The sequence below is a fragment of the Haemaphysalis longicornis genome, unplaced genomic scaffold, assembly GCF_048455015.1.
Source record: "Haemaphysalis longicornis isolate Haplotype H1 unplaced genomic scaffold, Haemaphysalis longicornis Haplotype H1 scaffold_10, whole genome shotgun sequence".
NCBI lineage: Eukaryota > Metazoa > Arthropoda > Arachnida > Ixodida > Ixodidae > Haemaphysalis > Haemaphysalis longicornis.
The window spans coordinates 64,842,648-64,914,736 of record NW_027526204.1 but is presented as its reverse complement, the minus strand read 5'-3'; the positions used below and the strand labels follow the sequence as shown (position 1 = coordinate 64,914,736).

Sequence of the window (72,089 nt, the reverse complement as noted above, 5' to 3'; positions counted from 1 at the left end):
GTGAATTGCCCGTGCATTAGGTGTCGCTGTCTTTGTGGTAGTTGTAGTTGAAAAATATTTGCAAAAATTTTAATTGATATATGCACAAAGCAAACGTCTGGCAAACATTCATAGGATTATATTCTGTAGTAAATTCAGATGCCCTTATCTGTGTTTCTTGTGGCTTTTACTAAATTTTGAAACTTTAAAGGTCACAACCTATTATCATTCGAAAAATATTTGAGTAAAAATTCAAACTGCTCCTTAAAAGCAAAGTGCCCTTTAATTCATCTTCATTATTCTGGCAACGTGTCAGAATGTTACCTTTACTCAATCTTCATCAGGATAAGCAAAGCTTACCTTTTTCGCATCCTTATTTTTTCCTAAGTAGCCTCATTGTTTACAGTAGTAAATTGCCAATTTGAGTGGTGTCTTGTGATTGCTCTAAATGCAAAGTGTACTAACAATGCCTCTTCTTGCTTAAAAGAAACAATTGCAATTTACGATTTGAAGACACAAACTTAGTCACTAAGTGTTGAAGTACTTCCATGGAAATATACAAAAAAGTATTATTACGAAAGCTTTTTCTAGCGAACCCTACTAAACTCACAAGTAACTGTTTTGGCCATTACAATCATGTTTCGACTATACGATTTTTGAAAGAATAAAAAAGGTCTAACCCCTTTTATTAAAATTTGTAACGTTAAGGAAAACAAAAATAATCTGAAATATTATTGGTTTAATAAAAAAGACCATTCAACAAACGCGTAATGCAGTCGAAGCAAAGATGCCGCCTGTCTCAATGAGCATTCCAAGTTAGCTGTTTAACAGAAATATCCCATACTGTTCTGTGATGTCGGCGGTACCAAGTATGGGAAATCTTCACAAAAAAGTCCTTCTCCCCCTGTCACTTGTGAAAGTGTAGAGGTGTGACATTCACAAGGGAATTTGTGATATCTGACTGCTTAGACAAAATTCCTAGAAATACATAAATCATAGACTCTACCACAATTAAGTAATAGGGTATCACTTAATTGTTTACTCGTGTTCTTTTTCTCTTTTTTCTAGCAACTGAAAGCAGTTCGAAAGACAATGGTAAGCAAGAGGATTCATTCTTGGGAATATTATTCGTTGGATAGCCAATGCATTGAGTGTGTGTGGTATCTTAAAATATACAGCAACAAAAAAATGACCCACAGCTTCACTCTTGTGAAATATAAACTTACTACTCATGATAAAAATCAATGCTAAATATTGCCCAAATATTGACAAGCTCAAAATTGCATTCACTGCGCCTGTAAAAAAGATCAAGGCCTATAGTTTTCCAAATGCAAAACATCACTGTACATAAAAAAGCAGTTGTCATTGGCACAATACCAGCAATTGGCTTAGAGATTGCAAATGTTCAACGTAGAATTGTGTTTTGTCTCAATGTGTGACTTAGTTTTGTAGCACAAAATATGGTTCACATAAAATACAGTTTCAAGAACCAAAACGTTCGTTGGCCTCTTCCCTCGCTACACTACAAAACTGATTATCACCACCGATAATAAGGTAAGCCTTTTTGAGGGAGCATCCCTTATATACTAACCATTGTTTTCAATATTACCCTGTGAAATCTAAGTACTCTCCAAAGCCCAATGCAATTTTAGAAAATGTAATATGTAATACATTCACAAGTGTTAATATTCTGCCACCTCTTTTTCAGTAACAGGCGTTAGATCTACAACCAAAGGTGAGTACACTTCACCTTTTTTCATTTCGGGCCATTCAAGGGGCCCTGGACTGTACTGTGCATACTCGAGAACTTTTAAATACACTGGTCTGTGAGAAGTTGCAAAATTTCAGAATTCGGAACATGCAGTTTCTTATGGGCAATTTCGACACCCAAATGAAGCAAAAACAAATATGTCAACACAAAAGGTTTAACAGATCATTTTATGTTCATTACCCAAAACACTGTTTGGAAACACGCACAATTTTATGTAAATGACCATTTCTTTTATCGTTGTAACAAGCACATGTGGTAAATAATCTATTGTGCTATGCTAAGAGTCAGTATTTTGCCTCAAGCCTTTAGGACGTGGTAGAGAAAATATAATGAGAAGTTCAATTTTGATATGCTTGGATCAGTGGGAATACTTCATCAGGATAAGCAAAGCTTACCTTTTTCGCATACTTATTTTTCCCTAAGTAGCCTCATTGTTTACAGTAGTACATTGCCAATTTGTGTGGTGTCTTGTGATTGCTCTGAATGAAAAGTGTACTAACAATGCCTCTACTTGCTAAAAAGAAACAATTGCAATTTACGATTTGAAGACACAAATGTACTCACTAAGTGTTGAAGTACTTCCATGGAAATATACAAAAAAGTATTAATTACAAAAGCAGTTTCAAGCGAACCCTACTAAACTCACAACTGGTTTGGCCATTACAATCTTGTTTCTACTATACGATTTTTGAAAGGATAAAAAAGGTCTAACCCCCGTGATTAAAATTTGCAACGTAAAGGAAAACAAAAATAATCTGAAATATTACCGCTTTATTAAAAAAGGCCATTCAACAAACGCGTAATGCAGTCGAAGCAAAGATGCTGCCTGTCTCAATGAGCATTCCAAGTTAGCTGTTTAACAGAAATATCCCATACTGTTCTGTGATGTCGGCGGTACCAAGTATTGGAAATCTTCACAAAAAAGTCCTTCTCCCCCTGTCACTTGTCAAAGTGTAGAGGTGTGACATTCACAAGGGAATTTGTGATATCTGGCTGCTTAGACAAAATTCCAAGAAATACATATATCATACACTGTACCACACTTAAGTAATTGGGTATCACTTGATTGTTTAATCGTGTTCTTTTTCTCTTTTTTCTAGCAACTGAAAGCAGTTCGAAAGACCATGGTAAGCAAGAGGATTCATTCTTGGGAATATTATTCGTTTGATAGCCAATGCATTGAGTGTGGTATCTTAAAAGATACAGCAACAATAAATGATCCACAGCTTCACTCTTGTGGAACCTAAACTTACTACTCGTGATAAAAAGCAATGCTAAATATTGCCCAAATATTGACAAGCCTAAAATTGCCTTCACTGCGCCTGTAAAAAAGATCAAGGCCTACCGTTTTCCAAATGCAAAACGTCACTGTACATAAAAAAGTAGTTGTCATTGGCACAATACCAGCAATTGGCTTAGAGATTGCAAATGTTCAACGTAGAATTGTGTTTTGTCTCAATGTGTGACTTAGTTTTGTAGCACAAAATATGGTTCACATAAAATACAGTTTCAAGAACCAAAACGTTCGTTGGCCTCTTCCCTCGCTACACTACAAAACTGATTATCACCACCGATAATAAGGTAAGCCTTTTTGAGGGAGCATCCCTTATATACTAACCATTGTTTTCAATATTACCCTGTGAAATCTAAGTACTCTCCAAAGCCCAATGCAATTTTAGAAAATGTAATATGTAATACATTCACAAGTGTTAATATTCTGCCACCTCTTTTTCAGTAACAGGCGTTAGATATACTACCAAAGGTGAGTACACTTCACCTTTTTTCATTTCGGGCCATTCAAGGGGCCCTGGACTGTACTGTGCATACTCGAGAACTTTTAAATACACTGGTCTGTGAGAAGTTGCAAAATTTCAGAATTCGGAACATGCAGTTTCTTATGGGCAATCTCGACACCCAAATGAAGCAAAAACGAATATGTCAACACAAAAGGTTTAACAGATCATTTTATGTTCATTACCCAAAACACTGTTTGGAAACACTTACGCGCAATTTTATGTAAATGACCATTTCTTTTATCGTTGTAACAAGCACATGTGGTAAATAATATATTGTGCTATGCTAAGAGTCAGTATTTTGCCTCAAGCCTTTAGGACATGGTAGAGAAAATATAATGAGAAGTTCAATTTTGATATGCTTGGATCAGTGGGAATACTTCATCAGGATAAGCAAAGCTTACCTTTTTCCCATACTTATTTTTTCCCTAAGTAGCCTCATTGTTTACAGTAGTACATTGCCAATTTGTGTGGTGTCTTGTGATTGCTCTGAACGAAAAGTGTACTAACAATGCCTCTACTTGCTAAAAAGAAACAATTGCAACTTACGATTTCAAGACACAAATGTACTCACTAAGTGTTGAAGTACTTCCATGGAAATATACAAAAAAGTATTAATTACAAAAGCAGTTTCAAGCGAACCCTACTAAACTCAGAACTGGTTTGGCCATTACAATCTTGTTTCGACTATACGTTTTTTGAAAGGATATAAAAGGTCTAACCCCTGTGATTAAAATTTGCAACGTAAAGGAAAACAAAAATAATCTGAAATATTACCGCTTTATTAAAAAAGGCCATTCAACAAACGCGCAATGCAGTCGAAGCAAAGATGCTGCCTGTCTCAATGAGCATTTCAAGTTAGCTGTTTAACAGAAATATCCCATACTGTTCTGTGATGTCGGCGGTACCAAGTATTGGAAATCTTCACAAAAAAGTCCTTCTCCCCCTGTCACTTGTCAAAGTGTAGAGGTGTGACATTCACAAGGGAATTTGTGATATCTGGCTGCTTAGACAAAATTCCAAGAAATACATATATCATACACTGTACCACACTTAAGTAATTGGGTATCACTTGATTGTTTAATCGTGTTCTTTTTCTCTTTTTTCTAGCAACTGAAAGCAGTTCGAAAGACCATGGTAAGCAAGAGGATTCATTCTTGGGAATAATATTCGTTTGATAGCCAATGCATTGAGTGTGGTATCTTAAAAGATACAGCAACAATAAATGTTCCACAGCTTCACTCTTGTGGAACCTAAACTTACTACTCGTGATAAAAAGAAATGCTAAATATTGCCCAAATATTGACAAGCCTAAAATTGCCTTCACTGCGCCTGTAAAAAAGATCAAGGCCTACCATTTTCCAAACGCAAAACGTCACTGTACATAAAAAAGTAGTTGTCATTGGCACAATACCAGCAATTGGCTTAGAGATTGCAAATGTTCAACGTAGGATTGTGTTTTGTCTCAATGTGTGACTTATTTTTGTGGCACAAAATATGGTTCACATAAAATACAGTTTCGAGTACCAAAACGTTCGTTGGCCTCATCCCTCGCTACAATACAAAACTGATTATCACCACAGATAATAGGTTAAGCCTTTTTGAGGGAGCATCCCTTATATACTAACCATTGTTTTCAATATTACCCTGTGAAATCTAAGTACTCTCCAAGGCCCATGCAATTTTAGAAAATGTAAAATGTAATAAATTCAAAAGTGTTAATATTCTGCCACCTCTTTTTCAGTAACAGGCACTAGATCTACAACCAAAGGTGAGTACACTTCACCTTTTTTTATTTCGGGCCATTCAAGGAGCCCTGGAATGTACTATGCATACTCATGAACTTTTAAATACACTGGTCTGTGAGAAGTTGCAAAATTTCAGAATTCTGAACATGCAGAATCTCTACACCCAAATGAAGCAAAAACGATTAATATGTCAAAACAAAAGGATTAACAGATCATTTTATGTTCATTACCCAAAACACTGTTTGGAAACACTTACGCACCATTTTATGAAAATGTCCATTTCTTTTATCGTTGGAACAAAGCACATGTGGTAAATAATATATTGTGCTATGCTAAGAGTCAGTATTTTGCCTCAAGCCTTTAGGACATGGTATAGAAAATATAAAGAGAAGTTCAATTTTTATACGCTTGGATCAGTGGGAACAGTTGTTTTATTTTCCAAAAAGACCGTATTCAATCAAACAATCGACTACAGTCAGGACCTCATCCATTCTGTTTGCAATATAAAAATAATAATTAAAATATCACAATTGAGTATACATAACTAAAAGAGAAATTATTAATGGCCGACTGCATACCATGTGAATGAAAAAAGTGAAAAAAGGTTTCAAACAGCTTTCCGCCGATAATACCCAAGAATAAGCACACACAAAAAATTGTTTAGTTCCATACTAGGACATTTGATGCCCTAAAATCTTTAGAATTCAAACTGCCTTTTTTCTTTTTATTTGCACAATCAGTATATTAAAAAAAACAGACAGTAACAACGTTTTTAAGGATAGCTTAGAATGTGCCTCATTCCGAAGCAGTCTCTACGACAATAACCGTGTTAAGGCACTATAGTGAGGAACGGCAACTCTGGGAAACTTGGTAAGAAGGGTCATTTTATTTTTGATAGAAACGCTAATACATCACTACAGAAAAATCAAATCCAACTACAGAGGTTGACTTTTACTCATTCAAAGAATTGAGATTTCCACCCTGGGTAATATTTTTGAATTTGTGAATTGCCCGTGCATTAGGTGTCGCTGTCTTTGTGGTAGTTGTAGTTGAAAAATATTTGCAAAAATTTTAATTGATATATGCACAAAGCAAACGTCTGGCAAACATTCATAGGATTATATTCTGTAGTAAATTCAGATGCCCTTATCTGTGTTTCTTGTGGCTTTTACTAAATTTTGAAACTTTAAAGGTCACAACCTATTATCATTCGAAAAATATTTGAGTAAAAATTCAAACTGCTCCTTAAAAGCAAAGTGCCCTTTAATTCATCTTCATTATTCTGGCAACGTGTCAGAATGTTACCTTTACTCAATCTTCATCAGGATAAGCAAAGCTTACCTTTTTCGCATCCTTATTTTTTCCTAAGTAGCCTCATTGTTTACAGTAGTAAATTGCCAATTTGAGTGGTGTCTTGTGATTGCTCTAAATGCAAAGTGTACTAACAATGCCTCTTCTTGCTTAAAAGAAACAATTGCAATTTACGATTTGAAGACACAAACTTAGTCACTAAGTGTTGAAGTACTTCCATGGAAATATACAAAAAAGTATTATTACGAAAGCTTTTTCTAGCGAACCCTACTAAACTCACAAGTAACTGTTTTGGCCATTACAATCATGTTTCGACTATACGATTTTTGAAAGAATAAAAAAGGTCTAACCCCTTTTATTAAAATTTGTAACGTTAAGGAAAACAAAAATAATCTGAAATATTATTGGTTTAATAAAAAAGACCATTCAACAAACGCGTAATGCAGTCGAAGCAAAGATGCCGCCTGTCTCAATGAGCATTCCAAGTTAGCTGTTTAACAGAAATATCCCATACTGTTCTGTGATGTCGGCGGTACCAAGTATTGGAAATCTTCACAAAAAAGTCCTTCTCCCCCTGTCACTTGTCAAAGTGTAGAGGTGTGACATTCACAAGGGAATTTGTGATATCTGGCTGCTTAGACAAAATTCCAAGAAATACATATATCATACACTGTACCACACTTAAGTAATTGGGTATCACTTGATTGTTTAATCGTGTTCTTTTTCTCTTTTTTCTAGCAACTGAAAGCAGTTCGAAAGACCATGGTAAGCAAGAGGATTCATTCTTGGGAATATTATTCGTTTGATAGCCAATGCATTGAGTGTGGTATCTTAAAAGATACAGCAACAATAAATGATCCACAGCTTCACTCTTGTGGAACCTAAACTTACTACTCGTGATAAAAAGCAATGCTAAATATTGCCCAAATATTGACAAGCCTAAAATTGCCTTCACTGCGCCTGTAAAAAAGATCAAGGCCTACCGTTTTCCAAATGCAAAACGTCACTGTACATAAAAAAGTAGTTGTCATTGGCACAATACCAGCAATTGGCTTAGAGATTGCAAATGTTCAACGTAGGATTGTGTTTTGTCTCAATGTGTGACTTATTTTTGTGGCACAAAATATGGTTCACATAAAATACAGTTTCGAGTACCAAAACGTTCGTTGGCCTCATCCCTCGCTACACTACAAAACTGATTATCACCACCGATAATAAGGTAAGCCTTTTTGAGGGAGCATCCCTTATATACTAACCATTGTTTTCAATATTACCCTGTGAAATCTAAGTACTCTCCAAAGCCCAATGCAATTTTAGAAAATGTAATATGTAATACATTCACAAGTGTTATTATTCTGCCACCTCTTTTTCAGTAACAGGCGTTAGATCTACAACCAAAGGTGAGTACACTTCACCTTTTTTCATTTCGGGCCATTCAAGGGGCCCTGGACTGTACTGTGCATACTCGAGAACTTTTAAATACACTGGTCTGTGAGAAGTTGCAAAATTTCAGAATTCGGAACATCCAGTTTCTTATGGGCAATTTCGACACCCAAATGAAGCAAAAACGAATATGTCAACACAAAAGGTTTAACAGATCATTTTATGTTCATTACCCAAAACACTGTTTGGAAACACTTACGCACAATTTTATGTAAATGACCATTTCTTTTATCGTTGTAACAAGCACATGTGGTAAATAATATATTGTGCTATGCTAAGAGTCAGTATTTTGCCTCAAGCCTTTAGGACATGGTAGAGAAAATATAATGAGAAGTTCAATTTTGATATGCTTGGATCAGTGGGAATACTTCATCAGGATAAGCAAAGCTTACCTTTTTCGCATACCTATTTTTTCCCTAAGTAGCCTCATTGTTTACAGTAGTACATTGCCAATTTGTGTGGTGTCTTGTGATTGCTCTGAATGAAAAGTGTACAAACAATGCCTCTACTTGCTAAAAAGAAACAATTGCAATTTACGATTTCAAGACACAAATGTACTCACTAAGTGTTGAAGTACTTCCATGGAAATATACAAAAAAGTATTAATTACAAAAGCAGTTTCAAGCGAACCCTACTAAACTCACAACTGGTTTGGCCATTACAATCTTGTTTCGACTATACGATTTTTGAAAGGATAAAAAAGGTCTAACCCCTGTGATTAAAATTTGCAACGTAAACGAAAACAAAAATAATCTGAAATATTACCGCTTTATTAAAAAAGGCCATTCAACAAACGCGTAATGCAGTCGAAGCAAAGATGCTGCCTGTCTCAATGAGCATTCCGAGTTAGCTGTTTAACAGAAATATCCCATACTGTTCTGTGATGTCGGCGGTACCAAGTATTGGAAATCTTCACAAAAAAGTCCTTCTCCCCCTGTCACTTGTCGAAGTGTAGAGGTGTCACATTCACAAGGGAATTTGTGATATCTGGCTGCTTAGACAAAATTCCAAGAAATACATATATCATACACTGTACCACACTTAAGTAATTGGGTATCACTTGATTGTTTAATCGTGTTCTTTTTCTCTTTTTTCTAGCAACTGAAAGCAGTTCGAAAGACCATGATAAGCTAGAGGATTCATTCTTGGGAATATTATTCGTTTGATAGCCAATGCATTGAGTGTGGTATCTTAAAAGATACAGCAACAATAAATGATCCACAGCTTCACTCTTGTGGAACCTAAACTTACTACTCGTGATAAAAAGCAATGCTAAATATTGCCCAAATATTGACAAGCCTAAAATTGCCTTCACTGCGCCTGTAAAAAAGATCAAGGCCTACCGTTTTCCAAACGCAAAACGTCACTGTACATAAAAAAGTAGTTGTCATTGGCACAATACCAGCAATTGGCTTAGAGATTGCAAATGTTCAACGTAGGATTGTGTTTTGTCTCAATGTGACTTATTTTTGTGGCACAAAATATGGTTCACATAAAATACAGTTTCGAGTACCAAAACGTTCGTTGGCCTCATCCCTCGCTACACTACAAAACTGATTATCACCACAGATAATAGGTTAAGCATTTTTGAGGGAGCATCTCTTATATACTAACCATTGTTTTCAATATTACCCTGTGAAATCTAAGTACTCTCCAAGGCCCATGCAATTTTAGAAAATGTAATATGTAATAAATTCAAAAGTGTTAATATTCTGACACCTTTTTTTCAGTAAAAGGCATTAGATCTACAACCAAAGGTGAGTACACTTCACCTTTTTTTATTTCGGGCCATTCAAGCAGCCCTGCAAATTAATATGCATACTCATGAACTTTTAAATACACTGGTCTGTGAGAAGTTGCAAAATTTCAGAATTCTGAACATGCAGAATCTCTACACCCAAATGAAGCAAAAACGATTAATATGTCAAAACAAAAGGATTAACAGATCATTTTATGTTCATTACCCGAAACACTGTTTGGAAACACTTACGCACCATTTTATGAAAATGACCATTTCTTTTATCGTTGGAACAAAGCACATGTGGTAAATAATATTTTGTGTTATGCTAAGAGTCAGTATTTTGCCTCAAGCCTTTAAGACATGGTACAGAAAATATAAAGAGAAGTTCAATTTTTATACGCTTGGATCAGTGGGAACAGTTGTTTTATTTTCCAAAAAGACCGTATTCAATCAAACAATCGACTAAAGTCAGGGCCTCATCCATTCTGTTTGCAATATAAAAATAATAATTAAAATATCACAATTGAGTATACATAACTAAAAGAGAAATTATTAACGGCCGACTGCATACCATGTGATTGAAAATAGTGAAAAAAGGTTTCAAACAGCTTTCCGCCGATAATACCCAAGAATAAGCACACACAAAAAATTGTTTACTTTCATACTAGGACATTTGATGCCCTAAAATCTTTAGAATTCAAACTGCATTTTTTCTTTTTATTTGCACAATCAGTATATTTAAAAAACAGAAAGTAACAACGTGTTTAAGGATAGCTTAGAATGTGCCTTCTTCCGAAGCAGTCTCTACGACAGTAACCGTGTTAAGGCACTATAGTGAGGAACGGCTACTCTGGGAAACTAGGTAAGAAGGGTCATTTTATTTTTGATAGAAACGCTAATACATCACTGCAGAAAAATCAAATCCAACTACAGAGGTTGACTTTTACTCATTCAAAGTTTTGAGATTTCCACCCTGGGTAATATTTTTGAATTTGTGAATTGCCCGTGCATTAGATGTCGCTGTCTTTGTGGTAGTTGTAGTTGAAAAATATTTGTAAAAATTTTAATTGATATATGCACGAAGCAAACTTCTGGCAAACATTCATAGGGTTATATTCTGTAGTATATTCAGATGTCCTTATCTGTGTTTCTTGTGGCTTTTACTAAATTTTGAAACTTTAAAGGTCACAACCATTTATCATTCGAAAAATATTTGAGTAAAAATTCAAACTGCTCCTTAAAAGCAAAGTGCCCTTTAATTCATCTTCATTATTCTGGCAACGTGTTCAGAATGTTACCTTTACTCAATCTTCATCAGGATAAGCAAAGCTTACCTTTTTCGCATCCTTATTTTTCCCTAAGTAGCCTCATTGTTTACAGTAGTAAATTGCCAATTTGAGTGGTGTCTTGTGATTACTCTGAATGCAAAGTGTACTAACAATGCCTCTTCTTGCTTAGAAGAAACAATTGCAATTAACGATTTGAAGACACATATTTAGTCAATAAGTGTTGAAGTACTTCCATGGAAATATACAAAAAAGTGTTATTACGAAAGCTTTTTCTAGCGAACCCTACTAAACTCACAAGTAACTGTTTTGGCCATTACAATCATGTTTCGACTATACGATTTTTGAAAGAATAAAAAAGGTCTAACCCCTTTTATTAAAATTTGTAACGTTAAGGAAAACAAAAATAATCTGAAATATTATTGGTTTAATAAAAAGACCATTCAACAAACGCGTAATGCAGTCGAAGCAAAGATGCCGCCTGTCTCAATGAGCATTCCAAGTTAGCTGTTTAACAGAAATATCCCATACAGTTCTGTGATGTCGGCGGTACCAAGTATTGGAAATCTTCACAAAAAAGCCCTTCTCCCCCTGTCACCTGTCAAAGTCTAGAGGTGAGTCATTCACAAGGGACTTTGTGATATCTGGCTGCTTAGACAAAATTCCTAGAAATACATAAATCATAGACTCCACCACAATTAAGTAATTCGGTATCACTTGATTGTTTACTCGTGTTCTTTTTCTCTTTTTTCTAGCAACTGAAAGCAGTTCGAAAGACAATGGTAAGGAAGAAGATTCATTCTTGGGAATATTATTCGTTGGATAGCCAATGCATTGAGTGTGGTATCTTAAAATATACAGCAACAAAAAAATGACCCACAGCTTCACTCTTGTGAAATATAAACTTACTACTCATGATAAAAATCAATGCTAAATATTGCCCAAATATTGACAAGCTCAAAATTGCCTTCACTGCGCCTGTAAAAAAGATCAAGGCCTATAGTTTTCCTAATGCAAAACATCACTGTACATAAAAAGCAGTTGTCATTGGCACAATACCAGCAATTGGCTTAGAGATTGCAAATGTTCAACGTAGAATTGTGTTTTGTCTCAATGTGTGACTTAGTTTTGTAGCACAAAATATGGTTCACATAAAATACAGTTTCAAGTACCAAAACGTTCGTTGGCCTCATCCCTCGCTACACTACAAAACTGATTATCACCACAGATAATAAGTTAAGCCTTTTTGAGGAAGCATCCCTTATATACTAACCATTGTTTTCAATAATACCCTGTGAAATCTAAGTACTCTCCAAAGCCCAATGCAATTTTAGAAAATGTAATATGTAATACATTCACAAGTGTTAATATTCTGCCACCTCTTTTTCAGTAACAGGCGTTAGATCTACAACCAAAGGTGAGTACACTTCACCTTTTTTTATTTCGGGCCATTCAAGGTGCCCTGGACTGTACTATGCATACTCGAGAACTTTTAAATACACTGGTCTGTGAGAAGTTGCAAATTTCAGAAATCTGAACATGCAGTTTCTTATGGGCAATCTCGACACCCAAATGAAGCAAAAACGAATATGTCAACACAAAAGGTTTAACAGATCATTTTATGTTCATTACCCAAAACACTGTTTGGAAACACTTACGCACAATTTTATGTAAATGACCATTTCTTTTATCGTTGTAAAAAGCACATGTGGTAAATAATATATTGTGCTATGCTAAGAGTCAGTATTTTGCCTCAAGCCTTTAGGACATGGTAGAGAAAATATAATGAGAAGTTTAATTTTGATATGCTTGGATCAGTGGGAATACTTCATCAGGATAAGCAAAGCTTACCTTTTTCGCATACTTATTTTTTCCCTAAGTAGCCTCATTGTTTACAGTAGTACATTGCCAATTTGTGTGGTGTCTTGTGATTGCTCTGAATGAAAAGTGTACAAACAATGCCTCTACTTGCTAAAAAGAAACAATTGCAATTTACGATTTCAAGACACAAATGTACTCACTAAGTGTTGAAGTACTTCCATGGAAATATACAAAAAAGTATTAATTACAAAAGCAGTTTCAAGCGAACCCTACTAAACTCACAACTGGTTTGGCCATTACAATCTTGTTTCGACTATACGATTTTTGAAAGGATAAAAAAGGTCTAACCCCTGTGATTAAAATTTGCAACGTAAAGGAAAACAAAAATAATCTGAAATATTACCGCTTTATTAAAAAAGGCCATTCAACAAACGCGTAATGCAGTCGAAGCAAAGATGCTGCCTGTCTCAATGAGCATTCCAAGTTAGCTGTTTAACAGAAATATCCCATACTGTTCTGTGATGTCGGCGGTACCAAGTATTGGAAATCTTCACAAAAAAGTCCTTCTCCCCCTGTCACTTGTCAAAGTGTAGAGGTGTGACATTCACAAGGGAATTTGTGATATCTGGCTGCTTAGACAAAATTCCAAGAAATACATATATCATACACTGTACCACACTTAAGTAATTGGGTATCACTTGATTGTTTAATCGTGTTCTTTTTCTCTTTTTTCTAGCAACTGAAAGCAGTTCGAAAGACCATGGTAAGCAAGAGGATTCATTCTTGGGAATATTATTCGTTTGATAGCCAATGCATTGAGTGTGGTATCTTAAAAGATACAGCAACAATAAATGATCCACAGCTTCACTCTTGTGGAACCTAAACTTACTACTCGTGATAAAAAGCAATGCTAAATATTGCCCAAATATTGACAAGCCTAAAATTGCCTTCACTGCGCCTGTAAAAAAGATCAAGGCCTACCGTTTTCCAAACGCAAAACGTCACTGTACATAAAAAAGTAGTTGTCATTGGCACAATACCAGCAATTGGCTTAGAGATTGCAAATGTTCAACGTAGGATTGTGTTTTGTCTCAATGTGTGACTTATTTTTGTGGCACAAAATATGGTTCACATAAAATACAGTTTCGAGTACCAAAACGTTCGTTGGCCTCATCCCTCGCTACACTACAAAACTGATTATCACCACCGATAATAAGGTAAGCCTTTTTGAGGGAGCATCCCTTATATACTAACCATTGTTTTCAATATTACCCTGTGAAATCTAAGTACTCTCCAAAGCCCAATGCAATTTTAGAAAATGTAATATGTAATACATTCACAAGTGTTATTATTCTGCCACCTCTTTTTCAGTAACAGGCGTTAGATCTACAACCAAAGGTGAGTACACTTCACCTTTTTTCATTTCGGGCCATTCAAGGGGCCCTGGACTGTACTGTGCATACTCGAGAACTTTTAAATACACTGGTCTGTGAGAAGTTGCAAAATTTCAGAATTCTGAACATGCAGTTTCTTATGGGCAATTTCGACACCCAAATGAAGCAAAAACGAATATGTCAACACAAAAGGTTTAACAGATCATTTTATGTTCATTACCCAAAACACTGTTTGGAAACACTTACGCACAATTTTATGTAAATGACCATTTCTTTTATCGTTGTAACAAGCACATGTGGTAAATAATATATTGTGCTATGCTAAGAGTCAGTATTTTGCCTCAAGCCTTTAGGACATGGTAGAGAAAATATAATGAGAAGTTCAATTTTGATATGCTTGGATCAGTGGGAATACTTCATCAGGATAAGCAAAGCTTACCTTTTTCGCATACTTATTTTTTCCCTAAGTAGCCTCATTGTTTACAGTAGTACATTGCCAATTTGTGTGGTGTCTTGTGATTGCTCTGAATGAAAAGTGTACAAACAATGCCTCTACTTGCTAAAAAGAAACAATTGCAATTTACGATTTCAAGACACAAATGTACTCACTAAGTGTTGAAGTACTTCCATGGAAATATACAAAAAAGTATTAATTACAAAAGCAGTTTCAAGCGAACCCTACTAAACTCACAACTGGTTTGGCCATTACAATCTTGTTTCGACTATACGATTTTTGAAAGGATAAAAAAGGTCTAACCCCTGTGATTAAAATTTGCAACGTAAACGAAAACAAAAATAATCTGAAATATTACCGCTTTATTAAAAAAGGCCATTCAACAAACGCGTAATGCAGTCGAAGCAAAGATGCTGCCTGTCTCAATGAGCATTCCAAGTTAGCTGTTTAACAGAAATATCCCATACTGTTCTGTGATGTCGGCGGTACCAAGTATTGGAAATCTTCACAAAAAAGTCCTTCTCCCCCTGTCACTTGTCGAAGTGTAGAGGTGTCACATTCACAAGGGAATTTGTGATATCTGGCTGCTTAGACAAAATTCCAAGAAATACATATATCATACACTGTACCACACTTAAGTAATTGGGTATCACTTGATTGTTTAATCGTGTTCTTTTTCTCTTTTTTCTAGCAACTGAAAGCAGTTCGAAAGACCATGATAAGCTAGAGGATTCATTCTTGGGAATATTATTCGTTTGATAGCCAATGCATTGAGTGTGGTATCTTAAAAGATACAGCAACAATAAATGATCCACAGCTTCACTCTTGTGGAACCTAAACTTACTACTCGTGATAAAAAGCAATGCTAAATATTGCCCAAATATTGACAAGCCTAAAATTGCCTTCACTGCGCCTGTAAAAAAGATCAAGGCCTACCGTTTTCCAAACGCAAAACGTCACTGTACATAAAAAAGTAGTTGTCATTGGCACAATACCAGCAATTGGCTTAGAGATTGCAAATGTTCAACGTAGGATTGTGTTTTGTCTCAATGTGACTTATTTTTGTGGCACAAAATATGGTTCACATAAAATACAGTTTCGAGTACCAAAACGTTCGTTGGCCTCATCCCTCGCTACACTACAAAACTGATTATCACCACAGATAATAGGTTAAGCATTTTTGAGGGAGCATCTCTTATATACTAACCATTGTTTTCAATATTACCCTGTGAAATCTAAGTACTCTCCAAGGCCCATGCAATTTTAGAAAATGTAATATGTAATAAATTCAAAAGTGTTAATATTCTGACACCTTTTTTTCAGTAAAAGGCATTAGATCTACAACCAAAGGTGAGTACACTTCACCTTTTTTTATTTCGGGCCATTCAAGCAGCCCTGCAAATTAATATGCATACTCATGAACTTTTAAATACACTGGTCTGTGAGAAGTTGCAAAATTTCAGAATTCTGAACATGCAGAATCTCTACACCCAAATGAAGCAAAAACGATTAATATGTCAAAACAAAAGGATTAACAGATCATTTTATGTTCATTACCCGAAACACTGTTTGGAAACACTTACGCACCATTTTATGAAAATGACCATTTCTTTTATCGTTGGAACAAAGCACATGTGGTAAATAATATTTTGTGTTATGCTAAGAGTCAGTATTTTGCCTCAAGCCTTTAAGACATGGTACAGAAAATATAAAGAGAAGTTCAATTTTTATACGCTTGGATCAGTGGGAACAGTTGTTTTATTTTCCAAAAAGACCGTATTCAATCAAACAATCGACTAAAGTCAGGGCCTCATCCATTCTGTTTGCAATATAAAAATAATAATTAAAATATCACAATTGAGTATACATAACTAAAAGAGAAATTATTAACGGCCGACTGCATACCATGTGAATGAAAATAGTGAAAAAAGGTTTCAAACAGCTTTCCGCCGATAATACCCAAGAATAAGCACACACAAAAAATTGTTTACTTTCATACTAGGACATTTGATGCCCTAAAATCTTTAGAATTCAAACTGCATTTTTTCTTTTTATATGCACAATCAGTATATTTAAAAAACAGAAAGTAACAACGTGTTTAAGGATAGCTTAGAATGTGCCTTCTTCCGAAGCAGTCTCTACGACAGTAACCGTGTTAAGGCACTATAGTGAGGAACGGCTACTCTGGGAAACTAGGTAAGAAGGGTCATTTTATTTTTGATAGAAACGCTAATACATCACTGCAGAAAAATCAAATCCAACTACAGAGGTTGACTTTTACTCATTCAAAGTTTTGAGATTTCCACCCTGGGTAATATTTTTGAATTTGTGAATTGCCCGTGCATTAGATGTCGCTGTCTTTGTGGTAGTTGTAGTTGAAAAATATTTGTAAAAATTTTAATTGATATATGCACGAAGCAAACTTCTGGCAAACATTCATAGGGTTATATTCTGTAGTATATTCAGATGTCCTTATCTGTGTTTCTTGTGGCTTTTACTAAATTTTGAAACTTTAAAGGTCACAACCATTTATCATTCGAAAAATATTTGAGTAAAAATTCAAACTGCTCCTTAAAAGCAAAGTGCCCTTTAATTCATCTTCATTATTCTGGCAACGTGTTCAGAATGTTACCTTTACTCAATCTTCATCAGGATAAGCAAAGCTTACCTTTTTCGCATCCTTATTTTTCCCTAAGTAGCCTCATTGTTTACAGTAGTAAATTGCCAATTTGAGTGGTGTCTTGTGATTACTCTGAATGCAAAGTGTACTAACAATGCCTCTTCTTGCTTAGAAGAAACAATTGCAATTAACGATTTGAAGACACATATTTAGTCAATAAGTGTTGAAGTACTTCCATGGAAATATACAAAAAAGTGTTATTACGAAAGCTTTTTCTAGCGAACCCTACTAAACTCACAAGTAACTGTTTTGGCCATTACAATCATGTTTCGACTATACGATTTTTGAAAGAATAAAAAAGGTCTAACCCCTTTTATTAAAATTTGTAACGTTAAGGAAAACAAAAATAATCTGAAATATTATTGGTTTAATAAAAAGACCATTCAACAAACGCGTAATGCAGTCGAAGCAAAGATGCCGCCTGTCTCAATGAGCATTCCAAGTTAGCTGTTTAACAGAAATATCCCATACAGTTCTGTGATGTCGGCGGTACCAAGTATTGGAAATCTTCACAAAAAAGCCCTTCTCCCCCTGTCACCTGTCAAAGTCTAGAGGTGAGACATTCACAAGGGACTTTGTGATATCTGGCTGCTTAGACAAAATTCCTAGAAATACATAAATCATAGACTCCACCACAATTAAGTAATTGGGTATCACTTGATTGTTTACTCGTGTTCTTTTTCCCTTTTTTCTAGCAACTGAAAGCAGTTCGAAAGACAATGGTAAGGAAGAAGATTCATTCTTGGGAATATTATTCGTTGGATAGCCAATGCATTGAGTGTGGTATCTTAAAATATACAGCAACAAAAAAATGACCAACAGCTTCACTCTTGTGAAATATAAACTTACTACTCATGATAAAAATCAATGCTAAATATTGCCCAAATATTGACAAGCTCAAAATTGCCTTCACTGCGCCTGTAAAAAAGATCAAGGCCTATAGTTTTCCAAATGCAAAACATCACTGTACATAAAAAAGCAGTTGTCATTGGCACAATACCAGCAATTGGCTTAGAGATTGCAAATGGTCAACGTAGAATTGTGTTTTGTCTCAATGTGTGACTTAGTTTTGTAGCACAAAATATGGTTCACATAAAATACAGTTTCAAGTACCAAAACGTTCGTTGGCCTCTTTTCTCGCTACACTACAAAACTGATTATCACCACAGATAATAAGTTAAGCCTTTTTGAGGAAGCATCCCTTATATACTAACCATTGTTTTCAATAATACCCTGTGAAATCTAAGTACTCTCCAAAGCCCAATGCAATTTTAGAAAATGTAATATGTAATACATTCACAAGTGTTAATATTCTGCCACCTCTTTTTCAGTAACAGGCGTTAGATCTACAACCAAAGGTGAGTACACTTCACCTTTTTTTATTTCGGGCCATTCAAGGTGCCCTGGACTGTACTATGCATACTCGAGAACTTTTAAATACACTGGTCTGTGAGAAGTTGCAAATTTCAGAAATCTGAACATGCAGTTTCTTATGGGCAATCTCGACACCCAAATGAAGCAAAAACGAATATGTCAACACAAAAGGTTTAACAGATCATTTTATGTTCATTACCCAAAACACTGTTTGGAAACACTTACGCACAATTTTATGTAAATGACCATTTCTTTTATCGTTGTAAAAAGCACATGTGGTAAATAATATATTGTGCTATGCTAAGAGTCAGTATTTTGCCTCAAGCCTTTAGGACATGGTAGAGAAAATATAATGAGAAGTTTAATTTTGATATGCTTGGATCAGTGGGAATACTTCATCAGGATAAGCAAAGCTTACCTTTTTCGCATACTTATTTTTTCCCTAAGTAGCCTCATTGTTTACAGTAGTACATTGCCAATTTGTGTGGTGTCTTGTGATTGCTCTGAATGAAAAGTGTACAAACAATGCCTCTACTTGCTAAAAAGAAACAATTGCAATTTACGATTTCAAGACACAAATGTACTCACTAAGTGTTGAAGTACTTCCATGGAAATATACAAAAAAGTATTAATTACAAAAGCAGTTTCAAGCGAACCCTACTAAACTCACAACTGGTTTGGCCATTACAATCTTGTTTCGACTATACGATTTTTGAAAGGATAAAAAAGGTCTAACCCCTGTGATTAAAATTTGCAACGTAAAGGAAAACAAAAATAATCTGAAATATTACCGCTTTATTAAAAAAGGCCATTCAACAAACGCGTAATGCAGTCGAAGCAAAGATGCTGCCTGTCTCAATGAGCATTCCAAGTTAGCTGTTTAACAGAAATATCCCATACTGTTCTGTGATGTCGGCGGTACCAAGTATTGGAAATCTTCACAAAAAAGTCCTTCTCCCCCTGTCACTTGTCAAAGTGTAGAGGTGTGACATTCACAAGGGAATTTGTGATATCTGGCTGCTTAGACAAAATTCCAAGAAATACATATATCATACACTGTACCACACTTAAGTAATTGGGTATCACTTGATTGTTTAATCGTGTTCTTTTTCTCTTTTTTCTAGCAACTGAAAGCAGTTCGAAAGACCATGGTAAGCAAGAGGATTCATTCTTGGGAATATTATTCGTTTGATAGCCAATGCATTGAGTGTGGTATCTTAAAAGATACAGCAACAATAAATGATCCACAGCTTCACTCTTGTGGAACCTAAACTTACTACTCGTGATAAAAAGCAATGCTAAATATTGCCCAAATATTGACAAGCCTAAAATTGCCTTCACTGCGCCTGTAAAAAAGATCAAGGCCTACCGTTTTCCAAACGCAAAACGTCACTGTACATAAAAAAGTAGTTGTCATTGGCACAATACCAGCAATTGGCTTAGAGATTGCAAATGTTCAACGTAGGATTGTGTTTTGTCTCAATGTGTGACTTATTTTTGTGGCACAAAATATGGTTCACATAAAATACAGTTTCGAGTACCAAAACGTTCGTTGGCCTCATCCCTCGCTACACTACAAAACTGATTATCACCACCGATAATAAGGTAAGCCTTTTTGAGGGAGCATCCCTTATATACTAACCATTGTTTTCAATATTACCCTGAGAAATCTAAGTACTCTCCAAAGCCCAATGCAATTTTAGAAAATGTAATATGTAATACATTCACAAGTGTTATTATTCTGCCACCTCTTTTTCAGTAACAGGCGTTAGATCTACAACCAAAGGTGAGTACACTTCACCTTTTTTCATTTCGGGCCATTCAAGGGGCCCTGGACTGTACTGTGCATACTCGAGAACTTTTAAATACACTGGTCTGTGAGAAGTTGCAAAATTTCAGAATTCTGAACATGCAGTTTCTTATGGGCAATTTCGACACCCAAATGAAGCAAAAACGAATATGTCAACACAAAAGGTTTAACAGATCATTTTATGTTCATTACCCAAAACACTGTTTGGAAACACTTACGCACAATTTTATGTAAATGACCATTTCTTTTATCGTTGTAACAAGCACATGTGGTAAATAATATATTGTGCTATGCTAAGAGTCAGTATTTTGCCTCAAGCCTTTAGGACATGGTAGAGAAAATATAATGAGAAGTTCAATTTTGATATGCTTGGATCAGTGGGAATACTTCATCAGGATAAGCAAAGCTTACCTTTTTCGCATACTTATTTTTTCCCTAAGTAGCCTCATTGTTTACAGTAGTACATTGCCAATTTGTGTGGTGTCTTGTGATTGCTCTGAATGAAAAGTGTACAAACAATGCCTCTACTTGCTAAAAAGAAACAATTGCAATTTACGATTTCAAGACACAAATGTACTCACTAAGTGTTGAAGTACTTCCATGGAAATATACAAAAAAGTATTAATTACAAAAGCAGTTTCAAGCGAACCCTACTAAACTCACAACTGGTTTGGCCATTACAATCTTGTTTCGACTATACGATTTTTGAAAGGATAAAAAAGGTCTAACCCCTGTGATTAAAATTTGCAACGTAAACGAAAACAAAAATAATCTGAAATATTACCGCTTTATTAAAAAAGGCCATTCAACAAACGCGTAATGCAGTCGAAGCAAAGATGCTGCCTGTCTCAATGAGCATTCCAAGTTAGCTGTTTAACAGAAATATCCCATACTGTTCTGTGATGTCGGCGGTACCAAGTATTGGAAATCTTCACAAAAAAGTCCTTCTCCCCCTGTCACTTGTCGAAGTGTAGAGGTGTCACATTCACAAGGGAATTTGTGATATCTGGCTGCTTAGACAAAATTCCAAGAAATACATATATCATACACTGTACCACACTTAAGTAATTGGGTATCACTTGATTGTTTAATCGTGTTCTTTTTCTCTTTTTTCTAGCAACTGAAAGCAGTTCGAAAGACCATGATAAGCTAGAGGATTCATTCTTGGGAATATTATTCGTTTGATAGCCAATGCATTGAGTGTGGTATCTTAAAAGATACAGCAACAATAAATGATCCACAGCTTCACTCTTGTGGAACCTAAACTTACTACTCGTGATAAAAAGCAATGCTAAATATTGCCCAAATATTGACAAGCCTAAAATTGCCTTCACTGCGCCTGTAAAAAAGATCAAGGCCTACCGTTTTCCAAACGCAAAACGTCACTGTACATAAAAAAGTAGTTGTCATTGGCACAATACCAGCAATTGGCTTAGAGATTGCAAATGTTCAACGTAGGATTGTGTTTTGTCTCAATGTGACTTATTTTTGTGGCACAAAATATGGTTCACATAAAATACAGTTTCGAGTACCAAAACGTTCGTTGGCCTCATCCCTCGCTACACTACAAAACTGATTATCACCACAGATAATAGGTTAAGCATTTTTGAGGGAGCATCTCTTATATACTAACCATTGTTTTCAATATTACCCTGTGAAATCTAAGTACTCTCCAAGGCCCATGCAATTTTAGAAAATGTAATATGTAATAAATTCAAAAGTGTTAATATTCTGACACCTTTTTTTCTGTAAAAGGCATTAGATCTACAACCAAAGGTGAGTACACTTCACCTTTTTTTATTTCGGGCCATTCAAGGAGCCCTGCAAATTAATATGCATACTCATGAACTTTTAAATACACTGGTCTGTGAGAAGTTGCAAAATTTCAGAATTCTGAACATGCAGAATCTCTACACCCAAATGAAGCAAAAACGATTAATATGTCAAAACAAAAGGATTAACAGATCATTTTATGTTCATTACCCGAAACACTGTTTGGAAACACTTACGCACCATTTTATGAAAATGACCATTTCTTTTATCGTTGGAACAAAGCACATGTGGTAAATAATATATTGTGTTATGCTAAGAGTCAGTATTTTGCCTCAAGCCTTTAAGACATGGTACAGAAAATATAAAGAGAAGTTCAATTTTTATACGCTTGGATCAGTGGGAACAGTTGTTTTATTTTCCACAAAGACCGTATTCAATCAAACAATCGACTAAAGTCAGGGCCTCATCCATTCTGTTTGCAATATAAAAATAATAATTAAAATATCACAATTGAGTATACATAACTAAAAGAGAAATTATTAACGGCCGACTGCATACCATGTGAATGAAAATAGTGAAAAAAGGTTTCAAACAGCTTTCCGCCGATAATACCCAAGAATAAGCACACACAAAAAATTGTTTACTTTCATACTAGGACATTTGATGCCCTAAAATCTTTAGAATTCAAACTGCATTTTTTCTTTTTATTTGCACAATCAGTATATTTAAAAAACAGAAAGTAACAACGTGTTTAAGGATAGCTTAGAATGTGCCTTCTTCCGAAGCAGTCTCTACGACAGTAACCGTGTTAAGGCACTATAGTGAGGAACGGCTACTCTGGGAAACTAGGTAAGAAGGGTCATTTTATTTTTGATAGAAACGCTAATACATCACTGCAGAAAAATCAAATCCAACTACAGAGGTTGACTTTTACTCATTCAAAGTTTTGAGATTTCCACCCTGGGTAATATTTTTGAATTTGTGAATTGCCCGTGCATTAGATGTCGCTGTCTTTGTGGTAGTTGTAGTTGAAAAATATTTGTAAAAATTTTAATTGATATATGCAAGAAGCAAACTTCTGGCAAACATTCATAGGGTTATATTCTGTAGTATATTCAGATGTCCTTATCTGTGTTTCTTGTGGCTTTTACTAAATTTTGAAACTTTAAAGGTCACAACCATTTATCATTCGAAAAATATTTGAGTAAAAATTCAAACTGCTCCTTAAAAGCAAAGTGCCCTTTAATTCATCTTCATTATTCTGGCAACGTGTTCAGAAAGTTACCTTTACTCAATCTTCATCAGGATAAGAAAAGCTTACCTTTTTCGCATCCTTATTTTTCCCTAAGTAGCCTCATTGTTTACAGTAGTAAATTGCCAATTTGAGTGGTGTCTTGTGATTACTCTGAATGCAAAGTGTACTAACAATGCCTCTTCTTGCTTAGAAGAAACAATTGCAATTAACGATTTGAAGACACATATTTAGTCAATAAGTGTTGAAGTACTTCCATGGAAATATACAAAAAAGTGTTATTACGAAAGCTTTTTCTAGCGAACCCTACTAAACTCACAAGTAACTGTTTTGGCCATTACAATCATGTTTGGACTATACGATTTTTGAAAGAATAAAAAAGGTCTAACCCCTTTTATTAAAATTTGTAACGTTAAGGAAAACAAAAATAATCTGAAATATTATTGGTTTAATAAAAAGACCATTCAACAAACGCGTAATGCAGTCGAAGCAAAGATGCCGTCTGTCTCAATGAGCATTCCAAGTTAGCTGTTTAACAGAAATATCCCATACAGTTCTGTGATGTCGGCGGTACCAAGTATTGGAAATCTTCACAAAAAAGCCCTTCTCCCCCTGTCACCGGTCAAAGTCTAGAGGTGAGACATTCACAAGGGACTTTGTGATATCTGGCTGCTTAGTCAAAATTCCTAGAAATACATAAATCATAGACTCCACCACAATTAAGTAATTGGGTATCACTTGACTGTTTACTCGTGTTCTTTTTCCCTTTTTTCTAGCAACTGAAAGCAGTTCGAAAGACAATGGTAAGGAAGAAGATTCATTCTTGGGAATATTATTCGTTGGATAGCCAATGCATTGAGTGTGGTATCTTAAAATATACAGCAACAAAAAAATGACCCACAGCTTCACTCTTGTGAAATATAAACTTACTACTCATGATAAAAATCAATGCTAAATATTGCCCAAATATTGACAAGCTCAAAATTGCCTTCACTGCGCCTGTAAAAAAGATCAAGGCCTATAGTTTTCCAAATGCAAAACATCACTGTACATAAAAAAGCAGTTGTCATTGGCACAATACCAGCAATTGGCTTAGAGATTGCAAATGGTCAACGTAGAATTGTGTTTTGTCTCAATGTGTGACTTAGTTTTGTAGCACAAAATATGGTTCACATAAAATACAGTTTCAAGTACCAAAACGTTCGTTGGCCTCATTTCTCGCTACACTACAAAACTGATTATCACCACAGATAATAAGTTAAGCCTTTTTGAGGAAGCATCCCTTATATACTAACCATTGTTTTCAATATTACCCTGTGAAATCTAAGTACTCTCCAAAGCCCAATGCAATTTTAGAAAATGTAATATGTAATACATTCACAAGTGTTAATATTCTGCCACCTCTTTTTCAGTAACAGGCGTTAGATCTTCAACCAAAGGTGAGTACACTTCACCTTTTTTTATTTCGGGCCATTCAAGGTGCCCTGGACTGTACTATGCATACTCGAGAACTTTTAAATACACTGGTCTGTGAGAAGTTGCAAAATTTCAGAAATCTGAACATGCAGTTTCTTATGGGCAATCTCGACACCCAAATGAAGCAAAAACGAATATGTCAACACAAAAGGTTTAACAGATGATTTTATGTTCATTACCCAAAACACTGTTTGGAAACACTTACGCACAATTTTATGTAAATGACCATTTCTTTTATCGTTGTAAAAAGCACATGTGGTAAATAATATATTGTGCTATGCTAAGAGTCAGTATTTTGCCTCAAGCCTTTAGGACATGGTAGAGAAAATATAATGAGAAGTTTAATTTTGATATGCTTGGATCAGTGGGAATACTTCATCAGGATAGGCAAAGCTTACCTTTTTCGCATACTTATTTTTTCCCTAAGTAGCCTCATTGTTTACAGTAGTACATTGCCAATTTGTGTGGTGTCTTGTGATTGCTCTGAATGAAAAGTGTACAAACAATGCATCTACTTGCTAAAAAGAAACAATTGCAATTTACGATTTCAAGACACAAATGTACTCACTAAGTGTTGAAGTACTTCCATGGAAATATACAAAAAAGTATTAATTACAAAAGCAGTTTCAAGCGAACCCTACTAAACTCACAACTGGTTTGGCCATTACAATCTTGTTTCGACTATACGATTTTTGAAAGGATAAAAAAGGTCTAACCCCTGTGATTAAAATTTGCAACGTAAAGGAAAACAAAAATAATCTGAAATATTACCGCTTTATTAAAAAAGGCCATTCAACAAACGCGTAATGCAGTCGAAGCAAAGATGCTGCCTGTCTCAATGAGCATTCCAAGTTAGCTGTTTAACAGAAATATCCCATACTGTTCTGTGATGTCGGCGGTACCAAGTATTGGAAATCTTCACAAAAAAGTCATTCTCCCCCTGTCACTTGTCAAAGTGTAGAGGTGTGACATTCACAAGGGAATTTGTGATATCTGGCTGCTTAGACAAAATTCCAAGAAATACATATATCATACACTGTACCACACTTAAGTAATTGGGTATCACTTGATTGTTTAATCGTGTTCTTTTTCTCTTTTTTCTAGCAACTGCAAGCAGTTCGAAAGACCATGGTAAGCAAGAGGATTCATTCTTGGGAATATTATTCGTTTGATAGCCAATGCATTGAGTGTGGTATCTTAAAAGATAAAGCAACAATAAATGATCCACAGCTTCACTCTTGTGGAACCTAAACTTACTACTCGTGATAAAAAGCAATGCTAAATATTGCCCAAATATTGACAAGCCTAAAATTGCCTTCACTGTGCCTGTAAAAAAGATCAAGGCCTACCGTTTTCCAAACGCAAAACGTCACTGTACATAAAAAAGTAGTTGTCATTGGCACAATACCAGCAATTGGCATAGAGATTGCAAATGTTCAACGTAGGATTGTGTTTTGTCTCAATGTGTGACTTATTTTTGTGGCACAAAATATGGTTCACATAAAATACAGTTTCGAGTACCAAAACGTTCGTTGGCCTCATCCCTCGCTACACTACAAAACTGATTATCACCACAGATAACAGGTTAAGCCTTTTTGAGGGAGCATCTCTTATATACTAACCATTGTTTTCAATATTACCCTGTGAAATCTAAGTACTCTCCAAGGCCCATGCAATTTTAGAAAATGTAATATGTAATAAATTCAAAAGTGTTAATATTCTGACACCTTTTTTTCAGTAACAGGCATTAGATCTACAACCAAAGGTAAGTACACTTCACCTTTTTTTATTTTGGGCCATTCAAGGAGCCCTGCAAATTTATATGCATACTCATGAACTTTTAAATACACTGGTCTGTGAGAAGTTGCAAAATTTCAGAATTCTGAACATGCAGAATCTCTACACCCAAATGAAGCAAAAACGATTAATATGTCAAAACAAAAGGTTTAACGGATCATTTTATGTTCATTACCCGAAACACTGTTTGGAAACACTTACGCACCATTTTATGAAAATGACCATTTCTTTTATCGTTGGAACAAAGCACATGTGGTAAATAATATATTGTGTTATGCTAAGAGTCAGTATTTTGCCTCAAGCCTTTAGGACATGGTATAGAAAATATAAAGAGAAGTTCAATTTTTATACGCTTGGATCAGTGGGAACAGTTGTTTTATTTTCCAAAAAGACCGTATTCAATCAAACAATCGACTAAAGTCAGGACCTCATCCATTCTGTTTGCAATATAAAAATAATAATTAAAATATCACAATTGAGTATACATAACTAACAGAGAAATTATTAACGGCCGACTGCATACCATGTGAATGAAAATAGTGAAAAAAGGTTTCAAACAGCTTTCCGCCGATAATACCCAAGAATAAGCACACACAAAAAATTGTTTACTTTCATACTAGGACATTTGATGCCCTAAAATCTTTAGAATTCAAACTGCATTTTTTCTTTTTATTTGCACAATCAGTATATTTAAAAAACAGAAAGTAACAACGTGTTTAAGGATAGCTTAGAATGTGCCTTCTTCCGAAGCAGTCTCTACGACAGTAACCGTGTTAAGGCACTATAGTTAGGAACGGCTACTCTAGGAAACTAGGTAAGAAGGGTCATTTTATTTTTGATAGAAACGCTAATACATCACTACAGAAAAATCAAATCCAATACAGAGGTTGACTTTTACTCATTCAAAGTTTTGAGATTTCCACCCTGGGTAATATTTTTGAATTTGTGAATTGCCCGTGCATTAGATGTCGCTGTCTTTGTGGTAGTTGTAGTTGAAAAATATTTGTAAAAATTTTAATTGATATATGCACAAAGCAAACTTCTGGCAAACATTCATAGGGTTATATTCTGTAGTATATTCAGATGCCCTTATCTGTGTTTCTTGTGGCTTTTACTAAATTTTGAAACTTTAAAGGTCACAACCATTTATCATTCGAAAAATATTTGAGTAAAAATTCAAACTGCTCCTTAAAAGCAAAGTGCCCTTTAATTCATCTTCATTATTCTGGCAACGTGTTCAGAATGTTACCTTTACTCAATCTTCATCAGGATAAGCAAAGCTTACCTTTTTCGCATCCTTATTTTTCCCTAAGTAGCCTCATTGTTTACAGTAGTAAATTGCCAATTTGAGTGGTGTCTTGTGATTACTCTGTATGCAAAGTGTACTAACAATGCCTCTTCTTGCTTAGAAGAAACAATTGCAATTAACGATTTGAAGACACAAATTTAGTCAATAAGTGTTGAAGTACTTCCATGGAAATATACAAAAAAGTATTATTACGAAAGCTTTTTCTAGCGAACCCTACTAAACTCACAAGTAACTATTTTGGCCATTACAATCATGTTTCGACTATACGATTTTTGAAAGAATAAAAAAGGTCTAACCCCTTTTATTAAAATTTGTAACGTTAAGGAAAACAAAAATAATCTGAAATATTCTTGGTTTAATAAAAAGACCATTCAACAAACGCGTAATGCAGTCGAAGCAAAGATGCCGCCTGTCTCAATGAGCATTCCAAGTTAGCTGTTTAACAGAAATATCCCATACAGTTCTGTGATGTCGGCGGTACCAAGTATTGGAAATCTTCACAAAAAAGCCCTTCTCCCCCCGTGAAAATGGGAAGAGCATTTCTAACAAGAAATCATAATTTCCAGCTTCATTTCTGACTAGATTCACAGATTCTAGTTGGAATTGACAGCTTCTAACCAGAAAAATTCTGAAGTCTAGCTAGAAATGATTATTTCCAACTTGCAGGTTTTTTTTCTTCCAGCTAGACTGAGAAATGCTAGCTGGAAGTAATAGCTGCCAGCCGGAACAAAATCTCGATCCAACTAGAAATGAACTAGAAACTGAATTTCTAGTTGGAAGAATGTCCAGCTAGAAAAACTTTGTACTAGAAACTGAATTTCTAGCTAGAAACGATGTCAAGCTAGAAAAAATTTTGTACTAGAAACTGAATTTCTAGCTAGAATCAATGTTCAGATAGAAAAAAAAAACTTGTATATCCAGCTGCTTAAGCAGTTGCCTTCGTTGCTATTTATACCTCTAGGAGTGCAAACAGGAAATGGGTTGGAATACTTTAAGCTAGCTTGGCTACCTGATGTTGCAACTGCCGTGGTTGCTTAAGAATTCATTCTCTTGTTCCTTTTCGTACATCTAGAGGGAGATTAGTCTGGCACACATGCCAGCATCTAAATGTGAAGCACAGACTTACTTATTAAAACTTTCAGAGAAAACTAAAAACAAAATTTTTTGTAGCTATTCTGTAAACGTATGCTATTTTACTAGTCTCAGCACAAACTGCAAGTAAAAAATACTCTTTTTTTGTGTCCAGTAAGTTTGGGAAGAAGTTTGTAAGATGTCTGCATAGATGTAGACAACTGTGCTTGCAGATTTTCAGCATTAAGAAACAACATTCAGGGAATCCCAACTGCCAGTGAAAAAGTAGTGCTGCTTATTGCTTGCTTTCATCACTTACTGTTCAAAAACGAGAGCAGAAAGCAGAGCACACTAGCAATGCACTCATTCTCCAAAGTGAAGGTTAGACTGGAAAGTACTGGTGCCATTTAATACAGAGCACATAATTACATAAGGAGGCAGAACAAATGCTTTAATTCTACACAACTGCATTCATCAGTACAGCGCACATAGCAACACCAAGACAACCTATAAATGTACACCCTACACAAGTGCTGCTGTTCTTCGGCCACATCCCATTTGAAAGCATGTTATCAGACAATTTTTTTTTCATCACTAGTCAGGTGAGGGAAATCCGCAGTCATGTCGTAACACGTACAGATCACAACTCTATGCAGTTCAAGCATTTGGTCATGACAAGTCCATTGCACACATGAAGGATCACAAATGCACTATCACAATATCAAATTGTCCTTAAAGAGGCACAAAAGTCTGCTCCTCCATGCAAAGTAGGTGGTACGCAAGTAAAAAAAAAACTTGCTGCTACAAGCTTTCCAGTAAAAAAGCACCTATTTTAAGCCTGCTTCAAAATGACAACAATGTATTGAAATACTTTTTTACAGCTCACTTGTGGGTTTCTGAACTAGGAACAGGTCACCCACCTTTTTTTATTTCATTTTTATTGGCTCAAACAAATGTTCCCACAACAACACAGCAAACTTTCTAAATACTTCACTGGTTTAACACAATTACATGGAGTCAAGTTTATGCTACAAACTGCACAGAAAAAAATATAGGAAAAACAAACATGAAAATTACTTTGCATGTTTTTAGACAAACACCAGCGAAAGTGCAACAATTTTGTTGTTGGCGACCTCCCAATATTGCCCAAAAGGTTACACAAAAAATGCAACACACAGTTTGTTTTTAACAGGCATGCAGTGAGGCATTCCGGGGCAACTGTGAGAAGCACACGTTAGCGCAATACCAGATTCGGCTACATTCATGCAATGCTGCATTTCTTGGCTATGGCTTAACACTATTTTTGTAGGACACCAATTACATTTTCAAATGCACTAGTTTTACCTTAGGTACACCATGTTATACTAACACACACTTTGTTGCAAACTGGAAACGTTTTCAACTTTTTGTTCAACCAGATTTCGATTCTCTGCCATCTGAGTTGCGACTCAAATTTAGAACAAAAATGACCGGTGCTCAATGGGACTGCTGACTGAAGTTACGTATCGCTGCAAAAGATTGGTCACCTGAATATGCCAATTGGACCATCTGGCCATCACACCTTCATAGAAAGAATTAGCATCACTAGCGAGAATGCTGATAAATGGTTGACCCCGATTTTGCACCAATTACCAGTAGTTCATCATCATTAGTTATTCTGAAGGGCCCTGACAGGGTATTACATAATGGGGGGGGGTCAACCAAGCATATATAAAGGCAAACTAGTTAGTGGGTACATACAAAGTATGTACCAGCTAGCTCAGCAACAAGTTTTGTTATACAAATGCATTTGCAACCAAGAACACAAAGCAAAATAGAATCCAAAAAGTGCAGTTACAGTGCAACAATAACAATATAACTGGTTACACAACAACTAATAGCTGAATTTCAAAGTAATTTTACAGCATAAAAGAAACACACATATCCCTTGAAGAAACTGACATCACGACAGTGTTGAAAGCTTCATTGTAATGATACTACGGCGCGCCTCATCACCTGCGTTGTGTCGGCGTGTTAAACCCTACAATCAATCAATCCAGAATAATGATGCCACATGCCTTTTTTAATGTGCCTTCAAGAACCTACACTTCTATTATAGGCCCGTAGAGACATCCTATGACCATGTATACTTGTTTGGCAGGTCACTAAAATACATTTTGCCTGCAAATGAAATATATGCACATGGGCGAATGTACTTATCTATAATGTACAAGTTCTTCTCTCTCCTTTTCCGTGCAAGTTGGATGTGTTTACATAGCATGACAGCTTCCGTAGAGTAGACGCTCGACAAAATTAAAAACTTTCGTCTGCCAGATGGTTCTCTGTAGGACAAAAGCTTCTCTACTTTCGCGTGCGTGCCATCTTTCAGAAGTACAGCTGTACAGTCAACTCGTAAGTGCCGGCTGTATTTTTCGGAGCAAATGATAATACGGCCAACCTTCAGTCTTTCATATTCCAAAAGCTCATCTCCTTGCTGTCGCGGCACCGAAAAGTCTGAGCTCTCTCCAACAGCCCCAGGCTTTCCGAGAGGAATCATTTCCTCTTGGTCGTGGTTGACCGTTTCTTCGATTCCGATGAGTGCTAGTGCATGCTCACTTGCAACAGCTCGTAAAGAGACAAAGCTGCTGTGCAGCAGGAGACGTGTGGCTATCTGAAGTGCCACGCCGTTTGATGATGTTACGAGCTTGAGTAACCTACCCATGTTTGATTCGAATGAAAAACATGAGTGGGCCCAAAGTGGCCCAAAAAGGTGAGCTGACTTTGCTAAGTGCAAAAGCTGATGCACATTGTAGGTCATGTGGTTTTCTTCATAGAGAAACTGCAGACGTACAACAAATTGTGCAAGGAGCTTGCTGCTCTGCTCGACATCGCTGTCAGTGATGGAATCCTTCAGAAGAAGGTACACTCCAGCAACGAGAAGACCCCAATGCTCCACATACTCATCCTCCAGTATACCACTAATGCACGGTACACTGTAATGAAGCAGCCAATGCTGCCATTCAGAAGCCTTCCAGTTACCCCTTGCATGAAGGGATCTAGGCTGCCTGTTCACACACTGTGGCATCCTGATGGAACACAGCCTCTCATTTAAAAGTGCCAGTAAAGAGGTTCGTGTACCTTCGTAGAATCCTCCAGCCTCTGTCAACCACACATCAGTTATCTGTCGTGTCACTCCAAGCAGAACGCAGTGCATATAATCTGGGCACCATGCCCAGATAGCACTGAATCCCGGCAGATTAATAAATGGTGACACTGCCTTCACACCACGCACAGAAGCCAAGGAGTCATCCTGGCATAGAGATCTCATGTCGGATATGGCCTCTTCATCCGTCCTGTCCGCAAATGGCGTGCTGACACAGTATTTTACAACACCTGAGAAAGGGAATGTGAGAGAAAAAAAAAAGAAACGAGTATTTTTTACTGCAATTATTTGCACCATGAGCAAATTCTGAGCTCGAGATAACAAAGCCTTACAAAAATTTAAAATAACGGTGTAACAAGCATGCATTTTATGTTTCAAAGCCATTAAATGGCAATGCATGGTTTCTAACAACACGAGAAATAGTGGCCAAAGGTTTCTGGTTACTTGACCTGATGCCCAATACACACATTCACTATGTGGTAGTGGGAATTGTTTAAAATTACTGCAAGGGAAAACGCAACTAAAAAAAGGGCGGGTACATAAGCCCTTGAATAAACAAGTAGTACAGCTGGATGCCACACTCAGTCTGTTAGTGCTTCAAAGAATTCTTGGGGGAGTTTATGTAGTGAAGGGCTACGGATAAATTTTGACCAAATGGAAATTTTCAATCCGTGCTGCAATGTCAACATGCAGGTTTTGCAGCTTTTTTACCATCATCTAAAAAGCGGCGGCCGCCGCCAAGACCGCACCTGTGACCTTGGGCTCACAATGTCTTAGCCACAAAGCTCTTACTGCTTGAAGGCCTACTTACCATCAACTTTGGTGCCTGGATGGTAGCACCAGCTGCACCCATAGTAGCCATTGTACTGCATCATCTGCTGCATGGCAGCTTTTGCGGGTGCATCTGCACAACAGCAGACACAAAACACCTGCAAAATAAATGTATCTGGTAATGTGTATACATATCACAGTAAAATTTGACTCCAGTTCAACAAAATGTTAAATTACTAGAACGTAAAATAGAAAAGCTGTTACCTTAGAGTGGACTGTGCCATCTGCAGATTCCCAAGTGATGCCCCTTTCATTGAGTACTTCCAGCTGGGTTACAAAAGCTTGCAGCAGCAGCATCATGTTCGGGTGCTCGTTGCCATACCACAGTAAAGGTGTCATCACATTCATCGAACGAAGAATAGGTGGAAGCTCATTCAATGTCAACTGAACAGGCCAAATGCTATACTTAGCAGATTTAAAAACTGGGCTACCATCGGAATTCACAGTGAACGTGAGATCGTCTCTTGCCATGTTGTTCTGCTTACGCATGTTGCTGTAGTGCTTGCCATCCGTGATGTCATTCATGTCTGAAGGGTCAGCATTGGCCGCAACTCTTTTTAAGGTTGACAGGACTGCAGAACTTGCGGCTTTGCTCGACAGGACAGAAATAATCTGTTTTTCGAGAGGCAAGCTCACAAAGAAGCTCCCCGTCCGCACAAGGTAGCACCCTTTGTAGGATTTGTGGCACACATCACACTCTACTTCTAGCTGTTTGCGCTCCTGTAGGCTTCCTGTTGTCACTGCTAGAAGCGTCTTGCAGTCCATACAGTAGAAATGGAATTTTATGTCCGCCAGGTCCACGCCGCAGAGTTTCTTGAACAGAAACTTGCTCTCTGGAAACACCTTTTTTCCTAAAAGGTTGTTAAAAAGCTTCTGCACGGCTTCAATAGCACTCCACGAGAGCCCATACTTTAGTGCGAAATCTAGAAGCATCATGTATGCATCACCGCGCGTAAGCTCTGCCGAGTCTGCGAAAGGCAGGCCGAATTCGGCAGTATTGAAAAAACTGCTCGGTTGAGGGCTTGGTTCCGCGGGCTCCGGGTGCGGTGCACTGGGCTCAAAACAGCCCTCGTCAAAAGCCCCTTCGATCTCGTCAACGTCGAAATCGTCAACGTCAAAATCATCAAAGTCGAACGCGTCAACGTCGAACGCGTCGTCTTCGCACTCGTCGACCTCATACTTGTCAACTTTGCCATCAAGCTCCTCTTCATCGTCGCTGAAGACGCTGGAGAGCAATAATCCATGTTGGTCACCGTTATCGGCACTCCTGAGGTGCTGCTGTGCATTTGACGAAGTCGACGAACTGGCTTGTGATGGTACGGCAACACGTTGCCTAGAAGCTGACGAAGTATTCCCGTTTTTCAGCGTCCATTTCGTTGCTTTCGGAACAGATGCACTTGACCCGGGATCCAAATACGTTTTCCGCCTCTTCGCTGGAGCCATCGCATGCCCCAACTTCTGCGCTCGCAGCTCACGCGAAGAGATGTCAAACAAAGAAGTTTTGTTCCTCGCGTGCGAAGAGTTCGAACGTTCGAACAAGCCGACGCCGCATGTATACACAATGCTTGCCGTCAGTCAAAAAGGGAAGAAAGTTTGGGCTTGGTATTGTTTGACTGCGCCGCATTGCGGGGATTACGCCAAATTCGCTCTTCAGCTGTATAAGGCAATCGGTACGCTAATGCGCGCGTTGTTGCGGGTAGTCATGAAAACCTTGCGTTTAACCGGTGGTAAAAAAAAAGCGAATGATAAGGTGTATTGTTTTGCGAGCTGAAATGCTGAAAACTTTTCTTTCCTCCATGGCTGAAACTATGCGAAGCCAGGAGGAGCCACATGAAGAATTCCGCATATAAACACAGCCGCGCTACTTCTTTTTCTGCGGAGCTAATGTTGGGCACTCAATATGTGGTCTTGGGTCATAAAAAAAGCATTTGACACACTATGTTTTGTATCAATCAAAATTATTTAATTTATGTTGCACACAAACGGTGCTTAATGGGCAAGCACAAATTTTTGGCAGCAGCGGACTACATTTTGGCGCGCCTTTAAGTTGCACACTCTGGTAGAACGTGTTCCTGGGCCAGGTGCTATCCGTCTCTTCGCCTCTGCTTTACCCAAGAGAGAGCGCGTGAGCTTTTGATGTTGCAACCATGTTCGCTCTTGTGAGATTTGTGGAGGATTTCGCGGACAACACGCTGCAGGTGATTCCTGTTGATGATATAGAAGACTTTCACCCGAAAAACGACACCGATTTTGACAGTAAGGCCACTTATTCGGCCTACTGGAACGACAAAAAGAATGACACCAACAGCGGCTACTTCATTGTACAGATACTGAGGCTAGCCGGTAAGTTACGTTTGTTTTATCAGTTCAATTAGTTTTTCCTAGCACTTCATTCATGCATTGCAAAGCGCATTGGCGTCATTGTTTCTGGACTTCGTGAACTTGCCCGGAAATGTGGACGCTGCTAGACCTAGCCTCTTTGTTACGCCAAACACGGATTTCTCCCGCAGAAATAGCTGCAAGTCGGAAATCACGTCGCGTGCATAAATGCAGTTGCACGCATTTTCAGCGGAGGATTATGGGGAGCTTGGGTACAGAAGCACGTTTCAGGTCGCTCTTGCATAGATAGCGTCAGCTGCCCTTAATTTTCTCAATTTGCTTTCTCAGTTCAATCAATCGGTGATCGTTTACGTTATTTTCATATCTATTCAGGGACCGAATTCTGTAAATTATGGCGGCCGCCTCGTTGAAATGACGCAGTGATGACGTGAAAAGTTTTCTTTGTTCGTTAGTCCTGCGTTAATCCTGAAAGAACCAAATTGAAAACGTGGGCCGCGACTCGCTTTTCACCGCAAGCGAAGCTCCGCTCCGCTATTTGTTTTGGCTGTCGTCTTCCCTCAAGACTCCCCAACACAGAAAAGACGTTTCTCACGCTAGCAAAACGTAATTTCAAAGTGGTGGCCGCCGTTTTACGGAATTCGGCCTCAGGTTATGTGTATAACATGATTAAGCGGCATTTGAAATCAGAATGCGGCATGCCTACATTATATAAATCATTAATTTCTTAGCCGATCTTTTGCAGGATGCGTGGAAATCTCACTTTTGCAGTTTTAAATGAGTAATTGCAGCGGCTTTCTTAGTTTTGTTGATGTCGCCTTGTAAAGCATTCCTTAAAACCGTGTTGCAGAGACAGTTGAAGAAATGGACGAGAAGAGGCTGAAAAAGCGAGTCATCCTCCCACCCATTGACCGGATGGAAGTTTTGGATGAAGAAGAAGCCAGCCTCCACAACCACAAAAGAATCCTGACCCAGGTTGGCCGTTTTCATTTTCATGTGTCTATTTTGTTCTTGCTGTCTTGTATGTTGCTGGACAATGTGAGGCTGCGCAATTGCTCTGTCACCTTTGTTTCAACAGCTGTTTTTTATAGGAATCAAAGAAAAAGAGGAAAAACCAGGCTGTTGCGAAGAAGTTGCAGTGCCAGGCCATCATGAAACAGCACATGAGTCACGCCGTTGCCACGCTCCAGCAGTCAAAGACTGCGCAGGTATCTTTACCATTATCTTCGTAATAGAAGTAAACCTAACAAGCACTGTGATCTTCCTAGGCTGAGCATCCACTGCATGGCTGCACAAGTGGTGGCAGAGGAGAAGGCGGCGAGCGGGACCAGAGTAGAGCCGTGCCATACCGGAGCCATGCCAACTTTGGCAAGAAGGTGCTGTGATGTCTGGTTGGGTATTATACTCATGTTTGTGAAAGACTGATTGGTGAAATTATGCCTGGGGCATTTGTGGCCCATGGTGTTAATATATTGCTCATTTGCACATTTCCCCTAGTCGTAAAAGTCGCACCATTTGTATTTGCAGGTGAAACGGAAGAGGACATTCATTGTGGAGTCCGACTCCGATGCCGACAACAGCACAGAGTCAGCTAGTGCACTGAGACGAGCGGAACAAGAGGCCCAGTTTTGGCGCCAACAGTTCCGCCGCGAGCAGCGACTCAGCACAACGCTGCAGGGGCACATAGAGTTCCTCGAGAAGAAGTTGGAGCAGAAGCTCACGTCAAGTACATCGTTTAAGGCATTTCTCTTTAATATAATGCCTGTATCCCAACTAATAATTGTCTTTTTTTCCAGTCCACATGACGTTGCAGGACATGAGCCAGACTGGTAAGCATACAAGCCTACTTAGACTAGCATATGCATATAGCGCATGTATGTGATTCCGGAGCTATGGCACAGAACCAGTTTTGTACAGTACACAGGAGGTGACCAGCCTTGCTCTTGGTGTTGCTGTCACAATTGTTTTCTGGTTACTTTTCACTTGATGATTAAATCTAAAACTTTTTGAGTCCCAAATGTGCCACACTACTGAGTACAATTTTTTTGTGTGTGGTTTAGAACGCCCGCAGCGATCCAGTCTGCTGCGAGCCAGCCCACCGCCGACCAGCCCACCGCCGCCCAGCCCACCGCCGCCCAGCCCACCGCTACCAAGCCCACCGCCACCCAGCTTACTGCGAGCCAGCCCACCGCCAGCCGTGGTCTTGAAAGGTACATTACAGTAGTTTTCCCTTTTGCAAAGCACTTGCATTGAGTATTTGGCATTTTCCTAAAGTCTGCCTTGGTGCTCTGTTCTGTCCTTGATGCAGCTCTGGTGCCACTCCAGTTCCTGCCCCTCACGCTGCCACACCCGGAGAAGAGTTTGGGGACTTTTCCGAGACAGGCGATGGGCGTGTAAGTTGTTTTCAGTAATATTCCTCATTAGTTGATATGCATTATTTATGTCGATATGCATTATATGTGTCATTTTATGTCGTGTGATTTTTTTCAGTTCCACCTGTGCGGTGGCGTTCTAATTGGAAAAGATCAAGATGCCAAAATCTTCGCCCACAAAAAGGGCACAATTATGGTGCGCGATACAGCGCAGGTCATTTGGGGCCTTGATGTCCTTGCCCAGCAAAGTGTTGGTGGCAAGGTCGCTCCCAAGAAGCGTGGGAGTGAGAGTGTGCCGTTCAGGCAGCTCACTCCAGCAAAGGTTGACGTCCTCTACGGTCAGGACCTTACTTTCAAACAGAAGCATGCAGTGCCTAGTGATCTTGTTCCTAATGACAATGTTTTTGCTATTTTATATTTTTCAGCCTGCCTTGACCACTGGGCAACACTGCACAGTGAAGACGTGGCTGTACTGAAACACTCTGTGCCACGAATACTGACAAGCAAAATTCAGGACGTGAAGAAAAAGCTGCAGCTTTGCTCGGCCACCAGAAGCGTCGCAACCCCAGCTGCTGCATCCCCGACTGCTGCAACGCCGACTGCAAGCACCGAACCCTCAAGCGCCCTTGCACAAAGTACCAAGCCAACTACGCAAAATGAGGCAGAGTGACAAGGACAAATAAAGGATCAAACAACAAGTCACTGACCTTTGTGTTTTTGTGCAGCTATAGGCTTTAATAAGCTGTGCTGTGATGTTTTATTTAGCTACAAAGATTTTATGGTAGGCTGGAAAGCCAACAATTTCTAGCTAGAAATTGCCAGATTTCAGCTGGGAAAAAAGGAATTTCTTACTAGAAATATCGAAATTCCAGCTAGAAATTCAGGTAATTCTAGCTAGAAAAATAATTTCTAGCTGGAAGTTAAGGTGGGAATTGGGGTGTTCCAGCTAGCTTTCCAACTGGTTTCCATGCTTGTTCTAACAAGAAAACGTCTATTTCTAGCTAGAAAGGAAGCTAGAAATTTCACCAATCCAGCTTCACTTTTCTAGTTGGGAACTTTTCGAGCTAGAAAAATTCCGCCTATTTTCTAGCTAGAAATATTTCTTGCTAGAAAAAATTTCTGGTTCAATAATCCAACTAGAAAAAAAAAATCATTTTCACCTGGGTCCCCCTGTCACCTGTCAAAGTCTAGAGGTGAGACATTCACAAGGGACTTTGTGATATCTGGCTGCTTAGACAAAATTCCTAGAAATACATAAATCATAGACTCCACCACAATTAAGTAATTGGGTATCACTTGATTGTTTACTCGTGTTCTTTTTCCCTTTTTTCTAGCAACTGAAAGCAGTTCGAAAGACAATGGTAAGGAAGAAGATTCATTCTTGGGAATATTATTCGTTGGATAGCCAATGCATTGAATGTGGTATCTTAAAATATACAGCAACAAAAAAATGACCCACAGCTTCACTCTTGTGAAATATAAACTTACTACTCATGATAAAAATCAATGCTAAATATTGCCCAAATATTGACAAGCTCAAAATTGCCTTCACTGCGCCTGTAAAAAAGATCAAGGCCTATAGTTTTCCAAATGCAAAACATCACTGTACATAAAAAAGCAGTTGTCATTGGCACAATACCAGCAATTGGCTTAGAGATTGCAAATGTTCAACGTAGAATTGTGTTTTGTCTCAATGTGTGACTTAGTTTTGTAGCACAAAATATGGTTCACATAAAATACAGTTTCAAGTACCAAAACGTTCGTTGGCCTCATCCCTCGCTACACTACAAAACTGATTATCACCACAGATAATAAGTTAAGCCTTTTTGAGGAAGCATCCCTTATATACTAACCATTGTTTTCAATATTACCCTGTGAAATCTAAGTACTCTCCAAAGCCCAATGCAATTTTAGAAAATGTAATATGTAATACATTCACAAGTGTTAATATTCTGCCACCTCTTTTTCAGTAACAGGCGTTAGATCTACAACCAAAGGTGAGTACACTTCACCTTTTTTTATTTCGGGCCATTCAAGGTGCCCTGGACTGTACTATGCATACTCGAGAACTTTTAAATACACTGGTCTGTGAGAAGTTGCAAAATTTCAGAAATCTGAACATGCAGTTTCTTATGGGCAATCTCGACACCCAAATGAAGCAAAAACGAATATGTCAACACAAAAGGTTTAACAGATCATTTTATGTTCATTACCCAAAACACTGTTTGGAAACACTTACGCACAATTTTATGTAAATGACCATTTATTTTATCGTTGTAACAAAGCACATGTGGTGAATAATATATTGTGCTATGCTAAGAGTCAGTATTTTGCCTCAAGCCTTTAGGACATGGTAGAGAAAATATAATGAGAAGTTCAATTTTGATATGCTTGGATCAGTGGGAATACTTCATCAGGATAAGCAAAGCTTACCTTTTTCGCATCCTTATTTTTCCCTAAGTAGCCTCATTGTTTACAGTAGTAAATTGCCAATTTGAGTGGTGTCTTGTGATTGCTCTGAATGCAAAGTGTACTAACAATGCCTCTTCTTGCTTAGAAGAAACAATTGCAATTAACGATTTGAAGACACAAATTTAGTCAATAAGTGTTGAAGTACTTCCATGGAAATATACAAAAAAGTATTATTACGAAAGCTTTTTCTAGCGAACCCTACTAAACTCACAAGTAACTGTTTTGGCCATTACAATCATGTTTTGACTATACGATTTTTGAAAGAATAAAAAAGGTCTAACCCCTTTTACAAAATTTGTAACGTTAAGGAAAACAAAAATAATCTGAAATATTAATGGTTTAATAAAAAGACCATTCAACAAACGCGTAATACAGTCGAAGCAAAGATGCCGCCTGTCTCAATGAGCATTCCAAGTTAGCTGTTTAACAGAAATATCCCATACTGTTCTGTGATGTCGGCGGTACCAGGTATTGGAAATCTTCACAAAAAAGTCCTTCTCCCCCTGTCACTTGTCAAAGTGTAGAGGTGTGACATTCACAAGGGAATTTGTGATATCTGGCTGCTTAGACAAAATTCCAAGAAATACATATATCATACACTGTACCACACTTAAGTAATTGGGTATCACTTGATTGTTTAATCGTGTTCTTTTTCTCTTATTTCTAGCAACTGAAAGCAGTTCGAAAGACCATGGTAAGCAAGAGGATTCATTCTTGGGAATATTATTCGTTTGATAGCCAACGCATTGAGTGTGGTATCTTAAAAGATACAGCAACAATAAATGATCCACAGCTTCACTCTTGTGGAACATAAACTTACTACTCGTGATAAAAAGCAATGCTAAATATTGCCCAAATATTGACCAGCTTAAAATTGCCTTCACTGCGCCTGTAAAAAAGATCAAGGCCTACCGTTTTCCAAGCGCAAAACGTCACTGTACATAAAAAAGTATTTGTCATTGGCACAATGACAGCAATTGGCTTAGAGATTGCAAATGTTCAACGTAGGATTGTGTTTTGTCTCAATGTGTGACTTATTTTTGTGGCACATAATATGGTTCACATAAAATACAGTTTCGAGTACCAAAACGTTCGTTGGCCTCATCCTTCGCTACACTACAAAACTGATTATCACCACAGATAATAGGTTAAGCCTTTTTGAGGGAGCATCCCTTAAATACTAACCATTGTTTTCAATATTACCCTGTGAAATCTAAGTACTCTCCAAGGCCCATGCAATTTTAGAAAATGTAATATGTAATAAATTCAAAAGTGTTAATATTCTGCCACCTTTTTTTCAGTAACAGGCATTAGATCTACAACCAAAGGTGAGTACGCTTCACCTTTTTTTATTTCGGGCCATTCAAGGAGCCCTGCAATGTACTATGCATACTCATGAACTTTTAAATACACTGGTCTGTGAGAAGTTGCAAAATTTCAGAATTCTGAACATGCAGAATCTCTACACCCAAATGAAGCAAAAACGATTAATATGTCAAAACAGAAGGCTTAACAGATCATTTTATGTTCATTACCCAAAACACTGTTTGAAACACTTACGCACCATTTTATGAAAATGACCCTTTCTTTTATCGTTGGAACAAAGCACATGTGGTAAATAATATATTGTGCTATGCTAAGAGTCAGTATTTTGCCTCAAGCGTTTAAGACATGGTACAGAAAATATAAAGAGAAGTTCAATTTTTATATGCTTGGATCAGTGGGAACAGTTGTTTTATTTTCCAAAAAGACCGTATTCAATCAAACAATCGACTACAGTCAGGACCTCATCCATTCTGTTTGCAATATAAAAATAATAATTAAAATATCACAATTGAGTATACATAACTAAAAGAGAAATTATTAACGGCCGACTGCATACCATGTGAATAAAAATAGTGAAAAAAGGTTTCAAACAGCTTTCCGCCGATAATACCCAAGAATAAGCACACACAAAAAATTGTTTAGTTCCATACTAGGACATTTGATGCCCTAAAATCTTTAGAATTCAAACTGCCTTTTTTCTTTTTTTTTGCACAATCAGTATAATTAAAAAACAGAAAGTAACAACGTGTTTAGGGATAGCTTAGAATGTGCCTTCTTCCAAAGCAGTCTCTACGACAGTAACCGTGTTAAGGCATTATAGTGAGGAACGGCTACTCTGGGAAACTAGGTAAGAAGGGTCATTTTATTTTTGATAGAAACGCTAATACATCACTACAGAAAAATCAAATCCAACTACAGAGGTTGACTTTGACTCATTCAAAGTTTTTAAATTTCCACCCTGGGTAATATTTTTGAATTTGTGAATAGCCCGTGCATTAGGCGTCGCTGTCTTTGTGGTAGTTGTAGTTGAACAATATTTGTAAAAATTTTAATTGATATATGCACAAAGCAAACTTCTGGCAAACATTCATAGGATTATATTCTGCAGTATATTCAGATGCCCTTATCTGTGTTTCTTGTGGCTGTTACTAAATTTTGAAACTTTAAAGGTCACAACCATTTATCATTCGAAAAATATTTGAGTAAAAATTCAAACTGCTCCTTAAAAGCAAAGTGCCCTTTAATTCATCTTTATTATTCTGGCAACGTGTTTAGAATGTTACCTTTACTCAATCTTCATCAGGATAAGCAAAGCTTACCTTTTTCGCATCCTTATTTTTCCCTAAGTAGTCTCATTGTTTACAGTAGAAAATTGCCAATTTGAGTGGTGTCTTGTGATTGCTCTGAATGCAAAGTGTACTAACAATGCCTCTTCTTGCTTAGAAGAAACAATTGCAATTAACGATTTGAAGACACAAATTTAGTCACTAAGTGTTGAAGTACTTCCATGGAAATATACAAAAAAGTATTATTACGAAAGCTTTTTCTAGCGAACCCTATTAAACTCACAAGTAACTGTTTTGGCCATTACAATCATGTTTCGACTATACGATTTTTGACAGAATAAAAAAGGTCTAACCACTGTGATTAAAATTTGCAACGTAAAGGAAAACAAAAATAATCTGAAATATTACCGCTTTATTAAAAAAGGCCATTCAACAAACGCGTAATGCAGTCGAAGCAAAGATGCTGCCTGTCTCAATGAGCATTCCAAGTTAGCTGTTTAACAGAAATATCCCATACTGTTCTGTGATGTCGGCGGTACCAAGTATTGGAAATCTTCACAAAAAAGTCCTTCTCCCCCTGTCACTTGTCAAAGTGTAGAGGTGTGACATTCACAAGGGAATTTGTGATATCTGGCTGCTTAGACAAAATTCCAAGAAATACATATATCATACACTGTACCACACTTAAGTAATTGGGTATCACTTGATTGTTTAATCGTGTTCTTTTTCTCTTTTTTCTAGCAACTGAAAGCAGTTCGAAAGACCATGGTAAGCAAGAGGATTCATTCTTGGGAATATTATTCGTTTGAAAGCCAATGCATTGAGTGTGGTATCTTAAAAGATACAGCAACAATAAATGATCCACAGCTTCACTCTTGTGGAACCTAAACTTACTACTCGTTATAAAAAGCAATGCTAAATATTGCCCAAATATTAACAAGCTTAAAATTGCCTTCAGTGCGCCTGTAAAAAAGATCAAGGCCTACCGTTTTCCAAACACAAAACGTCACTGTACATAAAAAAGTAGTTGTCATTGGCACAATACCAGCAATTGGCTTAGAGATTGCAAATGTTCAACGTAGGATTGTGTTTTGTCTCAATGTGTGACTTATTTTTGTGGCACAAAATATGGTTCACATAAAATACAGTTTCGAGTACCAAAACGTTCGTTGGCCTCATCCCTCGCTACACTACAAAACTGATTATCACCACAGATAATAGGTTAAGCCTTTTTGAGGGAGCATCCCTTAAATACTAACCATTGTTTTCAATATTACCCTGTGAAATCTAAGTACTCTCCAAGGCCCATGCAATTTTAGAAAATGTAATATGTAATAAATTCAAAAGTGTTAATATTCTGCCACCTTTTTTTCAGTAACAGGCATTAGATCTACAACCAAAGGTGAGTACACTTCACCTTTTTTTATTTCGGGCCATTCAAGGAGCCCTGCAATGTACTATGCATACTCATGAACTTTTAAATACACTGGTCTGTGAGAAGTTGCAAAATTTCAGAATTCTGAACATGCAGAATCTCTACACCCAAATGAAGCAAAAACGATTAATATGTCAAAACAGAAGGCTTAACAGATCATTTTATGTTCATTACCCAAAACACTGTTTGAAACACTTACGCACCATTTTATGAAAATGACCCTTTCTTTTATCGTTGGAACAAAGCACATGTGGTAAATAATATATTGTGCTATGCTAAGAGTCAGTATTTTGCCTCAAGCGTTTAAGACATGGTACAGAAAATATAAAGAGAAGTTCAATTTTTATATGCTTGGATCAGTGGGAACAGTTGTTTTATTTTCCAAAAAGACCGTATTCAATCAAACAATCGACTACAGTCAGGACCTCATCCATTCTGTTTGCAATATAAAAATAATATTTAAAATATCACAATTGAGTATACATAACTAAAAGAGAAATTATTAACGGCCGACTGCATACCATGTGAATAAAAATAGTGAAAAAAGGTTTCAAACAGCTTTCCGCCGATAATACCCAAGAATAAGCACACACAAAAAATTGTTTAGTTCCATACTAGGACATTTGATGCCCTAAAATCTTTAGAATTCAAACTGCCTTTTTTCTTTTTATTTGCACAATCAGTATAATTAAAAAACAGAAAGTAACAACGTGTTTAGGGATAGCTTAGAATGTGCCTTCTTCCAAAGCAGTCTCTACGACAGTAACCGTGTTAAGGCATTATAGTGAGGAACGGCTACTCTGGGAAACTAGGTAAGAAGGGTCATTTTATTTTTGATAGAAACGCTAATACATCACTACAGAAAAATCAAATCCAACTACAGAGGTTGACTTTTACTCATTCAAAGTTTTTAAATTTCCACCCTGGGTAATATTTTTGAATTTGTGAATAGCCCGTGCATTAGGCGTCGCTGTCTTTGTGGTAGTTGTAGTTGAACAATATTTGTAAAAATTTTAATTGATATATGCACAAAGCAAACTTCTGGCAAACATTCATAGGATTATATTCTGCAGTATATTCAGATGCCCTTATCTGTGTTTCTTGTGGCTGTTACTAAATTTTGAAACTTTAAAGGTCACAACCATTTATCATTCGAAAAATATTTGAGTAAAAATTCAAACTGCTCCTTAAAAGCAAAGTGCCCTTTAATTCATCTTCATTATTCTGGCAACGTGTTTAGAATGTTACCTTTACTCAATCTTCATCAGGATAAGCAAAGCTTACCTTTTTCGCATCCTTATTTTTCCCTAAGTAGTCTCATTGTTTACAGTAGAAAATTTCCAATTTGAGTGGTGTCTTGTGATTGCTCTGAATGCAAAGTGTACTAACAATGCCTCTTCTTGCTTAGAAGAAACAATTGCAATTAACGATTTGAAGACACAAATTTAGTCACTAAGTGTTGAAGTACTTCCATGGAAATATACAAAAAAGTATTATTACGAAAGCTTTTTCTAGCGAACCCTATTAAACTCACAAGTAACTGTTTTGGCCATTACAATCATGTTTCGACTATACGATTTTTGACAGAATAAAAAAGGTCTAACCCCTGTGATTAAAATTTGCAACGTAAAGGAAAACAAAAATAATCGGAAATATTACCGCTTTATTAAAAAAGGCCATTCAACAAACGCGTAATGCAGTCGAAGCAAAGATGCTGCCTGTCTCAATGAGCATTCCAAGTTAGCTGTTTAACAGAAATATCCCATACTGTTCTGTGATGTCGGCGGTACCAAGTATTGGAAATCTTCACAAAAAAGTCCTTCTCCCCCTGTCACTTGTCAAAGTGTAGAGGTGTGACATTCACAAGGGAATTTGTGATATCTGGCTGCTTAGACAAAATTCCAAGAAATACATATATCATACACTGTACCACACTTAAGTAATTGGGTATCACTTGATTGTTTAATCGTGTTCTTTTTCTCTTTTTTCTAGCAACTGAAAGCAGTTCGAAAGACCATGGTAAGCAAGAGGATTCATTCTTGGGAATATTATTCGTTTGAAAGCCAATGCATTGAGTGTGGTATCTTAAAAGATACAGCAACAATAAATGATCCACAGCTTCACTCTTGTGGAACCTAAACTTACTACTCGTGATAAAAAGCAATGCTAAATATTGCCCAAATATTAACAAGCTTAAAATTGCCTTCAGTGCGCCTGTAAAAAAGATCAAGGCCTACCGTTTTCCAAACACAAAACGTCACTGTACATAAAAAAGTAGTTGTCATTGGCACAATACCAGCAATTGGCTTAGAGATTGCAAATGTTCAACGTAGGATTGTGTTTTGTCTCAATGTGTGACTTATTTTTGTGGCACAAAATATGGTTCACATAAAATACAGTTTCGAGTACCAAAACGTTCGTTGGCCTCATCCCTCGCTACACTACAAAACTGATTATCACCACAGATAATAGGTTAAGCCTTTTTGAGGGAGCATCCCTTAAATACTAACCATTGTTTTCAATATTACCCTGTGAAATCTAAGTACTCTCCAAGGCCCATGCAATTTTAGAAAATGTAATATGTAATAAATTCAAAAGTGTTAATATTCTGCCACCTTTTTTTCAGTAACAGGCATTAGATCTACAACCAAAGGTGAGTACACTTCACCTTTTTTTATTTCGGGCCATTCAAGGAGCCCTGCAATGTACTATGCATACTCATGAACTTTTAAATACACTGGTCTGTGAGAAGTTGCAAAATTTCAGAATTCTGAACATGCAGAATCTCTACACCCAAATGAAGCAAAAACGATTAATATGTCAAAACAGAAGGCTTAACAGATCATTTTATGTTCATTACCCAAAACACTGTTTGAAACACTTACGCACCATTTTATGAAAATGACCCTTTCTTTTATCGTTGGAACAAAGCACATGTGGTAAATAATATATTGTGCTATGCTAAGAGTCAGTATTTTGCCTCAAGCGTTTAAGACATGGTACAGAAAATATAAAGAGAAGTTCAATTTTTATATGCTTGGATCAGTGGGAACAGTTGTTTTATTTTCCAAAAAGACCGTATTCAATCAAACAATCGACTACAGTCAGGACCTCATCCATTCTGTTTGCAATATAAAAATAATAATTAAAATATCACAATTGAGTATACATAACTAAAAGAGAAATTATTAACGGCCGACTGCATACCATGTGAATAAAAATAGTGAAAAAAGGTTTCAAACAGCTTTCCGCCGATAATACCCAAGAATAAGCACACACAAAAAATTGTTTAGTTCCATACTAGGACATTTGATGCCCTAAAATCTTTAGAATTCAAACTGCCTTTTTTCTTTTTATTTGCACAATCAGTATAATTAAAAAACAGAAAGTAACAACGTGTTTAGGGATAGCTTAGAATCTGCCTTCTTCCAAAGCAGTCTCTACGACAGTAACCGTGTTAAGGCATTATAGTGAGGAACGGCTACTCTGGGAAACTAGGTAAGAAGGGTCATTTTATTTTTGATAGAAACGCTAATACATCACTACAGAAAAATCAAATCCAACTACAGAGGTTGACTTTTACTCATTCAAAGTTTTTAAATTTCCACCCTGGGTAATATTTTTGAATTTGTGAATAGCCCGTGCATTAGGCGTCGCTGTCTTTGTGGTAGTTGTAGTTGAACAATATTTGTAAAAATTTTAATTGATATATGCACAAAGCAAACTTCTGGCAAACATTCATAGGATTATATTCTGCAGTATATTCAGATGCCCTTATCTGTGTTTCTTGTGGCTGTTACTAAATTTTGAAACTTTAAAGGTCACAACCATTTATCATTCGAAAAATATTTGAGTAAAAATTCAAACTGCTCCTTAAAAGCAAAGTGCCCTTTAATTCATCTTCATTATTCTGGCAACGTGTTTAGAATGTTACCTTTACTCAATCTTCATCAGGATAAGCAAAGCTTACCTTTTTCGCATCCTTATTTTTCCCTAAGTAGTCTCATTGTTTACAGTAGAAAATTTCCAATTTGAGTGGTGTCTTGTGATTGCTCTGAATGCAAAGTGTACTAACAATGCCTCTTCTTGCTTAGAAGAAACAATTGCAATTAACGATTTGAAGACACAAATTTAGTCACTAAGTGTTGAAGTACTTCCATGGAAATATACAAAAAAGTATTATTACGAAAGCTTTTTCTAGCGAACCCTATTAAACTCACAAGTAACTGTTTTGGCCATTACAATCATGTTTCGACTATACGATTTTTGACAGAATAAAAAAGGTCTAACCCCTGTGATTAAAATTTGCAACGTAAAGGAAAACAAAAATAATCGGAAATATTACCGCTTTATTAAAAAAGGCCATTCAACAAACGCGTAATGCAGTCGAAGCAAAGATGCTGCCTGTCTCAATGAGCATTCCAAGTTAGCTGTTTAACAGAAATATCCCATACTGTTCTGTGATGTCGGCGGTACCAAGTATTGGAAATCTTCACAAAAAAGTCCTTCTCCCCCTGTCACTTGTCAAAGTGTAGAGGTGTGACATTCACAAGGGAATTTGTGATATCTGGCTGCTTAGACAAAATTCCAAGAAATACATATATCATACACTGTACCACACTTAAGTAATTGGGTATCACTTGATTGTTTAATCGTGTTCTTTTTCTCTTTTTTCTAGCAACTGAAAGCAGTTCGAAAGACCATGGTAAGCAAGAGGATTCATTCTTGGGAATATTATTCGTTTGAAAGCCAATGCATTGAGTGTGGTATCTTAAAAGATACAGCAACAATAAATGATCCACAGCTTCACTCTTGTGGAACCTAAACTTACTACTCGTGATAAAAAGCAATGCTAAATATTGCCCAAATATTAACAAGCTTAAAATTGCCTTCAGTGCGCCTGTAAAAAAGATCAAGGCCTACCGTTTTCCAAACACAAAACGTCACTGTACATAAAAAAGTAGTTGTCATTGGCACAATACCAGCAATTGGCTTAGAGATTGCAAATGTTCAACGTAGGATTGTGTTTTGTCTCAATGTGTGACTTATTTTTGTGGCACAAAATATGGTTCACATAAAATACAGTTTCGAGTACCAAAACGTTCGTTGGCCTCATCCCTCGCTACACTACAAAACTGATTATCACCACAGATAATAGGTTAAGCCTTTTTGAGGGAGCATCCCTTAAATACTAACCATTGTTTTCAATATTACCCTGTGAAATCTAAGTACTCTCCAAGGCCCATGCAATTTTAGAAAATGTAATATGTAATAAATTCAAAAGTGTTAATATTCTGCCACCTTTTTTTCAGTAACAGGCATTAGATCTACAACCAAAGGTGAGTACACTTCACCTTTTTTTATTTCGGGCCATTCAAGGAGCCCTGCAATGTACTATGCATACTCATGAACTTTTAAATACACTGGTCTGTGAGAAGTTGCAAAATTTCAGAATTCTGAACATGCAGAATCTCTACACCCAAATGAAGCAAAAACGATTAATATGTCAAAACAGAAGGCTTAACAGATCATTTTATGTTCATTACCCAAAACACTGTTTGAAACACTTACGCACCATTTTATGAAAATGACCCTTTCTTTTATCGTTGGAACAAAGCACATGTGGTAAATAATATATTGTGCTATGCTAAGAGTCAGTATTTTGCCTCAAGCGTTTAAGACATGGTACAAAAAATATAAAGAGAAGTTCAATTTTTATATGCTTGGATCAGTGGGAACAGTTGTTTTATTTTCCAAAAAGACCGTATTCAATCAAACAATCGACTACAGTCAGGACCTCATCCATTCTGTTTGCAATATAAAAATAATAATTAAAATATCACAATTGAGTATACATAACTAAAAGAGAAATTATTAACGGCCGACTGCATACCATGTGAATAAAAATAGTGAAAAAAGGTTTCAAACAGCTTTCCGCCGATAATACCCAAGAATAAGCACACACAAAAAATTGTTTAGTTCCATACTAGGACATTTGATGCCCTAAAATCTTTAGAATTCAAACTGCCTTTTTTCTTTTTATTTGCACAATCAGTATAATTAAAAAACAGAAAGTAACAACGTGTTTAGGGATAGCTTAGAATCTGCCTTCTTCCAAAGCAGTCTCTACGACAGTAACCGTGTTAAGGCATTATAGTGAGGAACGGCTACTCTGGGAAACTAGGTAAGAAGGGTCATTTTATTTTTGATAGAAACGCTAATACATCACTACAGAAAAATCAAATCCAACTACAGAGGTTGACTTTTACTCATTCAAAGTTTTTAAATTTCCACCCTGGGTAATATTTTTGAATTTGTGAATAGCCCGTGCATTAGGCGTCGCTGTCTTTGTGGTAGTTGTAGTTGAACAATATTTGTAAAAATTTTAATTGATATATGCACAAAGCAAACTTCTGGCAAACATTCATAGGATTATATTCTGCAGTATATTCAGATGCCCTTATCTGTGTTTCTTGTGGCTGTTACTAAATTTTGAAACTTTAAAGGTCACAACCATTTATCATTCGAAAAATATTTGAGTAAAAATTCAAACTGCTCCTTAAAAGCAAAGTGCCCTTTAATTCATCTTCATTATTCTGGCAACGTGTTTAGAATGTTACCTTTACTCAATCTTCATCAGGATAAGCAAAGCTTACCTTTTTCGCATCCTTATTTTTCCCTAAGTAGTCTCATTGTTTACAGTAGAAAATTGCCAATTTGAGTGGTGTCTTGTGATTGCTCTGAATACAAAGTGTACTAACAATGCCTCTTCTTGCTTAGAAGAAACAATTGCAATTAACGATTTGAAGACACAAATTTAGTCACTAAGTGTTGAAGTACTTCTATGGAAATATACAAAAAAGTATTATTACGAAAGCTTTTTCTAGCGAACCTTATTAAACTCACAAGTAACTGTTTTGGCCATTACAATCATGTTTCGACTATACGATTTTTGAAAGAATAAAAAAGGTCTAACCCCTGTGATTAAAATTTGCAACGTAAAGGAAAACAAAAATAATCTGAAATATTACCGCTTTAATAAAAAAGGCCATTCAACAAACGCGTAATGCAGTCGAAGCAAAGATGCTGCCTGTCTCAATGAGCATTCCAAGTTAGCTGTTTAACAGAAATATCCCATACTGTTCTGTGATGTCGGCGGTACCAAGTATTGGAAATCTTCACAAAAAAGTCCTTCTCCCCCTGTCACTTGTCAAAGTGTAGAGGTGTGACATTCACAAGGGAATTTGTGATATCTGGCTGCTTAGACAAAATTCCAAGAAATACATATATCATACACTGTACCACACTTAAGTAATTGGGTATCACTTGATTGTTTAATCGTGTTCTTTTTCTCTTTTTTCTAGCAACTGAAAGCAGTTCGAAAGACCATGGTAAGCAAGAGGATTCATTCTTGGGAATATTATTCGTTTGATAGCCAATGAATTGAGTGTGGTATCTTAAAAGATACAGCAACAATAAATGATCCACAGCTTCACTCTTGTGGAACCTAAACTTACTACTCGTGATAAAAAGCAATGCTAAATATTGCCCAAATATTAACAAGCTTAAAATTGCCTTCACTGCGCCTGTAAAAAAGATCAAGGCCTACCGTTTTCCAAACACAAAACGTCACTGTACATAAAAAAGTAGTTGTCATTGGCACAATACCAGCAATTGGCTTAGAGATTGCAAATGTTCAACGTAGGATTGTGTTTTGTCTCAATGTGTGACTTATTTTTGTGGCACAAAATATGGTTCACATAAAATACAGTTTCGAGTACCAAAACGTTCGTTGGCCTCATCCCTCGCTACACTACAAAACTGATTATCACCACAGATAATAGGTTAAGCCTTTTTGAGGGAGCATCTCTTATATACTAACCATTGTTTTCAATATTACCCTGTGAAATCTAAGTACTCTCCAAGGCCCATGCAATTTTAGAAAATGTAATATGTAATAAATTCAAAAGTGTTAATATTCTGCCACCTTTTTTTCAGTAACAGGCATTAGATCTACAACCAAAGGTGAGTACACTTCACCTTTTTTTATTTCGGGCCATTCAAGGAGCCCTGCAAATTACTATGCATACTCATGAACTTTTAAATACACTGGTCTGTGAGAAGTTGCAAAATTTCAGAATTCTGAACATGCAGAATCTCTACATCCCAATGAAGCAAAAACGATTAATATGTCAAAACAAAAGGATTAACAGATCATTTTATGTTCATTACCCGAAACACTGTTTGGAAACACTTACGCACCATTTTATGAAAATGACCCTTTCTTTTATCGTTGGAACAAAGCACATGTGGTAAATAATATAGTGTGCTATGCTAAGAGTCAGTATTTTGCCTCAAGCGTTTAAGACATGGTACAGAAAATATAAAGAGAAGTTCAATTTTTATACGCTTGGATCAGTGGGAACAGTTGTTTTATTTTCCAAAAAGACCGTATTCAATCAAACAATCGACTAAAGTCAGGACCTCATCCATTCTGTTTGCAATATAAAAATAATAATTAAAATATCACAATTGAGTATACATAACTAAAAGAGAAATTATTAACGGCCGACTGCATACCATGTGAATGAAAATAGTGAAAAAAGGTATCAAACAGCTTTCCGCCGATAATACCCAAGAATAAGCACACACAAAAAATTGTTTACTTTCATACTAGGACATTTGATGCCCTAAAATCTTTAGAAGTCAAACTGCATTTTTTCTTTTTATTTGCACAATCAGTATATTTAAAAAACAGAAAGTAACAACGTGTTTAAGGATAGCTTAGAATGTGCCTTCTTCCGAAGCAGTCTCTACGACAGTAACCGTGTTAAGGCACTATAGTGAGGAACGGCTACTCTGGGAAACTAGGTAAGAAGGGTCATTTTATTTTTGATAGAAACGCTAATACATCACTACAGAAAAATCAAATCCAACTACAGAGGTTGACTTTTACTCATTCAAAGTTTTGAGATTTCCACCCTGGGTAATATTTTTGAATTTGTGAATTGCCCGTGCATTAGATGTCGCTGTCTTTGTGGTAGTTGTAGTTGAAAAATATTTGTAAAAATTTTAATTGATATATGCACAAAGCAAACTTCTGGCAAACATTCATAGGGTTATATTCTGTAGTATATTCAGATGCCCTTATCTGTGTTTCTTGTGGCTTTTACTAAATTTTGAAACTTTAAAGGTCACAACCATTTATCATTCGAAAAATATTTGAGTAAAAATTCAAACTGCTCCTTAAAAGCAAAGTGCCCTATAATTCATCTTCATTATTCTGGCAACGTGTTCAGAATGTTACCTTTACTCAATCTTCATCAGGATAAGCAAAGCTTACCTTTTTCGCATCCTTATTTTTCCCTAAGTAGCCTCATTGTTTACAGTAGTAAATTGCCAATTTGAGTGGTGTCTTGTGATTACTCTGAATGCAAAGTGTACTAACAATGCCTCTTCTTGCTTAGAAGAAACAATTGCAATTAACGATTTGAAGACACAAATTTAGTCAATAAGTGTTGAAGTACTTCCATGGAAATATACAAAAAAGTATTATTACGAAAGCTTTTTCTAGCGAACCCTACTAAACTCACAAGTAACTGTTTTGGCCATTACAATCATGTTTCGACTATACGATTTTTGAAAGAATAAAAAAGGTCTAACCCCTTTTATTAAAATTTGTAACGTTAAGGAAAACAAAAATAATCTGAAATATTATTGGTTTAATAAAAAGACCATTCAACAAACGCGTAATGCAGTCGAAGCAAAGATGCCGCCTGTCTCAATGAGCATTCCAAGTTAGCTGTTTAACAGAAATATCCCATACAGTTCTGTGATGTCGGCGGTACCAAGTATTGGAAATCTTCACAAAAAAGCCCTTCTCCCCCTGTCACCTGTCAAAGTCTAGAGGTGAGTCATTCACAAGGGACTTTGTGATATCTGGCTGCTTAGACAAAATTCCTAGAAATACATAAATCATAGACTCCACCACAATTAAGTAATTCGGTATCACTTGATTGTTTACTCGTGTTCTTTTTCTCTTTTTTCTAGCAACTGAAAGCAGTTCGAAAGACAATGGTAAGGAAGAAGATTCATTCTTGGGAATATTATTCGTTGGATAGCCAATGCATTGAGTGTGGTATCTTAAAATATACAGCAACAAAAAAATGACCCACAGCTTCACTCTTGTGAAATATAAACTTACTACTCATGATAAAAATCAATGCTAAATATTGCCCAAATATTGACAAGCTCAAAATTGCCTTCACTGCGCCTGTAAAAAAGATCAAGGCCTATAGTTTTCCTAATGCAAAACATCACTGTACATAAAAAGCAGTTGTCATTGGCACAATACCAGCAATTGGCTTAGAGATTGCAAATGTTCAACGTAGAATTGTGTTTTGTCTCAATGTGTGACTTAGTTTTGTAGCACAAAATATGGTTCACATAAAATACAGTTTCAAGTACCAAAACGTTCGTTGGCCTCATCCCTCGCTACACTACAAAACTGATTATCACCACAGATAATAAGTTAAGCCTTTTTGAGGAAGCATCCCTTATATACTAACCATTGTTTTCAATATTACCCTGTGAAATCTAAGTACTCTCCAAAGCCCAATGCAATTTTAGAAAATGTAATATGTAATACATTCACAAGTGTTAATATTCTGCCACCTCTTTTTCAGTAACAGGCGTTAGATCTACAACCAAAGGTGAGTACACTTCACCTTTTTTTATTTCGGGCCATTCAAGGTGCCCTGGACTGTACTATGCATACTCGAGAACTTTTAAATACACTGGTCTGTGAGAAGTTGCAAAATTTCAGAAATCTGAACATGCAGTTTCTTATGGGCAATCTCGACACCCAAATGAAGCAAAAACGAATATGTCAACACAAAAGGTTTAACAGATCATTTTATGTTCATTACCCAAAACACTGTTTGGAAACACTTACGCACAATTTTATGTAAATGACCATTTATTTTATCGTTGTAACAAAGCACATGTGGTGAATAATATATTGTGCTATGCTAAGAGTCAGTATTTTGCCTCAAGCGTTTAAGACATGGTACAGAAAATATAAAGAGAAGTTCAATTTTTATACGCTTGGATCAGTGGGAACAGTTGTTTTATTTTCCAAAAAGACCGTATTCAATCAAACAATCGACTAAAGTCAGGACCTCATCCATTCTGTTTGCAATATAAAAATAATAATTAAAATATCACAGTTGAGTATACATAACTAAAAGAGAAATTATTAACGGCCGACTGCATACCATGTGAATGAAAATAGTGAAAAAAGGTATCAAACAGCTTTCCGCCGATAATACCCAAGAATAAGCACACACAAAAAATTGTTTACTTTCATACTAGGACATTTGATGCCCTAAAATCTTTAGAAGTCAAACTGCATTTTTTCTTTTTATTTGCACAATCAGTATATTTAAAAAACAGAAAGTAACAACGTGTTTAAGGATAGCTTAGAATGTGCCTTCTTCCGAAGCAGTCTCTACGACAGTAACCGTGTTAAGGCACTATAGTGAGGAACGGCTACTCTGGGAAACTAGGTAAGAAGGGTCATTTTATTTTTGATAGAAACGCTAATACATCACTACAGAAAAATCAAATCCAACTACAGAGGTTGACTTTTACTCATTCAAAGTTTTGAGATTTCCACCCTGGGTAATATTTTTGAATTTGTGAATTGCCCGTGCATTAGATGTCGCTGTCTTTGTGGTTGTTGTAGTTGAAAAATATTTGTAAAAATTTTAATTGATATATGCACAAAGCAAACTTCTGGCAAACATTCATAGGGTTATATTCTGTAGTATATTCAGATGCCCTTATCTGTGTTTCTTGTGGCTTTTACTAAATTTTGAAACTTTAAAGGTCACAACCATTTATCATTCGAAAAATATTTGAGTAAAAATTCAAACTGCTCCTTAAAAGCAAAGTGCCCTATAATTCATCTTCATTATTCTGGCAACGTGTTCAGAATGTTACCTTTACTCAATCTTCATCAGGATAAGCAAAGCTTACCTTTTTCGCATCCTTATTTTTCCCTAAGTAGCCTCATTGTTTACAGTAGTAAATTGCCAATTTGAGTGGTGTCTTGTGATTACTCTGAATGCAAAGTGTACTAACAATGCCTCTTCTTGCTTAGAAGAAACAATTGCAATTAACGATTTGAAGACACAAATTTAGTCAATAAGTGTTGAAGTACTTCCATGGAAATATACAAAAAAGTATTATTACGAAAGCTTTTTCTAGCGAACCCTACTAAACTCACAAGTAACTGTTTTGGCCATTACAATCATGTTTCGACTATACGATTTTTGAAAGAATAAAAAAGGTCTAACCCCTTTTATTAAAATTTGTAACGTTAAGGAAAACAAAAATAATCTGAAATATTATTGGTTTAATAAAAAGACCATTCAACAAACGCGTAATGCAGTCGAAGCAAAGATGCCGCCTGTCTCAATGAGCATTCCAAGTTAGCTGTTTAACAGAAATATCCCATACAGTTCTGTGATGTCGGCGGTACCAAGTATTGGAAATCTTCACAAAAAAGCCCTTCTCCCCCTGTCACCTGTCAAAGTCTAGAGGTGAGTCATTCACAAGGGACTTTGTGATATCTGGCTGCTTAGACAAAATTCCTAGAAATACATAAATCATAGACTCCACCACAATTAAGTAATTCGGTATCACTTGATTGTTTACTCGTGTTCTTTTTCTCTTTTTTCTAGCAACTGAAAGCAGTTCGAAAGACAATGGTAAGGAAGAAGATTCATTCTTGGGAATATTATTCGTTGGATAGCCAATGCATTGAGTGTGGTATCTTAAAATATACAGCAACAAAAAAATGACCCACAGCTTCACTCTTGTGAAATATAAACTTACTACTCATGATAAAAATCAATGCTAAATATTGCCCAAATATTGACAAGCTCAAAATTGCCTTCACTGCGCCTGTAAAAAAGATCAAGGCCTATAGTTTTCCAAATGCAAAACATCACTGTACATAAAAAGCAGTTGTCATTGGCACAATACCAGCAATTGGCTTAGAGATTGCAAATGTTCAACGTAGAATTGTGTTTTGTCTCAATGTGTGACTTAGTTTTGTAGCACAAAATATGGTTCACATAAAATACAGTTTCAAGTACCAAAACGTTCATTGGCCTCATCCCTCGCTACACTACAAAACTGATTATCACCACAGATAATAAGTTAAGCCTTTTTGAGGAAGCATCCCTTATATACTAACCATTGTTTTCAATATTACCCTGTGAAATCTAAGTACTCTCCAAAGCCCAATGCAATTTTAGAAAATGTAATATGTAATACATTCACAAGTGTTAATATTCTGCCACCTCTTTTTCAGTAACAGGCGTTAGATCTACAACCAAAGGTGAGTACACTTCACCTTTTTTTATTTCGGGCCATTCAAGGTGCCCTGGACTGTACTATGCATACTCGAGAACTTTTAAATACACTGGTCTGTGAGAAGTTGCAAAATTTCAGAAATCTGAACATGCAGTTTCTTATGGGCAATCTCGACACCCAAATGAAGCAAAAACGAATATGTCAACACAAAAGGTTTAACAGATCATTTTATGTTCATTACCCAAAACACTGTTTGGAAACACTTACGCACAATTTTATGTAAATGACCATTTATTTTATCGTTGTAACAAAGCACATGTGGTGAATAATATATTGTGCTATGCTAAGAGTCAGTATTTTGAAACAAGCCTTTAGGACATGGTAGAGAAAATATAATGAGAAGTTCAATTTTGATATGCTTGGATCAGTGGGAATACTTCATCAGGATAAGCAAAGCTTACCTTTTTCGCATCCTTATTTATCCGTAAGTAGCCTCATTGTTTACAGTAGTAAATTGCCAATTTGAGTGGTGTCTTGTGATTGCTCTGAATGCAAAGTGTACTAACAATGCCTCTTCTTGCTTAGAAGAAACAATTGCAATTAACGATTTGAAGACACAAATTTAGTCAATAAGTGTTGAAGTACTTCCATGGAAATATACAAAAAAGTATTATTACGAAAGCTTTTTCTAGCGAACCCTACTAAACTCACAAGTAACTGTTTTGGCCATTACAATCATGTTTTGACTATACGATTTTTGAAAGAATAAAAAAGGTCTAACCCCTTTTATCAAAATTTGTAACGTTAAGGAAAACAAAAATAATCTGAAATATTAATGGTTTAATAAAAAAGACCATTCAACAAACGCGTAATACAGTCGAAGCAAAGATGCCGCCTGTCTCAATGAGCATTCCAAGTTAGCTGTTTAACAGAAATATCCCATACTGTTCTGTGATGTCGGCGGTACCAGGTATTGGAAATCTTCACAAAAAAGTCCTTCTCCCCCTGTCACTTGTCAAAGTGTAGAGGTGTGACATTCACCAGGGAATTTGTGATATCTGGCTGCTTAGACAAAATTCCAAGAAATACATATATCATACACTGTACCACACTTAAGTAATTGGGTATCACTTGATTGTTTAATCGTGTTCTTTTTCTCTTATTTCTAGCAACTGAAAGCAGTTCGAAAGACCATGGTAAGCAAGAGGATTCATTCTTGGGAATATTATTCGTTTGATAGCCAACGCATTGAGTGTGGTATCTTAAAAGATACAGCAACAATAAATGTCCACAGCTTCACTCTTGTGGAACATAAACTTACTACTCGTGATAAAAAGCAATGCTAAATATTGCCCAAATATTGACAAGCTTAAAATTGCCTTCACTGCGCCTGTAAAAAAGATCAAGGCCTACCGTTTTCCAAGCGCAAAACGTCACTGTACATAAAAAAGTATTTGTCATTGGCACAATGCCAGCAATTGGCTTAGAGATTGCAAATGTTCAACGTAGGATTGTGTTTTGTCTCAATGTGTGACTTATTTTTGTGGCACAAAATATGGTTCACATAAAATACAGTTTCGAGTACCAAAACGTTCGTTGGCCTCATCCTTCGCTACACTACAAAACTGATTATCACCACAGATAATAGGTTAAGCCTTTTTGAGGGAGCATCCCTTATATACTAACCATTGTTTTCAATATTACCCTGTGAAATCTAAGTACTCTCCAAGGCCCATGCAATTTTAGAAAATGTAATATGTAATAAATTCAAAAGTGTTAATATTCTGCCACCTTTTTTTCAGTAACAGGCATTAGATCTACAACCAAAGGTGAGTACACTTCACCTTTTTTTTATTTCGGGCCATTCAAGGAGCCCTGCAATGTACTATGCATACTCACGAACTTTTAAATACACTGGTCTGTGAGAAGTTGCAAAATTTCAGAATTCTGAACATGCAGAATCTCTACACCCAAATGAAGCAAAAACGATTAATATGTCAAAACAGAAGGCTTAACAGATCATTTTATGTTCATTACCCAAAACACTGTTTGGAAACACTTACGCACCATTTTATGAAAATGACCCTTTCTTTTATCGTTGGAACAAAGCACATGTGGTAAATAATATATTGTGCTATGCTAAGAGTCAGTATTTTGCCTCAAGCGTTTAAGACATGGTACAGCAAATATAAAGAGAAGTGCAATTTTTATATGCTTGGATCAGTGGGAACAGTTGTTTTATTTTCCAAAAAGACCGTATTCAATCAAACAATCGACTACAGTCAGGACCTCATCCATTCTGTTTGCAATATAAAAATAATAATTTAAATATCACAATTGAGTATACATAACTAAAAGAGAAATTATTAACGGCCGACTGCATACCATGTGAATGAAAATAGTGAAAAAAGGTTTCAAACAGCTTTCCGCCGATAATACCCAAGAATAAGCACAACCAAAAAATTGTTTAGTTCCATACTAGGACATTTGATGCCCTAAAATCTTTAGAATTCAAACTGCCTTTTTTCTTTTTATTTGCACAATCAGTATAATTAAAAAACAGAAAGTAACAACGTGTTTAGGGATAGCTTAGAATGTGCCTTCTTCCAAAGCAGTCTCTACGACAGTAACCGTGTTAAGGCATTATAGTGAGGAACGGCTACTCTGGGAAACTAGGTAAGAAGGGTCATTTTATTTTTGATAGAAACGCTAATACATCACTACAGAAAAATCAAATCCAACTACAGAGGTTGACTTTTACTCATTCAAAGTTTTGAGATTTCCACCCTGGGTAATATTTTTGAATTTGTGAATAGCCTGTGCATTAGGCGTCGCTGTCTTTGTGGTAGTTGTAGTTGAAGAATATTTGTAAAAATTTTAATTGATATATGCACAAAGCAAACTTCTGGCAAACATTCATAGGATTATATTCTGCAGTATATTCAGATGCCCTTATCTGTGTTTCTTGTGGCTGTTACTAAATTTTGAAACTTTAAAGGTCACAACCATTTATCATTCGAAAAATATTTGACTAAAAATTCAAACTGCTCCTTAAAAGCAAAGTGCCCTATAATTCATCTTCATTATTCTGGCAACGTGTTCAGAATGTTACCTTTACTCAATCTTCATCAGGATAAGCAAAGCTTACCTTTTTCGCATCCTTATTTTTCCCTAAGTAGCCTCATTGTTTACAGTAGTAAATTGCCAATTTGAGTGGTGTCTTGTGATTACTCTGAATGCAAAGTGTACTAACAATGCCTCTTCTTGCTTAGAAGAAACAATTGCAATTAACGATTTGAAGACACAAATTTAGTCAATAAGTGTTGAAGTACTTCCATGGAAATATACAAAAAAGTATTATTATGAAAGCTTTTTCTAGCGAACCCTACTAAACTCACAAGTAACTGTTTTGGCCATTACAATCATGTTTCGACTATACGATTTTTGAAAGAATAAAAAAGGTCTAACCCCTTTTATTAAAATTTGTAACGTTAAGGAAAACAAAAATAATCTGAAATATTATTGGTTTAATAAAAAGACCATTCAACAAACGCGTAATGCAGTCGAAGCAAAGATGCCGCCTGTCTCAATGAGCATTCCAAGTTAGCTGTTTAACAGAAATATCCCATACAGTTCTGTGATGTCGGCGGTACCAAGTATTGGAAATCTTCACAAAAAAGCCCTTCTCCCCCTGTCACCTGTCAAAGTCTTGAGGTGAGACATTCACAAGGGACTTTGTGATATCTGGCTGCTTAGACAAAATTCCTAGAAATACATAAATCATAGACTCCACCACAATTAAGTAATTGGGTATCACTTGATTGTTTACTCGTGTTCTTTTTCTCTTTTTTCTAGCAACTGAAAGCAGTTCGAAAGACAATGGTAAGGAAGAAGATTCATTCTTGGGAATATTATTCGTTGGATAGCCAATGCATTGAGTGTGGTATCTTAAAATATACAGCAACAAAAAAATGACCGACAGCTTCACTCTTGTGAAATATAAACTTACTACTCATGATAAAAATCAATGCTAAATATTGCCCAAATATTGACAAGCTCAAAATTGCCTTCACTGCGCCTGTAAAAAAGATCAAGGCCTATAGTTTTCCAAATGCAAAACATCACTGTACATAAAAAAGCAGTTGTCATTGGCACAATACCAGCAATTGGCTTAGAGATTGCAAATGTTCAACGTAGAATTGTGTTTTGTCTCAATGTGTGACTTAGTTTTGTAGCACAAAATATGGTTCACATAAAATACAGTTTCAAGTACCAAAACGTTCGTTGGCCTCATCCCTCGCTACACTACAAAACTGATTATCACCACAGATAATAAGTTAAGCCTTTTTGAGGAAGCATCCCTTATATACTAACCATTGTTTTCAATATTACCCTGTGAAATCTAAGTACTCTCCAAAGCCCAATGCAATTTTAGAAAATGTAATATGTAATACATTCACAAGTGTTAATATTCTGCCACCTCTTTTTCAGTAACAGGCGTTAGATCTACAACCAAAGGTGAGTACACTTCACCTTTTTTTATTTCGGGCCATTCAAGGTGCCCTGGACTGTACTATGCATACTCGAGAACTTTTAAATACACTGGTCTGTGAGAAGTTGCAAAATTTCAGAAATCTGAACATGCAGTTTCTTATGGGCAATCTCGACACCCAAATGAAGCAAAAACGAATATGTCAACACAAAAGGTTTAACAGATCATTTTATGTTCATTACCCAAAACACTGTTTGGAAACACTTACGCACAATTTTATGTAAATGACCATTTATTTTATCGTTGTAACAAAGCACATGTGGTAAATAATATATTGTGCTATGCTAAGAGTCAGTATTTTGAAAGAAGCCTTTAGGACATGGTAGAGAAAATATAATGAGAAGTTCAATTTTGATATGCTTGGATCAGTGGGAATACTTCATCAGGATAAGCAAAGCTTACCTTTTTCGCATCCTTATTTTTCCCTAAGTAGCCTCATTGTTTACAGTAGTAAATTGCCAATTTGAGTGGTGTCTTGTGATTGCTCTGAATGCAAAGTGTACTAACAATGCCTCTTCTTGCTTAGAAGAAACAATTGCAATTAACGATTTGAAGACACAAATTTAGTCAATAAGTGTTGAAGTACTTCCATGGAAATATACAAAAAAGTATTATTACGAAAGCTTTTTCTAGCGAACCCTACTAAACTCACAAGTAACTGTTTTGGCCATTACAATCATGTTTTGACTATACGATTTTTGAAAGAATAAAAAAGGTCTAACCCCTTTTATCAAAATTTGTAACGTTAAGGAAAACAAAAATAATCTGAAATATTAATGGTTTAATAAAAAAGACCATTCAACAAACGCGTAATACAGTCGAAGCAAAGATGCCGCCTGTCTCAATGAGCATTCCAAGTTAGCTGTTTAACAGAAATATCCCATACTGTTCTGTGATGTCGGCGGTACCAGGTATTGGAAATCTTCACAAAAAAGTCCTTCTCCCCCTGTCACTTGTCAAAGTGTAGAGGTGTGACATTCACCAGGGAATTTGTGATATCTGGCTGCTTAGACAAAATTCCAAGAAATACATATATCATACACTGTACCACACTTAAGTAATTGGGTATCACTTGATTGTTTAATCGTGTTCTTTTTCTCTTATTTCTAGCAACTGAAAGCAGTTCGAAAGACCATGGTAAGCAAGAGGATTCATTCTTGGGAATATTATTCGTTTGATAGCCAACGCATTGAGTGTGGTATCTTAAAAGATACAGCAACAATAAATGTCCACAGCTTCACTCTTGTGGAACATAAACTTACTACTCGTGATAAAAAGCAATGCTAAATATTGCCCAAATATTGACAAGCTTAAAATTGCCTTCACTGCGCCTGTAAAAAAGATCAAGGCCTACCGTTTTCCAAGCGCAAAACGTCACTGTACATAAAAAAGTATTTGTCATTGGCACAATGCCAGCAATTGGCTTAGAGATTGCAAATGTTCAACGTAGGATTGTGTTTTGTCTCAATGTGTGACTTATTTTTGTGGCACAAAATATGGTTCACATAAAATACAGTTTCGAGTACCAAAACGTTCGTTGGCCTCATCCTTCGCTACACTACAAAACTGATTATCACCACAGATAATAGGTTAAGCCTTTTTGAGGGAGCATCCCTTATATACTAACCATTGTTTTCAATATTACCCTGTGAAATCTAAGTACTCTCCAAGGCCCATGCAATTTTAGAAAATGTAATATGTAATAAATTCAAAAGTGTTAATATTCTGCCACCTTTTTTTCAGTAACAGGCATTAGATCTACAACCAAAGGTGAGTACACTTCACCTTTTTTTATTTCGGGCCATTCAAGGAGCCCTGCAATGTACTATGCATACTCACGAACTTTTAAATACACTGGTCTGTGAGAAGTTGCAAAATTTCAGAATTCTGAACATGCAGAATCTCTACACCCAAATGAAGCAAAAACGATTAATATGTCAAAACAGAAGGCTTAACAGATCATTTTATGTTCATTACCCAAAACACTGTTTGGAAACACTTACGCACCATTTTATGAAAATGACCCTTTCTTTTATCGTTGGAACAAAGCACATGTGGTAAATAATATATTGTGCTATGCTAAGAGTCAGTATTTTGCCTCAAGCGTTTAAGACATGGTACAGCAAATATAAAGAGAAGTTCAATTTTTATATGCTTGGATCAGTGGGAACAGTTGTTTTATTTTCCAAAAAGACCGTATTCAATCAAACAATCGACTACAGTCAGGACCTCATCCATTCTGTTTGCAATATAAAAATAATAATTTAAATATCACAATTGAGTATACATAACTAAAAGAGAAATTATTAACGGCCGACTGCATACCATGTGAATGAAAATAGTGAAAAAAGGTTTCAAACAGCTTTCCGCCGATAATACCCAAGAATAAGCACACACAAAAAATTGTTTAGTTCCATACTAGGACATTTGATGCCCTAAAATATTTATAATTCAAACTGCCTGTTTTCTTTTTATTTGCACAATCAGTATAATTAAAAAACAGAAAGTAACAACGTGTTTAGGGAGAGCTTAGAATGTGCCTTCTTCCAAAGCAGTCTCTACGACAGTAACCGTGTTAAGGCATTATAGTGAGGAACGGCTACTCTGGGAAACTAGGTAAGAAGGGTCATTTTATTTTTGATAGAAACGCTAATACATCACTACAGAAAAATCAAATCCAACTACAGAGGTTGACTTTTACTCATTCAAAGTTTTGAGATTTCCACCCTGGGTAATATTTTTGAATTTGTGAATAGCCCGTGCATTAGGCGTCGCTGTCTTTGTGGTAGTTGTAGTTGAAGAATATTTGTAAAAATTTTAATTGATATATGCACAAAGCAAACTTCTGGCAAACATTCATAGGATTATATTCTGCAGTATATTCAGATGCCCTTATCTGTGTTTCTTGTGGCTGTTACTAAATTTTGAAACTTTAAAGGTCACAACCATTTATCATTCGAAAAATATTTGAGTAAAAATTCAAACTGCTCCTTAAAAGCAAAGTGCCCTTTAATTCATCTTCATTATTCTGGCAACGTGTTTAGAATGTTACCTTTACTCAATCTTCATCAGGATAAGCAAAGCTTACCTTTTTCGCATCCTTATTTTTCCCTAAGTAGCCTCATTGTTTACAGTAGAAAATTGCCAATTTGAGTGGTGTCTTGTGATTGCTCTGAATGCAAAGTGTACTAACAATGCCTCTTCTTGCTTAGAAGAAACAATTGCAATTAACGATTTGAAGACACAAATTTAGTCAATAAGTGTTGAAGTACTTCCATGGAAATATACAAAAAAGTATTATTACGAAAGCTTTTTCTAGCGAACCCTACTAAACTCACAAGTAACTGTTTTGGCCATTACAATCATGTTTCGAATATACGATTTTTGAAAGAATAAAAAAGGTCTAACCCCTTTTATTAAAATTTGTAACGTTAAGGAAAACAAAAATATTCTGAAATATTATTGGTTTAATAAAAAGACCATTCAACAAACGCGTAATGCAGTCGAAGCAAAGATGCCGCCTGTCTCAATGAGCATTCCAAGTTAGCTGTTTAACAGAAATATCCCATACAGTTCTGTGATGTCGGCGGTACCAAGTATTGGAAATCTTCACAAAAAAGCCCTTCTCCCCCTGTCACCTGTCAAAGTCTAGAGGTGAGACATTCACAAGGGACTTTGTGATATCTGGCTGCTTAGACAAAATTCCTAGAAATACATAAATCATAGACTCCACCACAATTAAGTAATTGGGTATCACTTGATTGTTTACTCGTGTTCTTTTTCTCTTTTTTCTAGCAACTGAAAGCAGTTCGAAAGACAATGGTAAGGAAGAAGATTCATTCTTGGGAATATTATTCGTTGGATAGCCAATGCATTGAGTGTGGTATCTTAAAAAATACAGCAACAAAACAATGACCGACAGCTTCACTCTTGTGAAATATAAACTTACTACTCATGATAAAAATCAATGCTAAATATTGCCCAAATATTGACAAGCTCAAAATTGCCTTCACTGCGCCTGTAAAAAAGATCAAGGCCTATAGTTTTCCAAATGCAAAACATCACTGTACATAAAAAAGCAGTTGTCATTGGCACAATACCAGCAATTGGCTTAGAGATTGCAAATGTTCAACGTAGAATTGTGTTTTGTCTCAATGTGTGACTTAGTTTTGTAGCACAAAATATGGTTCACATAAAATACAGTTTCAAGTACCAAAACGTTCGTTGGCCTCATCCCTCGCTACACTACAAAACTGATTATCACCACAGATAATAAGTTAAGCATTTTTGAGGAAGCATCCCTTATATACTAACCATTGTTTTCAATATTACCCTGTGAAATCTAAGTACTCTCCAAAGCCCAATGCAATTTTAGAAAATGTAATATGTAATACATTCACAAGTGTTAATATTCTGCCACCTCTTTTTCAGTAACAGGCGTTAGATCTACAACCAAAGGTGAGTACACTTCAACTTTTTTTATTTCGGGCCATTCAAGGTGCCCTGGACTGTACTATGCATACTCGAGAACTTTTAAATACACTGGTCTGTGAGAAGTTGCAAAATTTCAGAAATCTGAACATGCAGTTTCTTATGGGCAATCTCGACACCCAAATGAAGCAAAAACGAATATGTCAACACAAAAGGTTTAACAGATCATTTTATGTTCATTACCCAAAACACTGTTTGGAAACACTTACGCACAATTTTATGTAAATGACCATTTATTTTATCGTTGTAACAAAGCACATGTGGTAAATAATATATTGTGCTATGCTAAGAGTCAGTATTTTGAAAGAAGCCTTTAGGACATGGTAGAGAAAATATAATGAGAAGTTCAATTTTGATATGCTTGGATCAGTGGGAATACTTCATCAGGATAAGCAAAGCTTACCTTTTTCGCATCCTTATTTTTCCCTAAGTAGCCTCATTGTTTACAGTAGTAAATTGCCAATTTGAGTGGTGTCTTGTGATTGCTCTGAATGCAAAGTGTACTAACAATGCCTCTTCTTGCTTAGAAGAAACAATTGCAATTAACGATTTGAAGACACAAATTTAGTCAATAAGTGTTGAAGTACTTCCATGGAAATATACAAAAAAGTATTATTACGAAAGCTTTTTCCAGCGAACCCTACTAAACTCACAAGTAACTGTTTTGACCATTACAATCATGTTTTGACTATACGATTTTTGAAAGAATAAAAAAGGTCTAACCCCTTTTATCAAAATTTGTAACGTTAAGGAAAACAAAAATAATCTGAAATATTAATGGTTTAATAAAAAAGACCATTCAACAAACGCGTAATACAGTCGAAGCAAAGATGCCGCCTGTCTCAATGAGCATTCCAAGTTAGCTGTTTAACAGAAATATCCCATACTGTTCTGTGATGTCGGCGGTACCAGGTATTGGAAATCTTCACAAAAAAGTCCTTCTCCCCCTGTCACTTGTCAAAGTGTAGAGGTGTGACATTCACCAGGGAATTTGTGATATCTGGCTGCTTAGACAAAATTCCAAGAAATACATATATCATACACTGTACCACACTTAAGTAATTGGGTATCACTTGATTGTTTAATCGTGTTCTTTTTCTCTTATTTCTAGCAACTGAAAGCAGTTCGAAAGACCATGGTAAGCAAGAGGATTCATTCTTGGGAATATTATTCGTTTGATAGCCAACGCATTGAGTGTGGTATCTTAAAAGATACAGCAACAATAAATGTCCACAGCTTCACTCTTGTGGAACATAAACTTACTACTCGTGATAAAAAGCAATGCTAAATATTGCCCAAATATTGACAAGCTTAAAATTGTCTTCACTGCGCCTGTAAAAAAGATCAAGGCCTACCGTTTTCCAGGCGCAAAACGTCACTGTACATAAAAAAGTATTTGTCATTGGCACAATGCCAGCAATTGGCTTAGAGATTGCAAATGTTCAACGTAGGATTGTGTTTTGTCTCAATGTGTGACTTATTTTTGTGGCACAAAATATGGTTCACATAAAATACAGTTTCGAGTACCAAAACGTTCGTTGGCCTCATCCTTTGCTACACTACAAAACTGATTATCACCACAGATAATAGGTTAAGCCTTTTTGAGGGAGCATCCCTTATATACTAACCATTGTTTTCAATATTACCCTGTGAAATCTAAGTACTCTCCAAGGCCCATGCAATTTTAGAAAATGTAATATGTAATAAATTCAAAAGTGTTAATATTCTGCCACCTTTTTTTTAGTAACAGGCATTAGATCTACAACCAAAGGTGAGTACACTTCACCTTTTTTTATTTCGGGCCATTCAAGGAGCCCTGCAATGTACTATGCATACTCACGAACTTTTAAATACACTGGTCTGTGAGAAGTTGCAAAATTTCACAATTCTGAACATGCAGAATCTCTACACCCAAATGAAGCAAAAACGATTAATATGTCAAAACAGAAGGCTTAACAGATCATTTTATGTTCATTACCCAAAACACTGTTTGGAAACACTTACGCACCATTTTATGAAAATGACCCTTTCTTTTATCGTTGGAACAAAGCACATGTGGTAAATAATATATTGTGCTATGCTAAGAGTCAGTATTTTGCCTCAAGCGTTTAAGACATGGTACAGCAAATATAAAGAGAAGTTCAATTTTTATATGCTTGGATCAGTGGGAACAGTTGTTTTATTTTCCAAAAAGACCGTATTCAATCAAACAATCGACTACAGTCAGGACCTCATCCATTCTGTTTGCAATATAAAAATAATAATTTAAATATCACAATTGAGTATACATAACTAAAAGAGAAATTATTAACGGCCGACTGCATACCATGTGAATGAAAATAGTGAAAAAAGGTTTCAAACAGCTTTCCGCCGATAATACCCAAGAATAAGCACACACAAAAAATTGTTTAGTTCCATACTAGGACATTTGATGCCCTAAAATCTTTAGAATTCAAACTGCCTTTTTTCTTTTTATTTGCACAATCAGTATAATTAAAAAACAGAAAGTAACAACGTGTTTAGGGATAGCTTAGAATGTGCCTTCTTCCAAAGCAGTCTCTACGACAGTAACCGTGTTAAGGCATTATAGTGAGGAACGGCTACTCTGGGAAACTAGGTAAGAAGGGTCATTTTATTTTTGATAGAAACGCTAATACATCACTACAGAAAAATCAAATCCAACTACAGAGGTTGACTTTTACTCATTCAAAGTTTTGAGATTTCCACCCTGGGTAATATTTTTGAATTTGTGAATAGCCCGTGCATTAGGCGTCGCTGTCTTTGTGGTAGTTGTAGTTGAAGAATATTTGTAAAAATTTTAATTGATATATGCACAAAGCAAACTTCTGGCAAACATTCATAGGATTATATTCTGCAGTATATTCAGATGCCCTTATCTGTGTTTCTTGTGGCTGTTACTAAATTTTGAAACTTTAAAGGTCACAACCATTTATCATTCGAAAAATATTTGAGTAAAAATTCAAACTGCTCCTTAAAAGCAAAGTGCCCTTTAATTCATCTTCATTATTCTGGCAACGTGTTTAGAATGTTACCTTTACTCAATCTTCATCAGGATAAGCAAAGCTTACCTTTTTCGCATCCTTATTTTTCCCTAAGTAGCCTCATTGTTTACAGTAGAAAATTGCCAATTTGAGTGGTGTCTTGTGATTGCTCTGAATGCAAAGTGTACTAACAATGCCTCTTCTTGCTTAGAAGAAACAATTGCAATTAACGATTTGAAGACACAAATTTAGTCACTAAGTGTTGAAGTACTTCCATGGAAATATACAAAAAAGTATTATTACGAAAGCTTTTTCTAGCGAACCCTACTAAACTCACAAGTAACTCTTTTGGCCATTACAATCATGTTTCGACTATACGATTTTTGAAAGAATAAAAAAGGTCTAACCCCTTTTATTAAAATTTGTAACGTTAAGGAAAACAAAAATAATCTGAAATATTATTGGTTTAATAAAAAAGACCATTCAACAAACGCGTATTCAGTCGAAGCAAAGATGCCGCCTGTCTCAATGAGCATTCCAAGTTAGCTGTTTAACAGAAATATCTCATACAGTTCTGTGATGTCGGCGGTACCAAGTATTGGAAATCTTCACAAAAACGCCCTTCTCCCCCTGTCACCTGTCAAAGTCTAGAGGTGAGACATTCACAAAGGACTTTGTGATATCTGGCTGCTTAGACAAAATTCCTAGAAGTACATAAATCATACACTGTAGCACACTTAGGTAATTGGGTATCGCTTGATTTTTTACTCGTGTTCTTTTTCTCTTTTTTCTAGCAACTGAAAGCAGTTCGAAAGACAATGGTAAGCAAGAGGATTCATTCTTGGGAATATTATTCGTTTTGATAGCCCATGCATTAAAGTGTGGTATCTTAAAAGATACAGCAACAATAAATGATCCACAGCTTCACTCTTGTGAAATATAAACTTACTTCTCATAATAAACAGCAATGCTAAATATTGCCCAAATATTGACAAGCTTAAAATTGCATTCACTGCGCCTGTAAAAACGATCAAGGCCTACCGTTTTCCAAACGCAAAACGTCACTGTACATAACAAAGTAGTTGTCATTGGCACAATACCAGCAATTGGCTTAGAGATTGCAAATGTTCAACGTAGGATTGTGTTTTGTCTCAATGTGTGACTTATTTTGTGGCACAAAATATGGTTCACATAAAATACAGTTTCGAGTACCAAAACGTTCGTTGGCCTCATCCCTCACTACACTACAATACTGATTATCACCACAGATAATAAGTTAAGTGTTATTGAGGAAGCATCCCTTATATACTAACCATTGTTTTCAATATTACCCTGTGAAATCTAAGTACTCTCCAAGGCCCATGCAATTTTAGAAAATGTAATATGTAATAAATTCAAAAGTGTTAATATTGTTACGAGATGGATTTATTTACAGTGAGGTTGGATGGTGTAGGACGAGCGTAGATGGTAGAGCGGTCCGTGAATGATGGGGCCAAGCCGGAGTGCAACCTCGTTCTCTTCTTTCTCCAACTCCGGTGATGAGGCTGGCATGGTTGCAACCCCTGGCGTGTAATATTGGCGTAACATTCCCCCTGTCCCAGACGAAGCCCTCTGGGCAAGTTAACTTACACTGCGTTCTTGGCAACGTTTTAGGCGGGCAACATGCACCACTTGTGTCTTTTTGGATTGTCGCCCACTTGAAGTTAAGCGTGAAATAACATACGCAACATCGCTGAGACGCTCGATCACAACAAACGGGCCTACGTAATGGGACAGAAGCTTCTCGGATAGCCCACGCTTTCGCAATGGCGTCCATAGCCACACAAAGTCACCCGGCGCGTACGTAACGTCACGTCGGCGACTGTCAAATCGCTTCTTGGAGCGCTCTTGGGACGCGAGAGTACGTAGGCGAGCAAGTCGACGGGCATCTTCAGCTAGGCAGAGCATCCTCGCCAACGAGGGTTCGTCATGCAGAGAGAAAGGAAGCATGGTGTCCAGGCAGCTGCTAGGTTGGCGGGCGTAAAGGATGAAAAACGGGCTCTAACCGGTGGTTTCATGCTCCGCCGTGTTATATGCGTATGTTATAAATGGCAACAGCTCGTCCCAGTTTCTGTGGTCCGAAGAGACGTACATCGCTAGCATGGACGTCAATGTTCGGTTGGTTCGTTCCGTCAGAC

General features: G+C 36.4%; 2 protein-coding genes across 2 annotated transcripts; one reads left to right on the top strand and one right to left on the bottom strand.

The window, feature by feature from the left end:
- Positions 1-30,311: 30,311 nt before the first annotated feature.
- On the bottom strand, positions 30,312-34,753 carry LOC144159876 (uncharacterized). The gene is made up of 4 exons (XM_077691535.1): positions 33,461-34,753; positions 33,237-33,354; positions 31,494-32,655; positions 30,312-30,318 (listed from the first exon to the last, which is right to left on the bottom strand). Exons 1-4 carry the CDS (start codon positions 34,697-34,699, stop codon positions 30,312-30,314), a joined length of 2,526 nt encoding a protein of 841 aa, XP_077547661.1. The 5' UTR covers positions 34,700-34,753.
- A 591-nt stretch (positions 34,754-35,344) lies between these two features.
- LOC144157766 (uncharacterized) lies at positions 35,345-37,894 on the top strand. Its single transcript, XM_077688533.1, has 7 exons — positions 35,345-35,599; positions 36,444-36,568; positions 36,685-36,801; positions 36,862-36,969; positions 37,121-37,319; positions 37,390-37,422; positions 37,654-37,894. Exons 1-7 carry the CDS (start codon positions 35,404-35,406, stop codon positions 37,815-37,817), a joined length of 942 nt encoding a protein of 313 aa, XP_077544659.1. The 5' UTR covers positions 35,345-35,403; the 3' UTR covers positions 37,818-37,894.
- The last annotated feature ends 34,195 nt before the right edge of the window (positions 37,895-72,089 follow it).

Bases quoted from the DNA above. Each gene is read 5' to 3' on its own strand.
- LOC144157766 (XM_077688533.1), top strand. From the start codon at position 35,404: ATGTTCGCTCTTGTGAGATTTGTGGAGGATTTCGCGGACAACACGCTG. The intron at 36,569-36,684 runs GTTGGCCGTTTT...TGTTTTTTATAG, and splicing joins ACAAAAGAATCCTGACCCAG to GAATCAAAGAAAAAGAGGAA. The intron at 36,970-37,120 runs GTGCTGTGATGT...TTGTATTTGCAG, and splicing joins ATGCCAACTTTGGCAAGAAG to GTGAAACGGAAGAGGACATT.
- LOC144159876 (XM_077691535.1), bottom strand. From the start codon at position 34,699: ATGGCTCCAGCGAAGAGGCGGAAAACGTATTTGGATCCCGGGTCAAGT. The intron at 33,355-33,460 runs GTAACAGCTTTT...TTTATTTTGCAG, and splicing joins ATGGCACAGTCCACTCTAAG to GTGTTTTGTGTCTGCTGTTG. The intron at 32,656-33,236 runs GTAAGTAGGCCT...TCCCTTTCTCAG, and splicing joins TCCAGGCACCAAAGTTGATG to GTGTTGTAAAATACTGTGTC.